At 43.5% G+C, this 72,089-nt stretch overlaps 1 protein-coding gene and 1 long non-coding RNA gene across 4 annotated transcripts; one reads left to right on the top strand and one right to left on the bottom strand.

Moving 5' to 3' along the window:
• Positions 1–15,222: 15,222 nt before the first annotated feature.
• Positions 15,223–59,907, bottom strand: LOC120095871 (zinc finger protein 431-like). Its single transcript, XM_087579483.1, has 6 exons — positions 59,735–59,907; positions 59,471–59,633; positions 41,812–41,938; positions 41,549–41,609; positions 17,036–39,101; positions 15,223–16,768 (listed from the first exon to the last, which is right to left on the bottom strand). Exons 1-5 carry the CDS (start codon positions 59,905–59,907, stop codon positions 37,889–37,891), a joined length of 1,737 nt encoding a protein of 578 aa, XP_087435609.1. The 3' UTR covers positions 15,223–16,768; positions 17,036–37,888.
• A 6,937-nt stretch (positions 59,908–66,844) lies between these two features.
• LOC148002110 (uncharacterized) lies at positions 66,845–70,965 on the top strand. 3 transcript variants are annotated; one of them, XR_015634544.1, is made up of 4 exons: positions 66,846–67,027; positions 67,953–68,094; positions 69,121–69,266; positions 70,754–70,965. It is a non-coding gene; the product is annotated as an uncharacterized LOC148002110 (long non-coding RNA). The 3 variants fall into 3 exon arrangements; XR_015634543.1 differs by having other exon boundaries at positions 66,847–67,027; positions 70,703–70,965; XR_015634545.1 differs by lacking the exon at positions 67,953–68,094 and having other exon boundaries at positions 66,845–67,027; positions 70,703–70,965.
• The last annotated feature ends 1,124 nt before the right edge of the window (positions 70,966–72,089 follow it).

The raw sequence follows: 72,089 nt of genomic DNA, 5'->3' as shown, positions 1-72,089 counted from the left end.
GCTGAAGACAGGAGCTGAAGCTGAGGCCGTGATGGAGTCCTGCTTATTGGCTTGCTCCTCACAGCTCTTTCAGCTCGCTTTCTTATACAGTCTAGAGTCACCTGCCAAGGGATGTCACCATCTACAATGGGGCTGGTGCTCCCCATAGCAACCATCAATCAAAAGAAAAATAATATTCCACAGAGTCTCCTACAGGGTAATCTTAAAGAGAAATGTTCTCAATTGAGGTCCCTTCTTCCCAGATGACCCTAATTTGTGTCAAGTTGACAAAAACAAAACAAACAAAACAAAACAAAACAAAACAAAACAAAACCTAACCAACATTCCTATGTTCATTGGAAGAAACTTACTTTCATTGGAAGTAGCATGGATTCTGGGATTTTAAAACCACAACTGTGTGATATACTCAAATTAGTAAATACTTACGAACTACCAGCAAAGAGGCAAACCAAGCTTTTACACGTTAGGAGACAAAGTCCTCATTTCTCATTTTTAAATGTATATGTGTTCCTCAACTCTGTTTATTCTGAAAACAAAACAAAAACCCATAAACAACAACTTGGGAACAAAGAATGTGTCCTGACCAGAGTCTATGGTCTCTAAGTCCTTGTCTCAATTAAAAGGAATAAGGGTTCTTTGCAAAAACACCACAAGAATGCAATAAGCCAGTCTGAAATTCGGGAAATTCCGTAGGACCCATGACTGGATCCTCTCCTCAAGTAAAGAGCATGGTAAAAGGCCGGGAACTGATATCTATGTATGGACCTTGCATGGGTCTCAAACAACCCACTTCTAAGGGGTGCATGTTAGACAAGCAGAGGAAGTGGAGTGTAGTGAGCCATATTGGATTTGGGCCTGGCTGATTTGTAACTGCATGGCCACAGTTAAGAAGTCATGGGATTGTTGGACAGAGGCCTCTCCCATGTATTTACAGCACAGGAAGAAAAGACCAAGTAATAAACACCCGGTGTCTCCACTGCATGACCTCTGCTGAGCCCGGCTGATGCATGTGGAACAGACACACCTGGACCACACCTGGGTGGTGGTCAATTTACTTCTGCCTTTTGCTTCCTCAGCCTTTATCCTAGAGATTTAGGCTCTGGATTTCTCCCTAATTAATTCAGGTCTCCTAGTTGGTCTTTTGTTACCGAAGTCGTGAGCCAGGTAGTTTCCCCACTGTGCTTCCCAGTTATTTTCTACCTGGAGACTTGGGTATATAAGTGGTGAATAAAGCTACAGGAGACTGTCTCTTCCTTCTGCTCTTCCACTCTTCCCCTCTCTCTCTCTCTCTCTCTCTCTCTCTCTCTCTCTCTCTCTCTCTCACTCTTCCTCTCTCACTCTTCCTTCTGCTCTTCCTCTCTCTCTCTCTCTCTCTCTCTCTCTCTCTCTCTCTCTCTCTCTCTCTCTCCTCTCTTCCTCTCCTGGTTTGACACGATAACCTGTGTGTGTGTGTGTGTGTGTGTGTGTGTGTGTGTGTGTGTGTGTGTGTGTGTGTGTTTCTTTCATCCCATAGGCTTTCGCCCGATTCTCGGTACCATGTCGGTGCTGGCGCCGACAGTGGAGATTCAGGAGGGAAGGTTCAGTAGAAGCCTGACATTCTGGACTTCATCCCCATGACCCCATGACCCCATGACCTCATGACCCCATGATCCCATGACCCCATGATCCCATGACCCAATAAACTAAAGTTTAAAAGAGAGTGGGATGCTGGTTATGTTATGATACAAAAAGAAAATCATTCTTGTTACAGATGTAGCAGTATTGTCATGTTGAAAAAAAAACTTTATGTGCTATAAGTGAGTTTCAAATCACTCACAGATGACCTTTGTATATTTGGGACCCACTTAGTACCTAGAGAAAAAGTGGACAGGGGCAGAACAAATTTAGCAGAACACTTGTAGAAATGAGTTAGGTCATGCCAGTTCATTATGGTATCTCCTTATGTCTCCTTACTAATCTTACAACCTTAAACTGTCAAAAAATTATGAGGTCTACTAAAAAAAAAAAAAAAAGAAGACTTATTTATAAATACTAAAGAAGATCCAAGCAGAATGAAGAGCTTTTAGCATAAGGACGATTTAAAAATAATAAAGCAAATTAATTAAAGATGTACGGTACATCAAAAGAGATTCAGTTCAAATCCCATGATAGTCTAGGGTTCAGGAGCTAGCAAAGAGTGCTTAAAACCTCCCCAGGCCATAGGTGCGTTCTTCAGTGAGCAGCAGCTCCTGCTGAGGTCAGAGGTCAGTGTTCCCAGGCTGCTGCTTGAAGGTGCAGGCACCAGCTGCATGGGCAGCCCCTTCATTCACAAAGCCGATTTGGACAAGGACGGAACAGTGGAAACATTCTCCACACATTTAAGCAGATGCTGCTGCTCGTGGTAGACACGGGGACTGGGGTAGCTGCTGGTGGACTGTCACTAAGGATCCTAGGTAGCTCCTGCCAGAACCTCATGTGGCTTTGGATTTGTTCCTTTGCTGCATTCCTGGAGCGTCTCTTCCTTTAGCCTGTCTCCACTACAGCTCCTAAGTCATTTGCCCCACCCAAGCACAGGATTCCCCTCTATTTAGAGAACTCCTGGTGTTTCCTGGTGGCTGGTGATTCATTTTTCTCCCCTGAATCTTCTCTGTGGCTTGATCTTTGTTTCCCATACCCCACCCCCAACCCCCAGAGGACAAAAGGTTTTTTGGTTGGAGCCTGAGCTAGACCATTGTGCGCTCGTGCCCAAACACACACACACACACACACACACACACACACACACACACACACACACACACCACAACACACAGGCCAAGACCCCAGGCTCCTCCAACTTGCTTAGGTTTCCCTAAGTATTCTGAGATTAAGGGCTATGGGTAGGATACTTTGTTTTCTGGCTGAAGTGATGTTTTGTGGGATTCTTCTGTTGTCTGAGATTTCTGGTAATAGTCATGAAATCTGATCTTTGCCCCGATACAAACCCTTGTGTTTATAAGATAGAACCTAAGTCACCTGCTCGATTTCAGAACTGGAACCATGCCTTCTCATGTCTATGAACCCAGTAAGATGAATATTGCTTGTACATTATGTTTGAAAAGCTGCTATCACACAGGTCAGTTCCAAAGAAGATGGGTCAGAATTCAAGGTCTAAGTCAGGAATTCTATCTTCTCAGTCCTGCTAGAAAACCACAGCTAGGTCAGAGGACCTTTGGTTATATCTTATTTCACCAAACAGAATCCCATCATTTTGGGAATCTGAAGGGTGAGAAGGTGAGTTTAGCCACCCAGAGTTATGCTCACCAAGCATAAGGCCTTCCTTCGGAGTCACAGAATCACAAGGGAATCACACGGAATCACAGAATCACCCAGCACTGTCGGGAACGATGCCCTTGAAGCCCTCCATTGTTGATGTTATTATTATGGTTAGAATTAAGTATAACTGGGTTCATGGAAAATCCCCAGCCAGCTATAGAAGACTAATACAAATCTGGTGGTCAAAATGAATAATAATATGATACGTCAAGACACCCAATGTGATGACCTGTAACCTTTCTGAAAAACCAACATCCTGCTGACTAATATATATGACAAACGTGTGACCTTTCTGACATCCTGTCAACATCAGTCAATCCCCTGACGAATATTACTTATTATTGAAATCCGTGTGAAGGCACACAAATATTGTGTCCTTGGCCTGTGTTGATGTTTCTTACTTCCCCCTCCTCCCTCTGTTATCCCTGTTATGGTATAAATTCAGCCTTGGGAAAATATAAAATTGTCACTTTGATCAGACTCTTGGGCATCATTCTTCGTGTCCCTTGTCCCCCATTCTCTTCTAGGTACCCCCAACACCCTTCGTTTACATAGCACCAGGTGATAAAACTGAAGTCCAAGGAGTCAGTTGTCACAGCAAACTTAGTGAACCCATTCCCCGAACAGCTTACTAACTCTGTCAGCCTATGGGGCAGGGTGGCTTTCCTACTGTTGCACATAACACTCTTCTCACCTCATCCCTGAAAGCTGCCTTGCCCTGGCTTCTGCTGTAGCATGGCTCTGACCCAGGTGCAGGTCTCCAAGGTCTTCAGGGACTCACTCCACAGTCCGAAGTCACTCTGCACAGTCCAAAGTTAAAGGGGCCCACCTGAGTCTTTTCGCACATGACTTTCATTGTCTGGAAGACATACAGACAAGGTCCTCCTGCCTTGTTGATACCCCTTCTTCTGCAGCTGTCATCCATCCTCCCTAAGTGAAATCGGCCCTCGTGTGTGGACTTCCATTTGCCCGACGTGGTACTGTAGCTAATTATGAACATTTTGCTTCTCCCCCACTTGACTGTAAATTCCTTTAAGCTGGAGACTGGATTTGTAGCCAGGAACTTATTTATAGATCTAGCAGTTACTCATTGAGACAATGTTAAAAGCAAACAAATAGTTCTGTTGGGCTGAACTTTACTATTTTTGGAAACCCAACAGCATTTACACAGACAATTCTAAAGAGGTGAAATTTGGCATTTTCTGTTTCTCCTCTGATAATTTTAGGTACACTCAAGGGTATTTTTATCTCTACACTATACCATAGATGAAAACAGGGAAGGTCCTCTCTTCCTGCTTCCTTACATTATACTCCATGTAAAGCTCAAATAAACGAGTTTCCGAAGTAGCTTGTGTGGAGGAAATACTTTACTCGGTTGCTGAAGAGCAGAGACTGATGAAACCAGGGAGGGAAGCTATGACATAACTGTAGTGGGATATGTTCAACAGTTATCGACTCAAGCCAGTCCCTTCCCTGTTAAGTGTCAAGCATCTTCCAAGTAACAGTTGAAAAGCACCCCTGGCTGCTATTAAAGAAAATTCTCAAAGACAGCTTCAGGAGCAGACAACCTGGGCCTGCTCTGGACGGTACCGCGTTCTGTCAATGTGCCCCTGGAACCCAGTATTTACACCTGTTCATTTATCTTCCTCAGCAGTGAAACAGACTGGCTATTGAGGTGAGTTTCTCCACAGGTGGGGACGCCACCCATGCAGTTACAGGGTGTGGATCAAATTAGGAAACATGTGGTAAGTGTTAAAGCCGGTCTCAGTCTCTGGACTGGTAGCATGGGGGCGTGGCGGTTGAGAAGGCTCATTCTCAGGACCCACCCCAAAGCAGCTAACTCAGAACCTGGCTCCTGGTCCTCTTCATACACAAAGTGGAGCTGGTCCTGGGTTAGCTGAGTGGGGGAATCTCTCCCCACCCTACCATCTCAGTGTCCCAAATAAGACAGCCCTGCTGGCCAAAGACAATGCGGGCCTCTGAGCCTTCTCTGCAGTCTTCGCAGAAGCCCGAGGCTCCTAGGACACAATACTTGGGAAAATCTGTTGGAAATCACAAGGGTTCTATGGGTGCCGTGGAAGAGATGTGCCAAACGGAAAACACAGGATGAAAGGCAGAGACTCTGCTGACAGATCTTATAAACTACTCGTACACCCTAGAGAGTCTTGAGCTGCATACATGTCTTTCTCTGTTATTTTGTTCTGTCTGTCTACTCCTACCTGAAACCAAGATGCAACCATCTGAAGGTAGCAATGTGAGCCAGATCTGCAGAAGGCGGCTCTGTGGTGGCCTGCATGGCCCCTGACTGGCAGAAGGCCTCTGGCGCCCTCTAGGGGAGAAACTGGAATAATTAGGGTACCAGCAATTTTCAGACCTTTCCTTTAATGTGTTTGTTGTTTTTGTTGTTGTTGTTGTTGTTAGCGTGTGTGTGTGTGTGTGTGTGTGTGTGTGAGAGAGAGAGAGAGAGAGAGCGAGAGAGAGAGAGAGAGAGAGAGAGAGAGAGAAATATCAAAGACCAAGACCCCAAGACTGAAAATAGTTTACTATTGGGAGCTCAGGGAAAGGCTCAAGGGCCTCTGGAATCTAACTACATTTTGAAGACATACTTCTAGACAACCTTCCTCCTCAGTGGCCACACAGTAATAATCTCTAAAACTTCTGAGAGATGTACAGTCAATATAGATCGTTAAGAGTTGGAACCAGCAAACTCCATGGGAGAGAGAGCTCATCACCCAGATATGTGGGCACTCCTAAGGCTGCAGGGCAGCAGAGACCGCCAGTACTGCCCACTCTTGCCCACATCTCTGGGCCAAGAGGCAACTGTATAGAGCCTCTGGGTACAGGAAGATAGGGGCACTTAAGCTGCAGTTCCCCTGTGGTCCAGACACCACCCAGATCTGACGGACCCAGTCAAAAACTTGCTTTTCTACAAGACGGCAAAGGTAATGCAAACGAACACTCGTCTTCTGTGGTATAACCGATGCCTATTAAAGCAACCTGTGTGTAAAAAGCAGCCATGATCCTGAAAACGATTCCATCGGGATCTTTCCTGGCACAGAGAGATCCAGGGTTTTCAGAAACGGCAGCCCAGCACCTTAAGTAAGGTACTTCATAAAAGCCTGGTTTAGATACTGTGTCCATGAAACTGTAACTCATTTACAATTCCCTTTTCAAGCACACAGGCTGCCAGCTTTTCACCATCTGACAGGTTTTCAGTGGCCAGCTTCATTCTGCCTGCTCCTTTTGCAACTCAATGAAACAAAGAAACAAACACATCCCTAGAAAAGAGAGAGGGGAGAGAGAGAGAGAGAGAGAGAGAGAGAGAGAGAGAGAGAGAGAGAGAGAGAGAGAATATGAATGAAAGAAAAGACAACCCAAAGGAAGGGAAAGGAAGGGAACGAATGTACAACGTTCAGAATAAAATTTTGTTTTCCTGTGAAGAAAAGCATTGCACTCTGCCAATCCTAAAGTGTCTCTTGAAGGGATGGCGCCATTCTGTGTGCTCAGCTGTGGTAAGGGAACCATAGTCCTGTCTCCAGTATTGGGTGCCTTTGCTTGGTCAACAGTAGCCACACATCAGGATGGGTAGAGTCTGTCTCAGGAGGTCCTAGGCTGCCTCGGTTTGGAGAGTATTGTCACATTGGAAGTTGAGTCATCTTCTTTAGAAAATGTCCTACAGGAAACTAGAGGGGAATGCTCTGTCCAAGCTTTGTGAAGCCTGAGAAGACACTGATGACGTCGTTCCAGCATGGCAGCAGTGCAAGCTTAGAAAACGTGGGGGACTCGAGGTTCCTGTCTGTCCCAGTGTTTGGTGCGGGAAATAAATATTCAGGAGTGTCTGGACCTCGTCCTCAGAGCTGTGTCCAAAGATCTCCCTGGGCCACAGGCTTCTGTGGAAAGAAAGCACAGCCAAGATTAGAGGCAGGCATTTGGGGGGTTTCGGTCTTTGTTAGCATACAAATGTGTGCAGTGCTCACAGTGGCCAGAAGGGGGCACTGGATTGCCAGGAAACTGAATCAGAGATCCCTGTAAGCTGCCCTGTGGGTGTTGGGACCTGAACGGGGATCCTATTGAAGACAGGGGTCGGTACCCACCAATCGTTCAGAATTCAGTTTGTCCTTTCTACAGGCGCCCTTGGGAGGAAGAGTGGAGTCACCTGCACTCCTTGATCTGTCACAGTGCTGCTTTGCAAAGGTCATGTTCACTCAGCATGGACTGCATGGCTGCCTCTGTGGATGTGAAGGGTGGTTCTGACCACGCCTCCTCGATGTGCAGTGGGTCCGTGGAGATGCCTGCAGTGGCCTCTGTCAGGTTCCTCTGATGGTCACTCAGTTCTCTGGACGTGTTCCGAAGGTGTTTAAAAGAAACGTAATGTATTCAGGGGGAGACGTCTCATCCCCAGAGTCTATTTATTCAGTCAGTGAGGTTCTATACGTTAAGGGAGCTGGGCATGGTGGTTCATGTCCGGAATCAAAGCATTTGGTAAAATGAGGCAGGAGGATCAATAGGAATTTGAGACCAGCCTAGGCTACCCAGTAGGTAAGTAGGGCTACCCAGTGAGACCTTGGCAGGAACAAACAAAACAACATCAGAAGCCCCCTGGCCTGTGTGGCAAACACAAACCACTGTGTTATGTAAACAAAGAATCATTGTGGGTAGCTCGGATGCTGTCATAGACAGAGACGTCCCTTACAGTCTTGCCTGCTTGGGCTGTTCATGCAGCTCAGTGTCAGTGCTCGTCTCCCATGGACAAGGTCCTGGGGTCAATCTCAGTTCTTCTACAAGTGCCTCTGCTCAACTGGAAAGGACACAAATGGTAGGGTGCATTGTGAGAGGACTTGGTGGGGCACCTTCTGCTCCTAAGGCCGAGTGTAGTCAGACACCTGGACAGTTCTGTCTTCTCTATAGTCAGGGTCCTGCTATATATGTGGCCCTGGACTTCTCAGAACTCACTATGCAGACCATGTGCCCTCGGACTCACAGAGATCTGCCTGCCTCTGCCTTGTCGGTTGTGTGCTGGGTTGGAAAGTGTGTTGGGCCCTGCCCTCCTGGTCTTTCCTTTATGAACTCAGCTCTGAGGAAATTTCATGAATTGTCAACAGGTGTGGTGGCAAAGACCACATGGTGGCTTGTGGATGTCTGGGAGTCCTAGGCTAGCCTGGTCTACCAGTGAAGTTCCAGGCTAATCAGGGAATACATTGTCAAAGAAATCAAATAAATAAACAAATAAACCCCTCCAAACTAAAAGTGGAGTAACAGTGTGAATATGTCAACATGACCCTTATTCATGTCCCTTTAATATTTTTGAGCAGGAGTTCACTGTGGCTGTGTACAAAGTCTGTCCCACGGAAGAGCTGCAAGGACACAATCCACAATCTTTTTATTGCTTACACGTATTCTTTGTCTTCCTGTGGATGAATGTGTGTGTGTGTGTGTGTGTGTGTGTGTGTGTGTGTGTGTGTGTGTGACAGTAGATATGTGGATGTTAGAGGACAGCTTTTGGGGCTCGCTCCTCTCTTTCCTCTGTGTGGGACCAGGGGATTGAACTCTGGTTGTCAGACTTGGAAGCAGCGGTTACTGCTGAGCAACACTGTGTCCACAAACACTCAGTCATGTGATTACTTTTTAATTGTTCACTTATGTTGTTTTGTTTTTTTTGAGATAGTTTCTCTGAGTAGCCATGGCTGTCCTGGAACTCACTCCTGCTAGCTTTAAACTCACAGAGATCTGCCTGGCTCTTGCTTATGATCTCTGGGATTAAAGGCACTTGGGACAACTGCTTTGCTTGTGTTGAATTTTTTTTTTTCACTTTTTTCCATCTTTATTAAATTGGGTATTTCTTTTTTTTTTCTTTTTTCTTTTTTTTTTATTAACTTGAGTATTTCTTATATACATTTCGAGTGTTATTCCCTTTCCCGGTTTCCGGGCAAACATCCCCCTCCCCCCTCCCCTTCCTTATGGGTGTTCCCCTCCCAACCCTCCCCCCATTGCCGCCCTCCCCCCATAGACTAGTGCTTGTGTTGAATTTTTAAAGACAGTGTCTCTCTGCCTGGGTGCTTAAAGGTGTGTGAAACCACACCCTCAAAGACACCCCCAGTTCATTTTTAATGGATTAAGAGGGTGGATGTGTCTCTTTGAAGAGGGACAGCCTTTGGATAATGAATTTAGAGTAAGCAATTATGGTAGGGTGGGACCTCTCTAATCCTGGTGCCTTTATAAGACAGACCCACAGGCAGAACCCTTGCACATCCTGTCTTGGATATCCAGCCTTCAAAACCAGCAGGGGGAAGTAGACCTCCTTTTTCTCTGTGAAGTAAAATCACTTTGTGGCAGACCTCTCCATTCTCGTTACGAGGCAAAGGTCAGGAGAGAATGGAGCAGCAGGCAACGGGGAAGATCAGACTGCTATACAGCCCAGGGTCTGGGTGAGGGCCCAGAGACCCGGAAGGCTGCTGGGAATGCGGACTTTGAAGGTCATGCAGATGAGGGTTCTAATGGAATGGAGAACCATGCTGGGGACTGGAATAGAGACCATCCCTGTTTCCTTGTGGCTGAGAGTTTGGCTTCCTTGTGTCCTTGTCCAGAGTCTTATTGGAAGACCGAACTTCCAAGGGCTCGACCAGTGCTCCTAGCAGAGGAGATCGAGAACCACCAAAGCGTCCAGGTTGCAGCGTGTCTGCTCTCAATGGCTAATAGTCGAATGAGAGAGCAAAGGGATCCTTTGAAGGTGAAGCTGGCTAAAAAGAAAGTCGAGCAGAAAAGCCAGAGGAGCAGCCACCAGGATCTAAAGAAAAAAGGCCTTCCAGAAGAAGCCCTGTCTGAGGAGACCAAAGCTGAGAAACATAGGTTGCCTGGGGGGCATCCTGGCAATGAGGAGGATTCCTCGAGTGGATCCCAGAGGAGAATCCCACAGCTCTCTGGGAAGTCGAGTTTGCTGGCAGAAGGATTCTCAGAGTCAGCGGAGATCCGGAGGGGCCAGGATGCAGCCTCTACAAGTGGTGGACCTTGTGAGCATCCGTGCTGTACAGGGAATTGTAAAGACCTAAAGAAAATAGCTATGGAGGTCTGGCGACTCCCACCACTGTCGAGGAGGAAACCCAGTGTGAGCAGGAAGATAGCCTCCAAGTTGGAGTCTCTGTGGATAGAATGTGAGGAGGTGATGTCTCCTGGTCTTGTGGTAATGGAGCCACAGCGGGAACACGAGAAGACCCCAGTCCATGAAGACTGAAGCAGGGGCGGAGCCCAGCATAGCCCACGGAGAGACGGTGAGTTCAAGGGCTGGGATTCGGTGTTTGCTGCACTGACTTGGGTGAGCTTCCCACTTTGGTTCTGTAACCACCACTCGCCCTCATGTTTGCCCGCCTGTGCCTCAGTCTTAGAGTGTAACTTGGTTTGAAACGCCAGGGTCACCTCTCCAAGAGGTTGACAACGATCCGAGAGGAGTCTTGTGATCTATGCTGGGATAAGTTAAGTCCTGGGATTATTCAATGGGGTTTTTGTTTGTGAGAAGGATGTGAGTTCTCAGGAGCCAGTAAGAGCTGCGAATTGAATGCTGGGAGTTGTTCCTGAGTTTAATGGAGGTGGTTCTTTCTGGAAGTCTTCGCTATTGGAGGTAACAAGTTCAAAACTTAATCCTGCTGTTGTTTCTAGAAAGGGAACTTTGTAGTGATTTTGATTTTTAAAGATGGTTAGAGGCCTAAGGACTGAATGCTAGTCTTACTAGGGGAGGGGGGAGAGACCCTGGACAAAGCCCTGTGAGGCTTCCCACCAAGGTGTGGCTGTGCCTAAACCAGTGACATTTGGATCCTGGGTTCTCACACCGGGAGTTAAATACGCTTAGTCTCTTTAAAGGACCTGGCTTCAACTATGTAGTTATATAAGTTTTAGTGACCTAGTGTGTATAAGCATTCAAATGTAATTGTTAACGTAAGTCCTGTTTTTTGTTGTGTTGAGTCAGGGCCTCAACAAAGCCCTGATTATCCTGGAACTCAGTGTGTGGACTAGGCTGCCCTTGCCCTAACATTGAGGTCCTCTTCTCAGTTTTTCTGGGTGCTGAGATTAACTGTGTGCACGAATACCCGCATGTTATGGGCCCTGTTTGAACAGTAAAGGATTTCCCCACTATTTTTTCTATGCCACAGAAAAGTCTCAAGATGTAACTTTGTCTTTTTTATTGACACAGGGTTTCTCTGTGTAGCCCTGGCTTTCCTGGGATGCTGTGTGGACCAAGCTGACCTTGAACTCAGAGATCTTCCTGCTGCCTCCAGACTACTGAGTTAAAAGACTTGTACCCTTACTGCCCAGCTTTCTTTTTACTTTGGGTTGCCATTCATTCATAGCAAGGACTGAGCCTGGGTGTGATAATGTAAGCCTTTAATCCCTGCATTCGAGGTAGAGGCAGGAGGATCTCTGAGTTGGAAACCAGCCCCGTCTACATAGGCAGTGGCAGAACAGCCACTGCTATGCAGAGATCCTTTGTCAAGATAATAACCCAGCCAAAGCAGCCTGGGCTGGCCATGAACCCACTGAATAGTTAAGGTTGTGGGGGAACTTCTGACTCTCCCTCCAACTTTTTTTTGTAAAGATTTAGTTATTTATTATATATAAGTATACTGTGATGTCTTCAGATATACCAGAAGAGGGCATCAGGTGTTATATCAGACGGTTAGGAGCCACCCTGGGGTTGCTGGGATTTTTACTCAGGACCTATGGAAGAGCAGCAAGTGCTCTTAACCACTGAGCCTTCTCTCCAGCCACCTTCCCTCCAACTTCTTAGAAATGGAATTTCAGGCATAGAACAGTCTTAAGCAGTGCTGTGGATCAGGTCTAGAAGGCTAGGCATCCTGCCAATGGGGCCACACCCGCTCCTCCCCAGAAGATACAAGGTTAGGAAGGAGGGGATGTGGATTTGCCTCAGTGGTAGAGCCCTGGCCTAGCAAGCAGGAAGCCCTGGGTTTCCTCATCACCTCAGGGTGTGGGGTGGGTAGGGAATTCGAAGGGTGAAAAGAAGGAAAAAAAAACCTGTAAACAATTTGGAATCAAGGCTCAAGAAAGGCTCTGCCCAGTACCCAGAGTCTCCTCAGTCTGAGTGACCCTTGACCTTCATGTCATTTCCAGGGAGCAGGGACCCACTTCTGTAATGTGGGTACATGAGGCTTCATCTGAACGCCACGTTCCTAACTGGATCTGTGCGGCTCTGTTCACTTAGCTGTGATCCCTTCCAGCTGTACAGTGCTGTTTTCCCATTAAGGGTCACCTGCAGCTGAATTTAAATTTCAGGTTGGCTCAGACCATCCTCTCTAGCTGTGTGTCCTTCCCAAGGCGCCATCTATTCCACAGAGAAAGCCCCTCTCTGTAGGGAAGCTGTGTCCATCAAAGGCTAAGGACTCTTGGGAGAAGCCTGCATGTGAGACTTGGTTGGATGTGTGATTTTTTTTTTTATTTCTTGTCGTGCATGGTATAATTGCAGTTTTCTGAGGGTCATCACTGCCTGAAGTGGCCTAAAGATGTCTTTTGTAATTTATTTCCTTGTTTAGCATCAAGAGGACCTGATGCCCCCAGAAGCCTGGATTGCTGGATACGCATGTTTCTGTGATCTACACATACAAAATACTGGTGTATGTTGTGCCCTTGGTTTTATTCTCTGTGTATTGGAATTTATAATAAAATACTTTTCACTGTGTACATGTGTGTGTATCTGTGTGGCCTGTGCACATGAGTGCAGACCCGGATGGAGTCTAGAGGAGCAGTGAAGGCCGCTTCCCCAGCACAGCTGCAGCCATTTTGTTCCCTGCCTTCCAATCATTTTATATCGTTGCTCACCCTGAAAAAACTGGCTTGATTCAACCCAGGGTCAAGCTGCCCACATCCGCTGTTATGTTCCGGGTGCTGTGAGGTTTCTTAATCTTAGGAACTTCCATAACCATAAGCTCCACTTAGGACCCTTCAAATCAAAGGTCAGTTCGGCTGTCATGTCTAAAGTGTCAAATTAATTTGAGTCCACAACAATTACCTTAGCCCAACAGCCATTTAGAGACAAGGCCTTGTCTTGCTCCAGCTGCCTCCATCTGACTACATGGGTGAGGGTGTCCTGGCATCCCCAGCTCTCTAGGCTTCAGTGAGGGCTGCGGGGACTCCAGTCTGCGCTAGCACATCTGGCTCAGAGCAGCCATATTAAGTAGGAAATGTTGTGACCTTTTCCTCAGTGAGAGGGTGGAGCAGAGGGGTCATGGGACAGAGGGAAGAGGAAGTTAGGGTGAAAGGTCACGTTTCCTCAGACCAAGTACTGTTTCCCTTTTCCCTCACACTAGGATGGCAATGCATGAAGTAGGAAGTGTAGGACCAAGGTAGAGACACCCATGAGAGTCACTAGGGAGAGATCAGATGGAGAGCGGCAGTGGGATGGTGCCCTGGTGCCCAGAGACAGACCTGCATGGTGATGGGTCACAGAGAGCGGCAGTGGGATGGAGCTCGGAACCAGGGCTGGAGTCAGGACAGGGAATGGAGTTGTATTTTCTCTACAGTTTAGTCTTTTAGAAAAGAGAAAATTCTGATGGCTTTAAGGGGAATTTTGGATGGCAAGGAAACACCACGCTCAGTGAATTCCCTCATCTGTGTGGTCTGTGTGTTGCAATTACAGGAGGGCCCTACCATGGCCAGGACTGTTTTTTTTTTTTTTTTTTTTTGGTACTCAAGAAGAGAGGATTGAACGTTACAGTCTTGGGCTGGAGACATGGCTCATCAGTGAAGACTGTTCCACCAGAGGTCCTGAGTTCAATTCCAGCACTGACATGGTCACTCTCAATCATCCGTAATGGGATCTGATGCTCTCTTCTGGTGTGTCTGTAGACAGAGCCAGTGTACCCCATTCATAATAAATAAAAATATCTTTAAAAAATAAAGTTACAGGCCTGGATTTGGAGAGATCTCTCGGTGGTCAGAGCTCATAGTGATCTTGTAGAGGCCCTGAGTTAAAGTCATGGCACCTGGGTCAAGCAGCCCCTTCAAGGCTGAAGTCCATCTCCTGGAGGACCACACTCCTGGACCCCACAGGTACACGCACTCTAGTGCACTTGCCATGCACAGACATGGACACAGAAGGGACAGTAACAAAGGGGCGTGGGCCTGAGTACGGCTCAGCAGTTAGGGGCACTCCTGCTCTTCCAGAGGACCTGGGCTTGAATCCTGGCATCCACGTGTTCCAAACACTGTGTTAGCCAGGGTTCCTACTCCTGCCACACATCATGACCAAGAGCAAGTTGGGGAGGAAAGGGTTTATTCAGCTCACACGTCCACATTGCTGTTCATCACCAAAGAAGTCAGAACAGGAACTCAAGCAGGTCGGGAAGCAGGCGCTGGTGCAGAGGCCATGGAGGGATGTTACTCACTGGCTTGCCTCCCCCCTGGCTTGTTCAGCTTGCTCTCTTATAGAACCCAGAACTTCCAGCCCAGGGTCAGCACCGCCCACAATGGGCGGGGCCTCCCACTTGATCACTAATTGATAAAATGCCTTACAGCTGGGTCTCATGGAGGCATTTCCTCCACTGAGGCCCCTTTCTGTGTGGGAACTGCAGCTTGTGTCAAGTTAACACACAAAACTAGTCAGCACAACCTGTAACTCCCATGTTTTCTTCAGGCATCCACAGACAGCAGCATGAAACGGCACACATGCACACATGCAGGTGTACACATGGAACATGGCCAATCTGTGTCTCTGTAAAGAAAAGCACATTCTTATTGGGGTGCCTCACGCCGCGGACACTGTACTCTCTGGATTCAGGGGCAAACACTGCACAGCTCCGGTGTGCCTCATTCACAGACTACAAGTACGTAGGCTGCCCAAGGTTGTCACGGTGGCGGCCACCTGTAAAAATACAAACATCAAAGGCAAATATTTTAATTTTAATATAAGGAAAATCTGTGATCAACATGTAATCTAAAAGCATTTCTGAACAGAATTATCAACAAAGATCATCACATCCCAAAAACCTTAAATGTATTTACACAGTGAATAAGTTACATAGACCAAGTCTGAATATGTTTTGTGTGAGCAACAGATCACATGCCCACATCTAACATTCGACAGTGCTGGGTTTCAGGAAGGACCTTTTAAGAAAGACACTTCAGTGGGCTGGGGAGATGGCTCAGTGGTTAAGAGCACTGACTGCTCTTCTGGAGTTCCTGAGTTCATAATCCCAGCCCCCACATGGTGGCTCACAACCATGTGTATTGGGATCTGATGCCCTCTTCTGCTGTGTCTGAAGACAGCACCAGTTTACTTATGTCTAAAAAATGAATAATCTTTTTTTAAAAAATGCAAAAGACCCATTAGGAATAAAACAGGTCATCATCCTTAAAGCGGCAACTCATGGTTTCCCTGTGTATCTCTACTTGTGGCTCTCCACAGGGCCACTAAAGACTCACGCACACAGATGACACGACTTGGGGTTTTTGTGAATAACTTGCTTTTCTACAAGATGGCAAGGGTAATGCAAACGAACACTCGTCTTCTGTGGTATAACCGATGCCTATTAAAGCAACCTGTGTGTAAAAAGCAGCCATGATCCTGAAAACGATTCCATCGGGATCTTTCCTGGCACAGAGAGATCCAGGGTTTTCAGAAACGGCAGCCCAGCACCTTAAGTAAGGTACTTCATAAAAGCCTGGTTTAGATACCGTGTCCATGAAACTGTAACTCATTTACAATTCCCTTTTCAAGCACACAGGCTGCCAGCTTTTGACCATCTTACATGTTTCCGTGGCCAGCTTCTTTCTATCTGTTTCCTTTTGCAATTCAATGACACAAAGTAAAAAACACATAGCAAGAAGAGAGAGACAGGGAGAGAGAGAGAGAGAGAGAGAGAGAGAGAGAGAGAGAGAGAGAGAGAGAGAGATAGAGAGATAGAGAGAGAGAGAATATGAATGAAAGAAAAGACAACCCAAAGGAAGGGAAAGGAAGGGAACGAATGTACGACGTTCAGAATAAAAATTGGTTTTCGTCTGAATAAAAGCATTGTACTTTTGCCAATCTAAAGTGTCTCTAGAAGGATGAAGTCCTTCAGTGTGGTCAGTTTGGGTACCACAACAGAAGTCCTGTCTCCAGTATTGGGTGCCTTTGTTTGGTGAACAGTAGCCACACATCAGGATGGGTAGAGTCTGTCTCAGGAGGTCCTAGGCTTTCTCGGTTTGGAGAATATTGTACACATTGGAAGTTGAGTCATCTTCTTTAGAAAAACTTCTACAGGGAACAAGAGGGGAATACTCTGTCCAAACTTTGCGGATCCCCGCGGATCACGTCTCGGATCTCCATGTTCAGCTCCATCAGCTTGGTGCAGATTTCAGTCAGGCTATGGTTAGACCCTACTAGGGCGTAAATACCGGTCTGTCCCAGGGTTTGGTGAGGAAATAAATATTCAGGAGTGTCTGGACCTCGTCCTCAGAGCTGCGTCCAAAGATGTCCTTGGGCCACAGGCTTCTGTGGAAAGAAAGCACAGCCAAGATTAGAGGCAGGCAGTAGGGAGGTTTGGGTCTTGGTTAGCATACAAATGTGTGCAGTGCTCACAGCGGCCAGAAGGGGGCACTGGATTCCCTTGAACCGGAATCACAGATTCAGGTAAGTACCCATGTGGGTGCTGGGACCTGAACTGGGATCCTATGGCATAGCAGGGGTCCCTAACCACCAAAAGTGCAGGAAATAGTTTGTGTGTCCTATAATCGCCCCTGGGAGGAACAGTGGAGTCACCTGCACTCCTTGATCTGTCACAGTGCTGCTCTGCCAAGGTCATTGTTCTTCAGGCACTCAGCATAGACTGGATGGCAGCCTCTGTGGATGTGAGGGTTGGTTTTGACCACAGTCTGTGGATGTACAGTGGGTCCTTGCTGATGGCTGCTGTGACCTCCTTCAGGTGCCTCTTCAGATCACTCTGTTCTCTGGACTCTTCCAGCAGCTTTTTAAAACAAAAGTAATGTCTCTCCAGACAGACGTTTAATCATGTAGGTCTGTTTAAGCAAACATTCAGGATCTCTCAAAATATGGGATCTGGGGTACGGTGGTTCATGCCACTTGAAATAGTGGGCCAGGAGGATCCAGAGGAATTATAGGCCAGCCTAGGCTACCCAGGGTGGCCAGCCTGGGCTGTCCAGTCAGACCTTGGCTGGAACAGACAGAACAACATCAGAAGCCCCCTGGCCTGTGTGGCAAACACAAACCACTGTGTTATGTAAACAGTGAATCACTGTGTGTAGCTCGGATGCTCTCATAGATGGGGACGTCCCTTACAGTCTTGCCTGCTTGGGCTGAGCATGCAGCTCAGTGTCAGTGCTCGTCTCCCATGGACAAGGTCCTGGGGTCAATCTCAGTCCTTCTACAAGTGCCTCTGCTCAACTGGAAAGGACACAAATGGTGGGGTGCACAGTGACAGGACTTGGTGGGGCACCTTCTGCTCCTAAGGCCGAGTGTAGTCAGACACATGGACAGCTCTGTCTTCTCTATAGTCAGGGTCCTGCTATACATGTGGCCCTGACTTCTCAGAACTCACTATGCAGACCATGTGTCCTCGGACTCACAGAGATCTGCCTGCCTCTGCCTTGTCGGTTGTGTGCTGGGATGGAAAGTGTGTTGGGCCCTGCCCTCCTGGTCTTTCCTTTATGAACTCAGCTCTGAGGAAATGTAATGAATTGTCAGCAGGTGTGGTGGCAAAGACCACATGGTGGCTTGTGGATGTCTGGGAGTCCTAGGCTAGCCTGGTCTACCAGTGAAGTTCCAGGCTAATCAGGGAATACATTGTCAAAGAAATCAAACAAATAAATTAAAAAACAAATAGAACCTCCCCTAACTAAATATAGAGTAACAGTGTGAATATGTCCACATGACACTTATTCATGTCCATTTAATATATTTGAGCAGGAGTTCACTGTGGCTAACTATGGACAATGTCTGCCCCACTGAAGATCTGCAGGACACAATCCTGAATCTTTTTATTGCTTACATGTATTATTTGTCTTCCTCTGTATTAATGGGTGTGTGTGTCACAGTAGATATGTGGAAGATAGAGGACAGCTATTGGGGGCTGGCTCCTCTCTTTCCTCTTTGTGGGACCAGGGGATTGAACTCTGGTTGTCAGACTTGACAGCAGCCCGTTACTGCTGAGCAACACTGTGGCCACAAACCCTCAGTCATGTGATTACTTTTTAATTGTTCACTTTATGTTGTTTTGTTTTTTGAGACAGTTTCTCTGAGTAGCCCTGGCTGTCCTGCAACTCACTCATGCTGGCCTTAAACTCACAGCGATCTGCCTGCCTCTGCTTACAGATCTCTGGGATTAAAGGCCCTTAGGACAACTTCCTAGAATCCCTTTGAATTTTTAAAGACAGGTTGTGTCGGCCTGGGGCTTAAAGGTGTGTGAAACCACACCCTCACACACCCCAGTTTATTTAAATAGATTGAGTGGGTGGATTCATCAGTCTTTCTAGGGACATACTTTGGATAATGAGACAAGATTAAACAATTTGGGTAGGGCGTGGCCTCTGAATTCATGGTGGCTTTATAAGACAGACACAGAGAGAGAGCCACTGGCAGCTCCTTCCTTATCCTCTCTTGGACATCCAGCCTTCAAGAAGGTCAGAGTTAAGTAGACCTCTTCCTGCTCTCTAGAGTAAAATGTTGCTGGGGCAAACCTTTCGGGTCTCGTTAGGAGGGAATGACACAGAGACAATGGAGCAGCAGGCTACGGGAAGATCAGACTGCAGCACAGCCCAGGGTCTCAGGGAGGGCCCAGAGAACCGGAAGGCTGCTGGGAATGTGGACTCTGAAGGTCATGCAGATGAGGTTATAAGTTATGGATCACATCTCTTAGAGTTTCATTCTGATTCTACTTAATTTTTGCTAGTGCTTTCAAAGAGGCATGGTCCATAAAGACCAAATCGGGTCTCGATGTTCCTGTTAGTAAAAAAAGAAACAAAAGAGTCAGTATGTAACTCCAGATCGTACCCATTCCAATCAGCTAGGCAGAAAGTTGAGCAGGAAGTGGCCAAGTGTCTCCAGGAGACCAAGTTCCGAGGAACACATATCTCTGGCCTGCTGACCATGATTGTTTCATGTCAGGCAGGCTCCACTGGAGCTGGCGCAGCCAACTAAAGCTTATGTACTAAAATATTTGTAGTTAATGCTGTTTTATATGGGAATATTTCTACAATGAGATAAGCCCTATAAAACATGGAACACAAGTCTTGGCACACAGAGTTTAGTAAAGGGTAATAATTTTTAATGTTAATTAAATGTATTATGTAAGTGCCTGCCTTAGGAATCAGAGTAAAGAGTATAATTACTACTCTTGGTGGCCCAAGGTCCTCATAATAAATATTAATTACTTAATGAGGCTCTGAGCACAAGGACATCTTGGAAGTGGCCAGGAATTCTGGGGTTGTTGGCTCCTGCACAGCTCCAGTGCGAGGTCTGGCTAATGGTGGGACTGGCAGTCAGCTAATTACCACTCACTCTATCAAGCTGTCGGTTCTCATGGCTGTCAATGTGCCTGCACTGGCTATTTCTCACCTCACAATTTCCTACCTCCGAGCATCTCTGAACCGAGACACTGAGCCAATTCAATATTGGAAAAACATACAAACAAGGACTGGACTGTTTAACCTACCTCAACCCATTTCCCAATTGTTCAGAAAACCTGAGGTTTCCAGAGTGAAGTCTGTGAGGCTTTCTAGGTGCGATGCTGCATAGCTATAAGAACAGCAATCAAGAGACCGAGGCAGGAGGATTGCAACCTTGAGGCCAGCCTGAGCTACATAGTGATACTCTGTCTCAAAAAATAAAATAAAGGAGCAGGTAAGAGGCCACCTGCCTCAGAATTTTCCCACGCCCTCAGATTGGATCCCAGGAAAACCTAAGAAGGTCCGCAAAATCAAATGGGTGGTGTCTTAGTTGGGGTTTCTCCTCTCGTGAAGAGACACCATGGACATAGCAACTCTTATAAAGGAAGATACTTACTTAGGGCTGGCTTACAGTGTCGTCCATTATCACCACGGGAAGCACAGTGGCACGCAGGCAGAGTTGGTGCTGGAGAGGTAGCCGGGATTTCTACATCTGGATTGACAGGGATCAAGAAGAGAAACGGAACAACTAGGCCTGGCTTGAGCATCTGAATTCTCAAAGCCCACCGCACAGCGACAAACTTCCTCCAAAAAGGCCACACCTCCTAACGGTGCCACTGCTTATGGGCCTACGGGAGTCATTTTCACTCGGGTCGTCACAGGTAGGAAGAACATATGTGTGTGATTGTCAGCCGCTGTCCAGGTAGTGTGGTGGAGGGAGGAGTGGCGTGGACAATGTGCAGACTGAGTGTTTCGGGGCAGGTATGACTTCAAGACTAGAAATACTCTCTAAAGTAAATAGTTTGCTCAAATGCCCACACGCCACTTCCTTTGTCCCTGTCCTTTAGAATGCAGAACTGACATTTAATCAGGATTCTAGGGGAATTAAAGCCCCCACACTGCCGAGCTGAACTTCTGGTAGATGCTTGCCTGGCCAATCCTTTCCTCTTATTCTTTTAGCCACATTCTTTAATCGCATCTTCTGAGAAAAGACGGATGCGTTTGGTTCTGACATCACACAGGCGCAGGCAGGGAGGAGGAAGGGCCCTGGTGGCTGCCAGTTGAGACCAGGATGTTATTTTAAAGAAAACTCTTCCTCATGACTGATGGAGATTTTCACACGTAGGACAGACCAGCAGGGGGTGCATCAGTGACCTGTCATGGCGTCGCTCTGCACATAGGTACACGGGAGTTCACAGACTGTGGATATGGAGAAGGGACTGTCGGGGTAGTAGGTGTGAGAATCAGTCTCTTGTTTCCACCGGGATCTCTACTTCTCTTTTTCTTCCACAGAAGTGAATGACTCATCCCCACTTGTCTCATTGCCTCTTTGTTGAAGTTTATCCTTTTCCTGTTCAACTTGCATTCCTAGAGAAGTCTATTTTCTAGTCTCACCTTGTGTCCAGCGCACCTTACGTAGGACACAGTGCTGAGGGCACCCCGTGGTGGCTTCTACTGAATGGACTTCAGTAGAATATAATGAGATGATGAAAGGTGCTGTACTGTGTACAGTAAATTTTCTTTACACAAATGTTCATGTGATGCTTATTTTATTAGAAAAATGTCATAATAGTTTTATAGATAAATTTAATAATTGCATTATATATTGTATGTTAATAAAATTTAAAAATAAAGATTTAGAATAAAATTAAATTTTAAACAAGTTTTCACGGTCTTTAATTTTAAAAGAAAAATCATTTCTGGGTGAGTGAGTCTTTGAAGCACACTTCAGTAGCCTATTCCCAATGTGATTCCCAAAGGACTCTAGCTGGAGGACAGGATGTGCAAACTTGCTCAACTACATGTATTTTACACGACTGTCCTCCCACACCAAAGGGAATCTTCTTATCTGTAGTTTAGGTGCTAAGCATCTGGGTAACAAACCATCTTCTTCAAATAGCCATAGAGCCTTTTGCTATCTCAAATAAATCTCACCCACCTTCTTAGGGAAGAGGCAAGAATTCTCCCTTTTTTTGGCAAGGGTTTTGCATTTTTATTTTTATTTTTATTTTTTATTTTTTTTATTAACTTGAGTATTTCTTATATACATTTCAAGTGTTATTCCCTTTCCCGGTTTCCGGGCAAACATCCCCCTCCCCCCTCCCCTTCCTTATGGGTGTTCCCCTCCCAACCCTCCCCCCATTGCCGCCCTCCCCCCATAGTCTAGTTCACTGGGGGTTCAGTCTTAGCAGGACCCAGGGCTTCCCCTTCCACTGGTGCTCTTACTAGGATATTCATTGCTACCTATGGGGTCAGAGTCCAGGGTCAGTCCATGTATAGTCTTTAGGTAGTGGCTTAGTCCCTGGAAGCTCTGGTTGCTTGACATTGTTGTACTTTTGGGGTCTCGAGCCCCTTCAAGCTCTTCCAGTTCTTTCTCTGATTACTTCAACGGGGGACCTATTCTCAGTTCAGTGGTTTGCTGCTGGCATTCGCCTCTGTATTTGCTGTATTCTGGCTGTGTCTCTCAGGAGCGATCTACATCCGGCTCCTGTCGGTCTGCACTTCTTTGCTTCATCCATCTTGTCTAATTGGGTGGCTGTATATGTATGGGCCACATGTGGGGCAGGCTCCGAATGGGTGTTCCTTCAGTCTCTGTTTTAATCTTTGCCTCTCCCTTCCCTGCCAAGGGTATTCTTTTTCCTCATTTAAAGAAGGGGTGAAGCATTTACATTTTGATCATCCGTCTTGAGTTTCGTTTGTTCTAGGGATCTAGGGTAATTCAAGCATTTGGGCTAAAAGCCACTTATCAATGAGTGCATACCATGTATGTCTTTCTGTGATTGGGTTAGCTCACTCAGGATGATATTTTCCAGTTCCAACCATTTGCCTACGAATTTCATAAACTCATTGTTTTTGATAGCTGAGTAATATACCATTGTGTAGATGTACCACATTTTCTGTATCCATTCCTCTGTTGAAGGGCATCTGGGTTCTTTCCAGTTTCTGGCTACTATAAATAAGGCTGCGATGAACATAGTGGAGCACGTGTCTCTTTTATATGTTGAGGCATCTTTTGGGTATATGCCCAAGAGAGGTATAGCTGGATCCTCAGGCAGTTCAATGTCCAATTTTCTGAGGATCCTCCAGACTGATTTCCAGAATGGTTGTACCAGTTTGCAATCCCACCAACAATGGAGGAGTGTTCCTCTTTCTCTGCATCCTCGCCAGCATCTGTTGTCCCCTGAGTTTTTTGATCTTAGCCATTCTCACTGGTGTGAGGTGAAATCTCAGGGTTGTTTTGATTTGCATTTCCCTTATGACTAAAGATGTTGAACATTTCTTTAGGTGTTTCTCAGCCATTCGGCATTCCTCAGCTGTGAATTCTTTGTTTAGCTCTGAACCCCATTTTTTAATAGGGTTATTTGTTTCCCTGCGGTCTAACTTCTTGAGTTCTTTGTATATTTTGGATATAAGGCCTCTATCTGTTGTAGGATTGGTAAAGATCTTTTCCCAATCTGTTGGTTGCCGTTTTGTCCTAACCACAGTGTCCTCTGCCTTACAGAAGCTTTGCAGTTTTATGAGATCCCATTTGTCGATTCTTGATCTTAGAGCATAAGCCATTGGTGTTTTGTTCAGGAAATTTTTTCCAGTGCCCATGTGTTCCAGATGCTTCCCTAGTTTTTCTTCTCTTAGTTTGAGTGTGTCTGGTTTGATGTGGAGGTCCTTGATCCACTTGGACTTAAGTTTTGTACAGGGTGATAAGGATGGATCGATCTGCATTCTTCTACATGTTGCCCTCCAGTTGAACCAGCACCATTTGCTGAAAATGCTATCTTTTTTCCATTTAATGGTTTTGGCTCCTTTGTCAAAAATCAAGTGACCATAGGTGTGTGGGTTCATTTCTGGGTCTTCAATTCTATTCCATTGGTCTATCTGTCTGTCTCTGTACCAATACCATGCAGTTTTTATCACTATTGCTCTGTAATACTGCTTGAGTTCAGGGATAGTGATTCCCCCTGAAGTCCTTTTATTGTTGAGGATAGCTTTAGCTATCCTGGGTTTTTTGTTATTCCAGATGAATTTGCAAATTGTTCTGTCTAACTCTTTGAAGAATTGGATTGGTATTTTGATGGGGATTGCATTGAATCTGTAGATTGCTTTTGGTAAAATGGCCATTTTTACTATATTAATCCTGCCAATCCATGAGCATGGGAGATCTTTCCATCTTCTGAGGTCTTCTTCAATTTCTTTCCTCAGTGTCTTGAAGTTCTTATCGTACAGATCTTTTACTTGCTTGGTTAAAGTCACACCGAGGTACTTTATATTATTTGGGTCTATTATGAAGGGTGTCGTTTCCCTAATTTCTTTCTCGGCTTGTTTCTCTTTTGTATAGAGGAAGGCAACTGATTTATTTGAGTTAATTTTATACCCAGCCACTTTGCTGAAGTTGTTTATCAGCTTTAGTAGTTCTCTGGTGGAACTTTTGGGATCACTTAAATATACTATCATGTCATCTGCAAATAGTGATATTTTGACTTCTTCTTTTCCGATCTGTATCCCCTTGATCTCCTTTTGTTGTCTGATTGCTCTGGCTAGAACTTCAAGAAGTATATTGAATAAGTAGGGAGAGAGTGGGCAGCCTTGTCTAGTCCCTGATTTTAGTGGGATTGCTTCAAGTTTCTCTCCATTTAGTTTAATGTTAGCAACTGGTTTGCTGTATATGGCTTTTACTATGTTTAGGTATGGGCCTTGAATTCCTATTCTTTCCAGGACTTTTATCATGAAGGGGTGTTGAATTTTGTCAAATGCTTTCTCAGCATCTAATGAAATGATCATGTGGTTCTGTTCTTTCAGTTTGTTTATATAATGGATCACGTTGATGGTTTTCCTTATATTAAACCATCCCTGCATGCCTGGGATGAAGCCTACTTGATCATGGTGGATGATTGTTTTGATGTGCTCTTGGATTCGGTTTGCCAGAATTTTATTGAGTATTTTTGCGTCGATATTCATAAGGGAAATTGGTCTGAAGTTCTCTTTCTTTGTTGTGTCTTTGTGTGGTTTAGGTATAAGAGTAATTGTGGCTTCGTAGAAGGAATTCGGTAGTGCTCCATCTGTTTCAATTTTGTGGAATAGTTTGGATAATATTGGTATGAGGTCTTCTATGAAGGTTTGATAGAATTCTGCACTAAACCCGTCTGGACCTGGGCTCTTTTTGGTTGGGAGACCTTTAATGACCGCTTCTATTTCCTTAGGAGTTATGGGGTTGTTTAACTGGTTTATCTGTTCCTGATTTAACTTCGATACCTGGTATCTGTCTAGGAAATTGTCCATTTCCTGAAGATTTTCAAGTTTTGTTGAATATAGGTTTTTATAGTAAGATCTGATGATTTTTTGAATTTCCTCTGAATCTGTTGTTATGTCTCCCTTTTCATTTCTGATTTTGTTAATTTGGACGCACTCTCTGTGTCCTCTCATTAGTCTGGCTAAGGGTTTATCTATCTTGTTGATTTTCTCAAAGAACCAACTTTTGGTTCTGTTGATTCTTTCTATGGTCCTTTTTGTTTCTACTTGGTTGATTTCAGCTCTGAGTTTGATTATTTCCTGCCTTCTACGCCTCCTGGGTGTATTTGCTTCTTTTTGTTCTAGAGCTTTTAGGTGTGCTGTCAAGCTGCTGACATATGCTCTTTCCTGTTTCTTTAAACATTTATTTATTTATTATGTATACATCATACAGCTTTCCGCCTGCATGTATGCAACTACAGGCCAGAAGAGGGCATCAGATCTCATTACAGATGGTTGTGAGCCACGATGTGGTTGCTGGGATTTGAACTCAGGACCTCTGGAAGAGCAGTCAGTGCTCTTAACCACTGAGCCATCTCTCCAGCCCTCTTTCCTGTTTCTTTCTGCAGGCACTCAGCGCTATGAGTTTTCCTCTTAGCACAGCTTTCATTGTGTCCCATAAGTTTGGGTATGTTGTATCTTCATTTTCATTAAATTCTAAAAAGTTTTTAATTTCTTTCTTTATTTCTTCCTTGACCAGGTTATCATTGAGTAGAGCATTGTTCAATTTCCACGTATATGTGGGCATTCTTCCCTTATTGTTATTGAAGACCAGTTTTAGGCCGTGGTGGTCCGATAGCACACATGGGATTATTTCTATCTTTCTGTACCTGTTGAGGCCCGTTTTTTGACCAATTATATGGTCAATTTTGGAGAAAGTACCATGAGGAGCTGAGAAGAAGGTATATCCTTTTGCTTTAGGATAGAATGTTCTATAAATATCCGTTAAGTCCATTTGGCTCATGACTTCTCTTAGTCTGTCGACATCACTGTTTAATTTCTGTTTCCATGATCTGTCCATTGATGAGAGTGGGGTGTTGAAATCTCCCACTATTATTGTGTGAGGTGCAATGTGTGTTTTCAGCTTTAGTAAGGTTTCTTTTACGTATGTAGGTGCCCTTGTATTTGGGGCATAGATATTTAGGATTGAGAGTTCATCTTGGTGGATTTTTCCTTTGATGAATATGAAGTGTCCTTCCTTATCTTTTTTGATGACTTTTAGTTGGAAATTGATTTTATTTGATATTAGAATGGCTACTCCAGCTTGCTTCTTCTGACCATTTGCTTGGAAAGTTGTTTTCCAGCCTTTCACTCTGAGGTAGTGTCTGTCTTTGTCTCTGAGGTGTGTTTCCTGTAGGCAGCAGAATGCAGGGTCCTCGTTGCGTATCCAGTTTGTTAATCTATGTCTTTTTATTGTGGAGTTGAGGCCATTGATATTGAGAGATATTAAGGAATAGTGATTATTGCTTCCCGTTATATTCATATTTGGATGTGAGGTTATGTTTGTGTGCTTTCATTCTCTTTGTTTTGTTGCCAAGACGATTAGTTTCTTGCTTCTTCTAGGGTATAGCTTGCCTCCTTATGTTGGGCTTTACCATTTATTATCCTTTGTAGTGCTGGATTTGTAGAAAGATATTGTGTAAATTTGGTTTTGTCATGGAATATCTTGGTTTCTCCATCAATGTTGAGAGTTTTGCTGGATACAGTAACCTGGGCTGGCATTTGTGTTCTCTTAGGGTCTGTATGACATCAGTCCAGGATCTTCTGGCCTTCATAGTTTCTGGCGAGAAGTCTGGTGTGATTCTGATAGGTCTGCCTTTATATGTTACTTGACCTTTTTCCCTTACTGCTTTTAATATTCTTTCTTTATTTTGTGCGTTTGGTGTTTTGACAATTATGTGACGGGAGGTGTTTCTTTTCTGGTCCAATCTATTTGGAGTTCTGTAGGCTTCTTGTATGTCTATGGGTATCTCTTTTTTTAGGTTAGGGAAGTTTTCTTCTATGATTTTGTTGAAGATATTTACTGGTCCTTTGAGCTGGGAGTCTTCACTCTCTTCTATACCTATTATCCTTAGGTTTGATCTTCTCATTGAGTCCTGGATTTCCTGTATGTTTTGGACCAGTAGCTTTTTCCGCTTTTCATTATCTTTTACAGTTGAGTCAATGATTTCTATGGAATCTTCTGCTCCTGAGATTCTCTCTTCCATCTCTTGTATTCTGTTGGTGAAGCTTGTATCTACAGCTCCTTGTCTCTTCTTCTGGTTTTCTATATCCAGGGTTGTTTCCATGTGTTCTTTCTTGATTGCTTCTATTTCCATTTTTAATTCCTTCAACTGTTTGATTGTGTTTTCCTGGAATTCTTTCAGGGATTTTTGTGTCTCCTCTCTATGGGCTTCTACTTGTTTATTTATGTTTTCCTGGAATTCTTTCAGGGATTTTTGCGATTCTTTCAGGCATTTTTGCGATTCCTCTCTGTAGGCTTCTACTTGTTCTCTAAGGGATTTCTTCACGTCTTTCTTGAAGTCCTCCAGCATCATGATCAAATATGATTTTGAAACTAGATCTTGCTTTTCTGGTGTGTTTGGATATTCCATGTTTGTTTTGATGGGAGAATTGGGCTCCGATGGTGCCATGTAGTCTTGGTTTCTGTTGCTTGGGTTCCTGCGCTTGCCTCTCGCCATCAGATTATCTCTACTGTTACTTTGTTCTGCTATTTCTGACAGTGGCTAGACTGTCCTATAAGCCTGTGTGTCAGGAGTGCTGTAGACCTGTTTTCCTCTCTTTCAGTCAGTTATGGGGACAGAGTTTTCTGCTTTCCGGCGTGTAGTTTTTCCTCTCTACAGGTCTTCAGCTGTTCCTGTGGGCCTGTGTCTTGAGTTCACCAGGCAGCTTTTTTGCAGCAGAAAAGTTGGTCTTACCTGTGGTCCCGAGGCTCAAGTTCGCTCGTGGGGTGCTGCTCACGGGCTCTCTGCAGGGGCAGCAACCAGGAAGACCTGTGCCGCCCCTTCCGGGAGCTTCAGTGCACCAGGGTTCCAGATGGTCTTTGGCTTTTTCCTCTGGCGTCCGAGATGTGTGTGCAGAGAGCAGTCTGTTCTGGTTTCCCAGGCTTGTCTGCCTCTCTGAAGGTTCAGCTCTCCCTCCCACGGGATTTGGGTGCAGGGAACTGTTTATCCGGTCTGTTTCCTTCAGGTTCTGGTGGTGTCTCAGGCAGGGGTCCTGCCACTCCTGGGCCCTCCCCCACGGGAGCCCAGAGGCCTTATACAGTTTCCTCTTGGGCCAGGGATGTGGGCAGGGGTGAGCAGTGTTGGTGGTCTCTTCCGCTCTGCAGCCTCAGGAGTGCCCACCTGACCAGGCGGTTGGGTCTCTCTCTCACAGGGTCTGGGGGCAGAGAGCTGCTGCGGGCCGGGATCCGCGGGTGTGGGACTTCCGGTAAACACAGAACGTGCCCGGTCCTAGAGGAATTCTGCTTCCGTGTGTCCCAAGCTCACCAGGCAGCTTTCTTGCAGCAGAAAAGTTGGTCTTACCTGTGTTCCCGGGGCTCAAGTTCGCTCGTGGGGTGCTGCCCACGGGCTCTCTGCAGCAGCAGCAACCAGGAAGCCATTTTTATTTTTTTTAGATTTATCTATGTATTATGTTCAGTGTTCTGACTAGCATTGTTAAATGGAGCTGACAAAACAGGACACATTGGGAGTACACCTACTACTCTTGAACTTGAACTTGTACCCAGAAGGCTGGGATACGAGAATCAAGAATTCAAATACAGCCTTGACTAATTATTGGCATCCAAGTCAGGCTTGATGACAAACATCACCTCCAAGGAATTTGTGAAAATATAAAAAACACAGTGATGAACAACCAACCACCACCCTTTCACAGACAACACAGTGTCTAATACTAAACAACGAACCACTCAGCTAATAGGGATCCCATTTCATACATGGCCCCAGACAAATACTATCACCAAGTGACAGTGCAGTAGAAGACGAACAGAAGCCACAGACGAACTACAATAGCCTAACATACTTCTGTAAGTGGATTTGGCACACATACACCAAAGTTCAATAGCCACTCCAAGAGTTGCAAAGTACAAGCCACACCCACAGTTGGTGGTCTCCACCATTACACATGAGTGAACGTGGAAAACAATTTGCTTTTGTTACGGCTATGATGAAAAAGAAATGAAGCAAGATTTTTTTTCCCCCTTGAAACTGAAGACGATGATGTCTAAAGTCTTTACAAGATTGCTCACATAGATACGGCATTTCTCCTGTACGAATTCTTCATTTCCTACCATCAAAGTGAAATACAGTCTTTAAAACATTTACAGGATAAAGATATGGCCAAGCAGTTAAGACAAGTTGATTCCTGGGATCAAGGTCAGGTTATTGACAAATCCCTGTATTCCTGCTACAGGATCCAAGGAATACAGACACACACACACACACACACACACACACACACACACACACACACAGAGAGAGAGAGAGAGAGAGAGAGAGAGAGAGAGAGAGAGACTGCACAATTAAAAAGAAAATTTCAAACAAATAATTTTTACTCATGAATGTTTTTCTTATGTAAGCATCTGAAAGACCCTTGCTCTAGTCTCAGGATGGCACGCCCCAGGAAACATGAGAGACCGGTCTTGATGTAAAAGCAAGAGGCCGTTTAATACTAATGAAGCTCCGGGCCAACACGTGTCTCACGCAGGAGACAGAGGAGTCGACCCTGAAACTCAAAAGTCAGAGGTTTATATAGAGAAAGCTAGGGGGTTTTGGCGCGGTTACACACAATTGGCTCATTCAAACATAGCAGTGAGAACAAAGCAGAAAGAGCACCTGCTAGAAGTCAGGGGCTTATTAGGGTCTGGAGGACACCTAGTTGAGATATGGCCCTGAGTGAGCTGGGGGGAGATGTCTTCTTGCCAGATGTCCCATGAATCAGTCCCATTAATTCGGGCTGGTTCCTGCATTCCTTTTCCTTATCTTTATGGCTTGCTAGTTCTGCCTGGACAGTGTTTCCTGTGTTCCTTTATCTTTATGGCCTGCTAGTCCTGCAGGGCTCAGCCCTGAGTCTGTGGGCTTTTGGGGTTTACTCTTTTAATTTTGTATTTTTAAACCTTAAATTCGTATAATTTTCCTTTCATTCCCTTCTTCTTCTACTAAATAATTCTAATCTTAGAATTTAAACCCCAGTGTCCCTCAGGTCTGTCTCAAATTGAACTATAGGTTGGTTTTGTCTCTGTACGATCATGAGTTTTACCGCGTCTATCCGGTTTTGGATAAATGCTATGCCTTTGTTAATTATACAGGGACCAAAAATTAGAGCTAGGCAGACAAAAAGCACAGGTACAGCCAGGGCTGAGAACAATGTGGTCATCCATGGTGACTGGGAATACCAAGACTCGAACCACCCTTTTTGTGCCTCTCTCTCTCTCCTTCTTTTTTCAAGTCTTTCTCTGACCTTTTGTAAGCTGTCTTCTACTAACCCCGTTTTGTCTGTATAAAAACAGCATTCTTCTTTAAGGGCAGCACATAATCCTCCTTGTTGTAAGAAAAGGAGGTCTAGTCCCCTCTGTTTTGTAGGACTACCTCAGAGAGAGAAGTAACTGAATCCTTAAGATTTTTTAGGCCCAATTGTAGCTCTTGGATGTCTCTATCAACTGCAGCACTAAGCTGATTATATTGTTGGTTAGAAGTGATCAAGGAGGCAACCCCTGTCCCGGCTCCTGCAGCTCCTAATCCAATAATGACTGCCAAAGTAATTGCGGTTATGGGCTCTCTCTTAGTTCTGGACAGAGTTCCGGGCCCTTTTCCCCATAATCCTAAAAACTCTTCAACCTCATAAAAAATTAGGTGTGGAAGAAGGGCAACTTGTACACAATAATCATGTTTTAAAAGAAAAACGTGGGTAACTATAAAGGTGGTCAGTCCTGACGAGCAAGCAAGGTAGGTGTTGTTAGAAGTTGAAATATATTGAGAGGAGCTATTCACCACCAGAGTCTGATTGCAGACTTTTGTCAGAGCTTTAGGAGGCAGCATGTTGGGCCCAAGGAGACACAAACCTAGGCCTGAGACTTTGCTGAGAGTCAGACCGTGTTTTTCTGGTGGGCTCCACTGTAAGGTAGAGGTATCATTAGTAAACAATAATCTTTTAAAGTTGGCAATCCCCTCATAAAAGGGTGGGGTGGAGGAATAGCAGACCCAGCATTCTTCTAACAGCGTAAAGTTGGCCCCATGAATGGTTTGTACTGAGGTATTAACTAAGGTCAAAATAAGATTAGCAGTAGAAGGGGGGCCTGCGGGGAGTGTAGGTTGAAAGACTGAAAGACAGGGTGGGGAGGAGGGGGAGCCCGAGGGGTGACAAGGCCAGCAAATATCTTTCTAGGACTTTGGGCTGGGTTATTCCGGTGTAACTCTGAATTAGGACCTACAGCAACGTTGTTCTGTTGATTTGGAATAGATTTAAGTAATCTTATTTTAAAAGTTAGTCCAGGGTCCCAGTTGGATTTATAGAGCCGCATCCCCCATCGGAATCCCCTCTCCCACTGTTCTGGGGTTACTTTCTTTCTTGCCTCAGTAAAAGCAACAGTAAGGGGGTTACACCATCCTTTGAGATCGGAAGTGGCATGGCACTTAGCATTTAGGGGCTGTCTACCTGCTTTTGTAACTCTTGCGTTGGGGTATTTTCTCTTAACTGTAATATAATCCCAGCTGGACCTGGGAGCCCAGTAAGTGTCCCCGGTGGTCACACATTCCCAATTGTGACAATAGAAGTCAGTTTCATAGCCGCAACTTCTAGCCTTAGAGCGATCCCTATGTGGACCTGGACATACATAGACTCCCCCGGTCTGGAGTGCTAGTATTGCACGTCTCACAGCGTTACTGCAACCTGGGTCTGTAGCTGGGTCGCTCAACTCCGGGGCCCGGTCCAAGGAGGCAAAGAGATCAGCAGTACCCCAATATTCATGTGCTCCCAAGGCCAGTCGACAGAGATCTACTTCTAAACTAGGCCAGGGTGTAGTAGCAGAAACTATGGAGAAGGAGTTTGCAATGTCTCCTGCCTGATTAGTAATAACCCAGGTAAAATTAAAGACTTGATACGGGAAAGCACTCACGACTGTAAAACATGAAAACATCCATAGAAAAAGCATCCTTCCTTTTGTCTGAAAATCAAGCACAGTTGAAAGGCTTTCTTTCTCCTGTCCGGTTGGTGGAAGGCCGCCCCTTCGACATAGGCGTAACTTAAGAGGATTAGTCGTCTTTTCTAGCATCCACCTATCTGGATCAGCTTCAGGTGGTGCTCTCTTAACGTGAGACGCGTGGATCCAGGTGGGAATTCCTTCAACTTTGATCGCGGTGGGCGTAGTCAGCAATACCAGATATGGTCCTTTCCACCTCGGCTCTAATTTTCCTGTTTGATGTCTCCTCACCAGGACAACGTCTCCCACTTCAAACCTGTCTATCACCAGCAATATAGGTTCTTCTTAATTGTGACCATATCTCTTTTCTTATTGTTTCTAAGGCCTTGAGCCAAATCAGGAGATTGGAAGAGGGAGAGAAAGATACGTCTGGGCTAAATTTATCAGTTACAGACTTATAAATGGGTGGCGGGGCTCCAAACATCAATTCAAAAGGGGTCAAACCAAAAGGGCCAGGGGAATTTCGGACCCTAAATAAAGCATAAGGGAGAAGGGCTGTCCAATCATTTCCGCCGGTCTCTAAGACTAATTTTGTCAAGGTCTCTTTTAATGTTCTATTCATTCTACTTGTCCGGAACTCTGGGGTCTATATGCACAGTGTAATTTCCAATTGATCCCCAGCTGTCTGGCCATTCCCTGACTTACCTGGGAGACAAAAGCAGGCCCGTTGTCTGACCCGATTACCTTGGGTACCCCAAATCGGGGTAGGATTTCTTCCAGTATCTTCTTGGTCACCACATTTGCAGTCTCATTTTTTGTAGGGAATGCTTCAACCCAGCCTGTAAAAGTGTCTATAAAAACTAGTAGATATTTATTTCCATACCAGGCAGGCTTTACCTCCGTAAAATCAGTTTCCCAATAGGTTCCAGGCCTATCTCCTCTCAAACGCCTTCCTTCTAGGAGCTTGTTGGACCCAGCATTAGGAAACGCACGCACAAGCATGGCAGTTTTTGACTAGATTTTCAGCAGCTTTCTTTAATCCAGGAATATAGTAAGGGGACCTCTTAACTAATTCTATTAACTTTTTAACCCCCAGATGGGTAAGGCGATGTATATCAGCCAAATATTCTCGCCCTTCTTCTTTGAGAATCCTTTTGTCAGTCTCTTTGGTCTCTAGTTGAGATTGAGTTTTTATTGTCAAAGTCATAGGTCCCTGAGCTGCCTTCTTTGCTTCCTGGTCTGCCATTTGATTTCCTTTTTGTATGGGTTCGGTCCCTTTTTGGTGTCCTGGGCAATGTATTATTGCTACTTTATGGGGCAAGTGAACAGCCTCTAGCAGGCTAAGGATCTCTTCTTTATTTTTAATATCTTTTCCAGCAGATGTTAAGAGTCCACACTGCCGGTATATTGCCCCATGGATATGCGCTGTAGCAAAGGCATATCGGCTGTCTGTGTAAATATTAATAGTCTTTCCTTCTGCCAGCTTTAGGGCCTGGATCAGTGCGATGAGCTCTGCTCTTTGGGCCGGTGTACCCTCAGGCAGACTGCTGGCCCATGTGACGGCCTTTCCATCCACCACCGCTGCCCCGGCCCTCCTCTTACCTTCTACCACGAAGCTGCTTCTGTCAGTGTACCAAGTCATTGCCCCTGGTCATGGTTGGTCTGTGAGGTCTGACCGGACTCCGGTTTCTTCTGCTAGCACCTCCTCACATTTGTGTATAGGGACTTCATCAGCCTCAGGTAACAGGGTAGCAGGATTGAGGATAGCCCGGGGGGGGGGGCGGGGAGTTTACACGTTCAGTCAGCAATAGACTCTGATAGTGAGTCATCCGGGCGTTGGTCATCCAGCGGCCTGGTGGCTGTCAGATAATGCTCTCAAGCAAGTGTGGGGCCACTATCGTAACACTCTGTCCCATGGTCAGCTTGTCAGCGTCTTTGGCCAGTATAGCCATTGCTGCTGTGGCTCGTAAACAGGAAGGCCACCCACTAGCCACAGGGTCCAGTTTCTTTGATAGGTAGGCCACTGGTCATTTCCAAGGCCCCAAAGCCTGGGTTAGGACACCCCTGGCCACGCCATTTCTCTCATCAATATATAGGATAAAAGGTTTACTTAGATCTGGTAGGGCTAGTGCTGGGGCCTGTAGTAGTGCCTTCTTGAGAGTCTCAAAAGCCAATTGATGGTCTCTAGTCCAGGTGAACTCTCCTTTTTCTTTAGTCAAAGGGTATAGCGGGGCTGCCATAGTTGGGAACCCTGGGATCCACAGTCTACAGAACCCCGCAGTGCCCAGAAATTCTCTCACCTGGCGAGATGTGGTCGGGGTTGGAATCTGCATCACCGTCTGCTTTCTGGCCTCCATGAGTCATCTCTGTCCATCTCTTAGGGCGTATCCTAAGTAAGTTACCTCCCTTTGGCATAATTGTGCCTTTTTAGCAGAGATCCGGTATCCCAGTTCACTTAGCTCGACCAGGAGGTTTTGAGTCCCAATTTCAGTCTTCACTGGTTTTCCTGGCCACCAAAAGGTCATCGACATACTGCAAGAGAGTTACCTGTGTATTTTTGGCCCGAAAAGAGGCTAAGTCGCGGTGCAGAGCCTCATCGAATAATGTAGGTGAGTTTTTGAATCCTTGGGGCAGCCTCATCCACGTCAGCAGTCCGACTTGTCCACTCTCGGGGTCATGCCATTCAAAGGCGAACAAAGGTTGGCTGTTGGGATGTAATCTCAGACAAAAGAAAGCATCCTTAAGGTCTAAGACAGTATACCAGATTCGCTCAGGTGGTAGTGTGCTGAGTAAGTTGTAGGGGTTTGGCACTGTGGGGTGTATGTCTTGGACTCGTTTATTAACTTCTCTGTGATCTTGTACTGGGCGATAGTCATTGGTCCCTGGATTTTTTACGGGGTGGAGGGGGGTGTTCCATGGAGACTTGCATGGAACCAAAATTCCTTGTTGAATGAGTCTGGTAATGAGGGCATATGCCCTCCCCTAGCTTCCCTACTCATGGGGTATTGTAGGACCCCAATGGGGGTGGCTCCGGACTTAAGCTCAATTACCACTGGGGGAACTTGTTTTGCCATTCCCATACCCCCCGCCTCGGCCCATGCACGAGGGAATCGGTCAAGCCAGTCTTGGATTCTCTCAGGAAGCCTTGGTTTATTTTGGTAGAGCGGTATTCTTCTCCTAATTGTAGAGACAACGTCAAGGCCCGGGGCTCTCCTCCTGCCCAGGTTACTTCTGGTTGGTGAGAGGCAAAAGATATATTTGCTTTTAATTTAGTTAGCAAGTCTCTTCCTAGCAGGGGCATAGGGCACTCCGGTATGACTAGGAACCAATGAGTCACTCTGTTCCGTCCTAGATCCACTGTTCGAGACGTGGTCCATGGGTACGATTTTTGTCCGGTGGCCCCAATTACTACAGTCTTTTCACCCCTTTTTAATTTTCCCAAAGGCGTCCGCAGAACAGAAAACTCAGCACCCGCGTCGACTAGGAAATGTATGGGAATCCCCTCCACGTCTAAAGTTACCCTAGGCTCGGGGAGAGGGGCCGAGCCTCGTCTCCCCTAGTCTTCCTCATCTCCCAGGGACAATATTTTTGCCTCCTGTTTCCTCTTGGGGCATTCACGAGCCCAGTGACCAGTATCTCTGCAGATTCTACACTGGTTTTTTTCCAGGTATGGTGGATCTCCTCCAGGCTTCCTTGGTTCCTGCCTCTTTCTGTCTCCCAGGTTCCCTAGCTGTCTAGTCCTGTCTCTCCTTTCTCTCTGGACAGTGTTTCCTGTGTTCCTTTATCTTTATGGCCTGCTAGTCCTGGCGGCAGGGCTCAGCCCTGAGTCTGTGGGATTTTCGGGTTTACTCTTTTAATTTTGTATTTTTAAACCTTAAATTCGTATAATTTTCCTTTCACATCCATCCCTTTAACTCAGGAGGTAAGGCATCTAAGAGGTTATGTACAGTGTTTCTTCATCCTGAATAGAAACAGGAAGCACATAGGTGTGAAATCAGAGAAATCAAGGTAGCTCAGTTGGTATTATTTTGTGGGGGGTGAAGATTTAAGAAATGCTGCCCTGCTGAAGGAGATATATCACTTGCGGTTGACTTGAGAGTTTAGATCTGCACACCATTCCTAGGTCTAACTCATTCTGCTGCATACTGAGGATGTGAGGTGTAAGCCCCCTCTTTTAGCGTCATGCGCAACACTTGTTGCACTGCCACTTTCATGGTGATCCCGTAATCCTCTGGAACCATAAGTCAAATTAAACTCTTTTATAAGTTGCCCTAGGCACGATGTTTTATTATAGCAACAAAAAAGGCAGTAGTTCACACCCATAAACTTTTACATCTGGATGAGTAATTGAAGAGAATTGTGAAGTCTAAAAGGGCTATCACTTAAATTCATACAATTGCGCATATGAATTTACAAGTACAAATAAAACCAAGAGGAACACCATAATGCTTGATTGTTTACACTGGTCAGATGTTCTCTTCAGAATAATCTTGTGCAACTGAAGTATGTTGGCTACAGTTCTTATAGGATCCTTATAGATCCCCTATAGTATGAATTCTTTCAGGTCCCTAAATACTACTGTGATGTGTAAAGTCTTTAACAGATTAATTGCACACTAAGGCTTTTAATATTGCATAAAGAGATCATAACACGTAAAGCTTTACCACAATGACTGCATTCACAGGTTTCTTTGCACTATGGCTTTTTCTCCTGAGCACAGTTACTCGCACAGGTTTTACCACATTGCTTACCTCCTAGTGTCGTCTCAGGCAGGTGTTCTTCTACCTAGTCGCATATAACTGTGTTATGAAAAGGCTTAATCACATTGATTACATTTGTAGGGTTTCTTGCCAGGACATGTTCTTTTAGATATTTGTAAATAACTGTTCTGAGAAAAGGCCTCCTAATATTGACCCCATTTATAGGGGTACTCACTTTTATGAATTCGAAGATGACTGTAATATGCAAATACCATGAACAAGTAAAAGAAACTGTCCTAAGTACAGCCATTTTGCTATAAGACTTCATTTAATCATAGAGCGAAACTAAATTCAAGTTCCCAGAACATAAGGGAGCTGGAAACTCCCTAATAATTTATAAGCTTCCATAATTCATTTTTGTTTCCCAAAACATGATTGTTCCTAACCACGTTTCCCATTCCACAAAACATATTGACTGTTCCAAACGACAGCTTCTGTTATTCATCTTTTTTTCCCCCAAAAACACAATACCTGTTGTTAACCACAAAGAGAAAATGGATATGATCTTTAGACTGTAAAACCTACATCCTGCCTGCATCAGTGGACACAGATCAACTACATAGTGAATACCCGTAGCCCTGGTTTTTGTGTCGTGTTGGATCTCTAAGTGGGCTCCATAACATAAAGTCTTCAGCACATTGCCTACACTCATAGAATTTCTCTCTGGTATACTTTTGTGATGATGAAGACTATAAAACCGTTTAACGCCTTCACCATATTAAATACATTCTTGAGCTTTCTCTCCAGGATGAATTCATTTATGCCTCTGAAGTTTGCTGAGACTTACAAAGGCTTTCCCACATTGCTCATGTTAATAAGGTTTCTGTCCAGTGTGTGTCCTTTCATGCCTTTGGAGATGACTGTGGTAGCCAAAGGCTTTGCCACACTGGTTACATTCGTAAGGCTTCACGCCAGTATGGGTTCTTTCATGCACCCGGAGACTGCTGTCATACGGAAAGGCCTTACCACATTGATTACATTCATAGGGTTTCTCTCCAGTATGTGTTCTTTTATGTATTCGAAGACTATTGGGCTGTGAAAAGATTTTACCACATTGATTACATTTGAAGGGTTTCTCTCCAGTATGTGTTCTTTCATGTATTCGAAGACTACTGTGATATGCAAAGGCTTTATCACACTGATTGCATCCATAGGGTTTCTCTCCAGAATGTATTCTTTTGTGTTTTTGGAAACTACTGGGACATGCGAAGGTTTTACCACACTGATCACATTCATGGGGTTTCTCTCCAGTGTGTACTCTTTTATGTATTCGAAGTTGACTGTGTAGTTTAAAGGTTTTACCGCACTGGTTACATTCAAAGGGTTTCTCTCCAGTATGTGTTCTTTCATGCACTCGGAGAGTATCCTGGATTGAAAAGGCTTTACCACATTGATTACATTCATAGGGTTTCTCTCCAGTGTGTGTCCTTTCATGTCTTTTAAGATGACTCTGACTCGCAAAGTCTTTACTACACTGATTACATTTGTAGGGCTTCTCTCTAGTATGTGTTCTTTCATGCACTCGGAGACTGCTGAGACACGCAAAGGATTTACCACACTGATTACATTTGTAAGGTTTCTCTCCAGTGTGTGTTCTTTTATGGATTCGCACATAATAGCGTTGTGTAAAGGCCTTATCACATTTATTACATTTGTAAGTTTTCTTTCCAGTGTGAGTTCTTTCATGATTTTGAAGAATATTATGACATGCAAAGGCTTTACCACATTGATTACATTCATAGAGTTTCTCTTCCGAGTGGGTTCTTTTATGTCTTTGTAGAGTGTTCTGATCTGAAAAAGCTTTGCCACATTGAATACATTTGTAGAGTTTCTCTCCAGTGTGTGTCCTTTCATGTATTCGAAGACTGCTGTGATACGCAAAGGCTTTATCACACTGATTGCATCCATAGGGTTTCTCTCCAGTGTGTGTCCTTTCATGTGCTCGAAGACTACTGCGATGTGCAAAGGCTTCACCACACTTCATATCTTCATAGGGTTTCTCTTCAGTATGACTTCTTTCAGGTCTGTAAAGATAATTGGTATATGTAAAATCTTTACCACATTCATTACACCAATTAAACTTTTGATCTGAATGAATTAATTTTAGAATCTGATCTAATTGTAAGGAGAATCAGATCTTAGCATTTTATCACTTTGTTTAAGGTGTCCTTTCATTATGGGTAGTTTTCCATCTTTGAAGATACCCATGATAGTAATGAAAGGGAAATTATACGGATTTAAGGTTTAAAAATACAAAATTAAAAGAGTAAGCTCCAAAATCCACAGACTCAGGGCTAAGCCCTGCAGCCAGGAATAGCAGGCCATAAAGATAAGAGAAAAGGAATGCAGGAACCAGCTCAGGCTATCAAGGACTGACCCATAAACCATCGGGCAGGAAGACATCCCCCCAGCTTACTCAGGGTCATACTTTAGCTAGATGTCCTCCAGACCCTGATAAGCCCCTGACTTCTAGCATGTACTCTTCTTCTTTGTTTTAACCTCACTGCTATGTTTAAATGAGCCAATTGTGTGTAACCGTGCCAAAATCCCCTAGCTTTCCCTATATAAACCCCTGACTTTTGAGTTTCGGGGTCAACTCCTCTGTCTCCTGCGTGAGACACGTGTTGGCCCGGAGCTTCGTTATTATTAAACGGCCTCTTGCTTTTACATCAAGACCGGTCTCTTGTGTTTCCTGGGGCGCACCATCCTGAGACTTGAGCGAGGTTCTTTCATTAAGAGCTTTTACTGCATGATTTACATTTATACACTCCTTTTCCTCCTTTCCCTTTTTCTTTGATGGTTTTCACATATTAGAAGAGAACTGTAAGAACGCAGAACCTTACCACGCTGATTGCATTCATAAATTTTCCTGTAGTGTGAGTCATAACTACATTTGTAACGTGAACCAGGACAAACAGAAGAATTTCCACATTCCCAGGACTCATAGGGATCTTCTGCAGTGTGCGTTTGGGGTTGTATTCCCAATGAACTTGGAAAACTAATAAATTATAGACTTAGATCACATTCAGAAAATTTACTCGGTGGGGACTACAGAAAAGACTAAGTCAGGCAAACTTCATGACAGGCCCCAAACCAACAGGTTGCCAGACAAGGCCTAAGTTTCTGTTCCTTAAACTGGAAAGTGTGGGCAAGTCAGTTACTAGAAAATCCAGACTGTCCATGGGCAGACAATCACGAGCTGCCTCATCACCTGGCTGCCTGTGGAAACTCCCTGGGGCCTTAGCCATTCCCAGAGACATGTAAACCCCTGAAAATGCAGACAACCAGGATAAACTACAGGATAAAGGACACCGAGGCTTCCCTGCAATTCCTCAAATTGGCTTTACATTAAGCCTGTGACGCTCACATGTCTGTCTTCCATCCTGACGAATGGTAGACGATGAATGCTGGATTTTTGCAGAATCAACACTGGCCTTTGCAGACTATTTGAGTAGGGGATATTGTTCTTCGGTCAATCACAGACCCTTACATGACTACATATCTTCTAAAAATTACTTTTGGAGAAAGAAGTGCATTGCTTCTTTCAATATCTCCATGTCTACATGGCCTGTATTCATTGTGACACATGATACATCTATTGAAAGAATAACAAATGAAAGGTTCCCACATTGCATTCACACAGTGTTGAGGACTTTTTGTTTCTCATAGACATGTAGTATAGGGATTAGGTTTTGTCCACAACAACGTTCCTGACTCTCATAAACTGCCCCTCTCACAAACTTAGCAACATTACTACAGGGATAGGAGTAAGACTAGCTTTAATTAAAATGGATGATTTGTTTATTAGAAGGTTTTGGTGATATACTTATGTGTATAACTTTTACAATATCTGAGTATTACAAGACCAAACAAATTGGCTGTTTTGTAGCATAGATCTAATACAGCTATGATTCCAATAGTGACGTCTGCTAAGGCATTGTTTCCTTGAATTCTTTCTTAGAGGAATGATGTGCAAACACAAATCAGATACTTGACATTGGGATACATGATGTCATGGTTCAAATATGCTTGGCCTAGGGAGTGGCATTATTTGGAGGTGTGGTCTTGTTTGAGTAGGTGTATCACTGTGGCGTGGGCTTTAAGACCCATATCCAAGTCGCCTGGAAGTCAGTCTTCTACTAGCAGCCTTCAGATAAAGATGTAGAACTCGGCTCCTCCTGCACCATGCCTGCCTGGATGCTGCCATGCTCCTGCCTTGATGATACTGGACTGAACCTCTGAACCCGTAGGCCAGCCCCAATTAAATGTTGTTTTTATAAGATTTGCCTTGGTCATGGTATCTGTTCATAGCAGTAAAACCCTGACTAATACACATGGTTTTGTGAGAATTTAATAATCACAAATATACTTCAAACAGTGCTTTTTAAAATGTTGCTTTTTAAAACTCTTCTATGACACAGTAAAAATTTCTTCAAAGGCACAATTGTATTAGCTTGTACATAAAAATTACCTTCCATGTCTTCTAGAACTTTGAAAATGTTCTTCAATATTATGGTCTTCCAAACTGTAACCTAAAATACAGTATCAGAAAAACGTATGCTCTATAATTGGAAATTAGGTAAAATTGAAGTTATTATCTTCATTAAACCTTAGAGCCAAGCCTGATTAATTTACGGTATTCTTTCTCATTCGCAATTGAAATGACAATAAAGGATCAATAACAAAAAGAGTTGCCCCTTATTTTTAAAAGTAAAGGAACATTTACTGTCATACCTATAGCAGTGAGGTTCCAGTAGGTCTCCAGCATCACATCTTTGTAAAGACCTTTCTGGGAACGATCCAACAAAGCCCACTCTTCGGAAGTGAAGTCCACATGCACATCGTTAAAGGTCATTGCATCCTAAAATATCTCAAACATGTGTACAACATAAAGACTGTTACTGGCAGCACTCTCAATGTATACTACATTGACAATACATTCTTATAATTCTGGTACTTCCAACGTCTATTCCATAATACGGATGTTATAATGGAATTACCAAGCAATTTTTGAAGAGAACTGAAGAGGATAGTGACCCTTGTCATTTCTCTGCCCTTTGAATAAGATATACTCTTGCAAGAGAAACAACTACTAACGGGGGGGGGGGGGGGAGGAGCAAACAGATCAACAGTAGGGAGTACATATCAGAGACACGATTTGAATGATTACTGACAACAGAAAGGATGGGTAAGATGGGTGTACTTGCTCACGCCTTTAATCCCAGCAATCAGGAGCCAGAGACAAACCTATCTCACTGAGGTGGATGCCAGGCTAGTCCATGTAATGGGAGACAGGGCATGCAGAGGTATATATTAAGACCTTGATTCCCCTGCAAGAATCAATTAAACAAACAAAATAGAAAGAACTCAGAGGTCTTTACTGAAGTTCCTGCAAAGATATAAAATTGAATACAGTTCTGTATTCATCTTCCTGAAACTTTAAGTGCCCCTGTTTAAACTGTAATATTAGTAAGAGCTTACTAATAGGAAATACATGCTTACAGTTACGAATACATGGATAAAACATTAGAAATATAAATGTTAATCATAAATAAGCAACATAGGGAGGAGGGATGGCTTACCAGTAAAATAAGTTGCTCTTGCTAGTCTTGCAAATAATTGGAATCAACTGTATTTACAAGGTGACTAATAACTATCTACTATTCCAACTTCAGGAATTCTGAGGTCATGTTCTGACTACTATGAGGAACAGGCACACATCACGTGCATATTCATACACACAGGCAAGATACTAATATTCACCAGATGTCCCTCAACAGAGGAATGGACAGAGAAAATGTAGTATATATGTAGTATATTTACATACTAGAGTACTAGTTATTAAAAACAATGATTTCATGAAATTCGCAGGCAAATGGATGAAACCTGAAAATATTCTGAGTGAGGTCACCCAATCACAAAAGAACACACATGGTATTTACTCACCGATAAGTGGATATTAGCCAAAAAGAATCTCGGAATACCCACGATACAACTCACAGATCATATGAAACTTACAGGATGATGTCATTATGCAGCAAGGCAGGTCCAGGATAAGGATAGGCAGGTTAAAGTCTAGGAAGGAGGGAGGAGGAGGAGCAGGTGCAGGAGAGGAATCAAGATGGAGATGATGGAAGAAGATGATTCAGATCCAGGTGGTCTCTCTTGTTTGGTCAATTTTCTCCTGTCTAGGTGGGCAGTTTCTATCTTTATTAATTGGCAGTGAATTTACTCCGTGGATGTATCGTAGATTGAGAATTCAACACATAAATCTGGTTGTTAGGTTACAGTTTGTTGAGTCTTGGTGTTACCAGGTAGCTGGGACCAGAGTTCCTGGCTGGTCAGGGCTGGTCAGGGTGACTAGCAATGGGAATGGAGAGACCGCTGGGGCTAGAAGACAGCTAGGCTAACGTGGCGTGGCATCATACTGGAACCAGCTGCAGCTGAGATAAATTGATGTTAGTTCTGTATGGCCCTACAGTGCCCGAACTAACGCCAGGGGTCCAGTGTGGAGTGGTGATGCGTGGGAACCGGACGTGCTCCTTTTTAATTTTTACCGCAACAGAAACTCAAGAAGAAAGATCATTCTAAACTGTGGAGGCTACAACCCTACCCAGTAGGGGGAAGAGAATAATCTCAGGAAGTAGAGAAAGGTACCTGAGGAGGAGTGAGGAGGGGGAGGGAAAAGGGGGCCAATTCAGATATGGGAGGAGATGGGGGAGACATAGAGAGGCTCAGGAATTTGAAAGTAGGTGTGTTGTAGTGGGGGAGGAGGAACTGGGGGTAGCCACTAGCAAGTCCCAGATGCCAGGGACCCAAGAGGTTCCCAGGACCCAACAGGGAGGACATTAGCCAAAATACCCAACAAAGGGGAGCGAGAACCTGTAGAAATCACATCCAGTGGATAGGCACGGCCCCCAGTTGAGGGATGGAGCCACCCACTCACCTCAAAAATATGAATCCAGAATTCCTTCTGTTCAAAGGAAATGCAGAGACACTAAAGGAAAGGCCATCCAGAGACTGCCCCACCTAGGAATCCATCCCATCTGCTGATACCAAACCCAGTCACTACTGCTGATGCCAAGAAGTGCTTACTGACAGGAGCCTGGTATAACTGTCCCCAGAAAGGCTCTGACAGAGCTGGACCAATACAGATGCAGATATACACAGTCAACGATTGCACTGAGTGCAGGGACCCCAACGGGTAAGTTAGGGCAAGGGCTATAGGAGCTAAAAGGGTTTGCAACCTCATAGAGCAATATCAACCAACCAGACCCCCCTCACCATGTACCCAGGGACTAAACCACCAACCAAAGAGGGAGTACCCATGGCTCCAGCTGAATATGTAGCAGAAGAATGCCTTATCTGGCATCAGTGGGAGGGGAACCCCTTGGTCCTGTGGAGGCTTGATGATCCAGGATAGGGGAACGCTAGGTCGCTGAGGCAGGAGTGGGTGTGCAGGTGAGGAAGCACCCTCAAAGAGGCAGGGAGGGGAGGGAGGAGGAGATAGGGGGGTTGTGGACGGGAAAATGGGCAGGGGGATAACATTTGAAATGTAAATAAAATAACTAATAAAAAAATTCAAAACAAACATGAAAGGTAGGAATAATGTCACACATCTCCAATCCTATGACTTAGAAGGCTCAGGTACTGTTAACATCATGAATGCATGCTGTCCTGAAAAACAGAACATACTCTCCGTCAAACTTAAAAATTGAAGATGTGGAGGAAGGTCGTCACAATAGCATATGCTTGACTTGTACAAGAACCAACACTCTAGGCCCACCAGCCAATAATATATATATATATAAAAAGTCAGGCGTGTTGGCCTCCAGAACTCTAGAGCCAGGAGTCGGGTGGATCTCTAAGTTCAAAGTCTGCATGGGCTTCTTTCTACTTTGAGAACAGGGAAGGTTACACAGAGAAACTTTATCTTCAAAAACAAAAACAACAAAATTGACAATATGAAAACATCTGGCTAGCAAATAACTTATTGTTGAATAGTAAGTGCTTCTGATAGAACTTAGCTGATTTGAAGTAATAGTCTATAATAGTGAGGGCATACCAGCCTGAGAGGAATGTGGCTGATCAGGTTCATCCACCACAGAGTAGACATAAAAAACAGGAAATGGGTTGACTTTATAGACACTCGAATCTCACCCCCAATAAGGAATCTAGAATGGCTCCTACTACAAAAGCTTCCTTAATCTCCCCCCGAAAATTACAAAAGAGAGAGACAAGTGCTCAAAGACATCATACTATCTGAGAGCTTTTTGATTCAATTTATTGCAGTTGAAGTCTGGTCACTATTGGCTCGTGGTCATCCTGTGATGAACATAAATTTATTCTAACTTCAATGATCCTCATTCTCTGCAACAACTCCTACACTGTTCAAATGTCCAAAGTTCCTTCTGACACTCAAAGCAATCTCTTAATCACCACACCTTATAGAATCAAAGGCACAGAATACCCCTTCTCATTACAATGAAAAAGGAATGTGGATACCGAGAAGGAAGATTGAACCATGGCAACAAACCCAGCAGGGCAACACCAGATCCTGTAGCTCTGTCTCAGACACTTGGGGCTTCAGTTTCAAGTTGATCAGCTGTCCCTATCCCTGCGACTTCTCATACATCTCAGTTTGCTCATTTCCATCTCCTATATGCTGCTCTCCATGCAGATGCCTTGAAGCCTGGGTATCTCAACAGCCTGTGGTCTCAAAAGGTAACCAAGGATTCATCCTGACAGCTTCATCCAAGGAATGTTTAGAATCTCTTCACTGGAGCTCCGACGCTGTGAGACAGGGATGAAGTGAGTGTGCTGAACCCAAACCACAGAGGAAGAATTCCTCACCTTTGAGCTTCCAGAGCCAGCACAAGATGGGTGTTCCTGTCAACGTGACGTCTACATTGAGACAGACCCCGAGCCGCACTGGACGCACAGTTGCAGCAGATTTTATATGAAGTTCTCTCCTGGGACTAGGAATAACTCTGCCTACTTCTTCCACTTATTAAATGCTTAGCAGCATTACCATAAGGGCACACACTTGGGCCATCTCTTTAATGGTGATAATCTCCTTGAACACCCTGCTTCTGTTTCAGCACTTGACTGCCACCTGAAACTACCTAATGCTGCTTTTAATTACAAAACAGAAACTACATTATTTCTGTCCCACATGGTGTTTTCACCACAGTCCTGAGTCATTAGCAATAACCATCTCACAGATTCAATATTTTGTCTATGAAATCAGTCCGTTATTTTCTTCACGTCTGCCTTACTCATTTTCTCAGGGTATGGGCAGATTAAGAAAGATCTGGGGCCAAAGTATCACACAAATGACCTCATGGTAAATTTCTCATGGAGTCTATTTTTTCACTGAAATCCCATGGCCTTGACTTTTGCCTACATTACTCTTAAATCTCTGATCTTCCAGGTCCTACATGAACAGCTGATTAAGCTCTGTGTACAGCCTTTCATGTCATTGGTCACCTTAATTTCTAACATCTTTGACACTCTTCCAAAAGAGAACACTTCAAGTTTCTCTCCGGCAGCAAAATCCCTTTTTACATATTATTTTGTCATTGTGGTTCTAACTTGTTACTGTGCTGCTGTGACGGAATCCTCTAAGCAAAAACATCACAGCTGATAAACATTTTTTTTGTTTTTTTGTTTTTTTTTTGGATGGTTCTGTCAGATCACAGTCCATCACTTTTGAGCCTAGAATTGAAACTCATGCTAGAAAAATGGGCAAAAACTGCTTCCTGGCTTGCTCTCTGGTGTGCTCACTGTCTCACGCTCAGGCAACTTTCCCATCCAACCCAGGCACACCTGCTTACAGACATTGCCACCTTCAGTAGAAGATTCTTTCCGCATCAATCATCAACCAACATAATCTCTCAGACGCAGCAACAAGACATTCTGATGGGGGCACACCTTCAACTGAGGGGGGCTCCCTCACATGACTGTAGGCTCTGAAATGTTGAGAAACTAAAGCTAATTAGGCCACAGAGACAAAAATATATGAGAAAGTTTTAACCATCTGACAATCCTGCCAGAAGACCAGGTAGGCAGGCTGTCCAGAGATCGACCAGACTATCTGTTACTCCAGACCAAATTTTCACAGTTGCTGCAAGTGCTGGAACAGAACACCAGAGGCAGCTTCCCCTCTCCTGTGTCTAAACCTCGAGTAGATTGCTAAGATTATCTCTCCATGGCTCCTATTCCCCAGCCCCCAACACTAGTAAGCATTCCCCTTGGCACACATCCACCAATTAGGTCAGTAAAAGAGGTAATACTCAGCAAACCGCCTTTCAGAAAATTCAGAGAGCAAACAGAAAGAAACCCAGGGGGGGAATACTCCCACCCAAACAAGACAAACACAGAAATTAGCACCAAGACCTATAATCACCCCAATCTCAGATGTCTAGACACCAGAATAGGAATATAATCAATAAAAGCCAGGGAAATATTTCACCAACAGAGCCATGTTATCATACCACGGCAAGTCCTGAATGTGCCCACATGGCTGAAAGCACAAGAAAAAAACCTTAAAACCAACTATATAAAAATGATAGGATCCCTAAAGAGGAAATACATAAATTCATTAAAGAAATAAAGGAAAACACAAACAATGACACTTGAAGGAAACACATAAAATAGTTCAAGACCAAAAAACGGGAATAGAAGCAATAAAGAAAGCACACACCGAGGAAATCCTGGAAATGAAAATTTTAGGACTGCAGAGGCAAAATTCACCCAGAGAATAGAGATGGTAGAATCTTGGACATTAAAGATAGAATAGAAGGAATGAATACATCAAAGAAAATGTCAAGCATAAACATTCCATGGTCAGAACATCCAGGAGTTGTGGCACATTATAAGAAGACAAAAACTATGAATAATAGGAATACAGGAAGAAAAAGAACACCAGCTCAAAGAACCAGAAAATACTTTGAACATATAAAAGCATACCTACTAGGATTACACCCGTCTTCTCAATGCAGACTCTAAACACCAGAAGAGCTTGGATACATGTGCTGCAGACTAAGAAACTACAGAAGCCAGCCCTGATTATTATACCCAGAAATTTTTCAGTCACCAAAGATGGTGAAAATAAGACACTGTGAATAAAGTCAAATTTGACAATATCTACCTGCAAATATACCCCCTATACAAGGTGCTAGAAGAAAAATATGCAACCCAAGGAAGTTAGCTCTACAAATGAAAACACACGACATAAATAATCTCACATCATCAGCAAAACGGAAAGGAATCGCATACATTCCATGACCACCACCACCACCAGTGAAATACTTGGAATAATAGATCACTGCTCACTGATATCCCTTAATTTCAATGACTTTAATCCACCAATAAAAAGTCACAGCTAATAGAATGGAGCTAAAACAGGATCCACCCTCCTGTTATATAATAGAAACATCAAGGATAGACAATGCCTCAAGGTAAAGGGTAGGAAAAAAGATATTCTAAGGAAATGGAAGTAAGAATGAAGCTGGTATAGCCATTTTAATACACAAAATAGACTTCAAACAAAAACAAAAAAGGACAGCATATACTCTTCAAACTAAAAAAGTTCTAAGAACCGAACATTTCAATTCTTTTATCTACGCCACAAACATAACAGCACCCCCCACCCCATTGTAAAAGAAACACTTCTGCAGCTTAAATAGCATGCACTAGCAATGGGAGAGTCAATATCCCATTCTCAACAACAGACAGGTCTTCCAGTAAAAAACTAAATACAGAGACCAGGCATGGTGGCACAGGCCTTCAATCCCTACACCAGGGAGGAAGAGGCAGGTGGAACTCCGACTTTGTGACCAATCAGGTCTACACAATGAGTTTCAGGAAAGACTAGGCTACACAAAACAGCCCTGATTCAAAAAACTGAAAGCAAACACCACACCACCACCACCACCACCACCACCAACAAAAAGCTAAAGAAATACTTCAGCTAAATGATGTTAAAAACCAAATGAACCCAACTGATATTTACAGAACATTCCACCCAAAAACAAAAGAATATATCCTCTTCTCATCCTGTGGAATTTTCTCCAAAATCAATGACATGCTTGAACACACTGCAAGTCTCAACAGATACTAGAAAATGGAAATAATCAACTGCATCCTAACAGACTACCATGGATTAAAGCTGCATATCATCTACAGAAACAGAAAGCCTACTAACCAATAGAAACTGAACAACTGGCAAGAAGGTATTCTACATACTACAGAAAGAAAAACCTGGACAGAAACCCAGCTAACCCCATTCCCTAAAATCTGTCCTTCCTGTAAGATGTGCAGTGGCATGGAGGCACCAAACCTGTTTGAGTGGCCAACCAATGTTTGGTTTAACTTGTGGCCCACACATGAGAGGAAATCCACGCCTTACACTACCTGGATGGCCAGCAATCTCAGAGACTTAAATAGCGAGCATAGCGAGTGCATGGGTGTCTTAGTTAGGGATTTACTGCTGTGAACAGACACCATGACCAATGCAAGGCTTATAAAGAACAACATCTAATTGAGGCTGGCTTACAGGTTCAGAGGTTCAGTCCATTATCATCAAGATGGGAACATGGCAGCATCCAGGCAGGCATGGTACAAGAAGGGCTGAGAGTTCTACTTCTTCATCTGAAGGCTGCTAGCAGAATATAGGCTTCCAGGCAGCTAGGATGAGGGTCTTAAAGCCCGCACTCATAGTGACACGCCCACTCCAACAGGGCCACACTTTCTAATAGTGCCACTCCTTGAGCCGAGCATATGTAAACCATGACATTCCACCCATGGCCCCCAAAGGCTCCTTCAAACATGAGTCTATGCGTGCCACACCTAAACATATCATAATGAAAAATACATTTAGTCCAACTTCAAAAGTCCCTGTAGTCTATAGCAGTCTCAACAATGTTAAAAGTCCAAAGATCAAGGTTTCTTCTGAGATTCATCCAATCATTTAACTGTAATCCCCAAAGCAAGACAGGAAACCAGCTGGGCAAACTCTAAATCTGAATCTCTATGTCTGATATCAAAGTGGTCTTCAGATCTCCAACTCCTTCTTCTCATCTTTGATGACTGCAATAAACTTTTTTTGCCCAGGCTGGTTCAACTTCCTCTTAGCAGCTTTTCTCATCAGATAGACCTGGGTTCTGGCATCTTGAACATCTTGGGGTCTCCAAGGCAACCTCAGGGTTACAATTTCTCGTTTCAATGTCTGGGGCCCCCACATGATCTTCTGGGCTCCTCTAAAGCAAGAGTCACTTCTCCAACTCTGCCCTCCGTAGCATTCTAAGCTCAGGTTGATCCACCCCACTGCCACTGCTGTTCTTGGTGATCATCCCATAGTACTGGCATCTCCAATATGCTGGGGGTCTTCTGCTGCAACTAGGCTTCACCAATAGCCTCTCATAGGCTCTCTTCACGGTGTCAAGTCTCAAATCCTTTGCATGACCCCTTCAGTCCTGGGCCATCAGCTGCAACTGAGATTGCACTTTCACCAATGGCCTTCCATGGCTTCTCACAGTGCCAAGCCCCAGCTGTTCTTTATGACCTCTTCATGCCTTCAAAACCAGTACTCCCCAGGTGACTCACATTACCAAGTACAGCTGAAGCACAAGGTAAATCCTTGCTATTTTTGGAACACAGCTTCTTTGTGCTCTCACAAAATAATCCCCAGAAGATTTCAGTTCGGTGATTCTGGTCTCTTCTTTTTTTTTTTTTTTTTTTTTTTTCCGGAGCTGGGGACCGAACCCAGGGTCTTGTGCTTCCTAGACAAGCGTTCTACCACTGAGCTAAATCCCCAACCCCTCTGGTCTCTTCTTAATCATCACTAACTTGTTAGCTCTAGCTAACTAGCATCAACTGTCCCAGTATTCCCTTCTTGACTCTATAGCCAGAGCTACATGGCAGAAGCTGCCAAGTTCTGCTGCTTGCTGGGGCTAGAACATGCCCCCTTGTTCTATTACATCATCACCAGCTTTCTGTGTTCCAACTCCTTCACTGCCTAAGTTTGGCTGTCCTGGAACTTGCTCCATAGACTGACTTTGAACTCAGAGATCTGCGTGCCTGGGATTAAAGGTGTGATGATCTACCAAACCTGGATTTAAGTTTTCCTTCACCTAGAACTTGCTCTAGACTGGCCTTGAACTCAGAGATCTGTTTGTCTCTGCCTCCTGGGATTGATTAATGGCTTATAGTACCATGCCTGGACCTAAATTTAGCTGGGTGGGATCTTGCCCCAAAAATCACTATTCCATTAATTGTTTCCATCAATTTAATGTCCTTGAACACAAGGATGCAGCTCCATTTTACATCCTGGTATCCTTTTTATGCTTGAGCCATACATTTTATATTTCCCCTTTCTCAGCTTGCTATGATTTTTTAAAATGCTCTTCATGAGACTGAACCAGAGAACAAAGTCTATGATGGGTGTCTCTGAGACTTCCTTTGTCAGTGCAATTAATCTAAATTTCTTCACCTTAGCCTCAGGCTGACTCTTCAGACAAGGGCAAGAAGTAGTCACAGTCTTCACCAAAACACCATAAAACCAGTCTCTAGACCACACATTGAAATTCTCCACTGAAACTTCTTGGGTCAGGCCTGCACGATTCAAACCATTCTCAGTCTTCCATATTCCTACTAGGACAGCCCATTAAGCCCCATTTCAAGCATTCCACTGCTTTCCAAATACAAAGTCCAAACATCCACATTCTTCCAAACAAAAGCATAGTCAGGCCTATCACAGCAACACCCAGTCCTTGGTACCAACTTCTACCTTAGTTAGGGTTTTCTGTTTGAACAGACACCATCACTAATGCAAGTCTCATGAAGAACATTTAATCGAGGCTGGCTTACAGGTTCAGAGATTCATTCCATCATCATTAAGGTGGGAGCATGGCAGCATCCAGGCAGGGATGGTACAGGAGGAGCTGAGAGTTCTACTGGTTGGCCTTCTACATTAGGTCCAATGCTTTGTCTTTTATTTTGTATATTGTTTGCTCTTGTTCACCTGTCCTCTCTCAGAGGCCTGAACAAGAGGGGAAGTGGATCTGGGGGAGATGGGAGGCAGGCTGGATTTAGGAGGAGTGGAGGGAAGGAAAATTGGTCAAAATAGACTGTAATGAGAGAAGAATCTATTTGAATAAAAAACGTTAATTCAATTTTCCCTGAATAAAAGTGCAAAGATTGGAAGCAATAATGAACGAAGAGAAGCAAAGTCATGAAGACAGGAAAAGGATGATTCTGATAGATACAGGTCTCTTTCTGTTTATGTAGAGGATGACCATCGCACAGGAGTTCATGACAAGTTCATTCCTGGGCCCTGTCTAGATTTCTGAGGTCAGAAGCTTCGCTTTCAGCAATGTGAAACATATACCATGTAGGAAACAGACCCAGGTCACTCTCTTGTGTTAGCTTTTATAGTAGTAGTTTGGATGGCGGAATTACAGAGGTTCCTACTGCTTCAATTCTAAAACAGTATTCTTGTTCCTCTTTAAGGAAAACTTGAAAGACTATTCAAATAATAGAAATACATATATATGTATATATATATTCTTATAGAGTATTGCTAGAGAAAGTATATAATACATTAACATATAAGTATGTTAAAACATATAAATATACACATTAACCACCACATATATATAATGCATTAGACATATAAACTGATATATAAAAATTTTAAATCTTTAAACAAGTTCTCCAAAGCAAAAGGGTGGGTAATTTAGAAGAAAAGAGAGAGATCTGTCACTTGCCTAAGGCTATTGAATCTTTGTTAAAGTAAAATTTTTTTGTCATTATTTAAATTCAAGCATAATAAGTCAGTCTATTTCTTAACCTCATTTTTCCTTTTTCAAGCAGTCTGACTCTTTGGCAGAAAGCTCTCATACCATCTAAATAAAGTGGCTTCTCCATGTTTACAGGATACAATAACAGCACATTTTTTTCTCATCTCTCTTGCTATAAAAGCTTGAAATTTAGTTTTCCTTTTCCATAATCAACTAAAACAATAGTCAGAAAAAAGCCTTTGAAGGTGATTGCTTTGGCTCGATTCTCTATTCTTTCCGCCCTTCATTTTATATGGCTATCTTAAGTATAGGCCGAAGAAGTTCTCACATCCATCTGACAAATGAGTTTATTAAAGATAAAATTGAGATGGGAGAAAGAGGATTTATCGATCCTGCAAGAGCTATAACTCCACGTGCTGCTTTGAAACCCACTCAGCACTGACTGTGAAGTTCTGTACAGTCCTTTGGCCTTCGCTCTTTGTCTTCATTCACTTAGCACAGTGCCCTCCTCAGGCGCCAGCTTGTCCTGAGAAAATGAGCATTTACGTTATTTTATACCTCAAGCCACCATGAACATAACTCAAGGAGAATAAGAATTCTGATACTTCTTAAAATTAATTTCAAATGCACGGAAAACACACTGACAATATTAGTGGGATCCAGGGCAACATTGTTATTTTTATGAGAACTCTGTATAGTGTAGGTACACAAAAACATAGAGTGAGAATGTGTTCGTGGTAATGGGGTACTGTGAGTGTAGGTAATATGTCCACCTGCATCATAATACATACAGTGAATGCTTGTAATTTTACATCAACTGTAACAGTGCAACATGGTTTTAACTAACGTTAGTTAATATCTGTGGACAATCCCCACCTACTGCTCTCAGAGTTTATTTAGCGTACTAACACACAGTCCCAAGTCACACTCACATTCAGTGTTTGACGAATGGTTCTGGATCATGTTTTAGTTTCCTTTTATTCTTCCTATTTAAATCATACTTGGTGCAAGAACTTTTACGTGACCAGGATAATGTATTCACTGAAGTCCTCTTTCTATGCCTTTGTACATCATTTCACATCAGTTTCAGTTTCACAACCTTATTGTATTTAACTAAATGAATAATTATTTAGAATAACATCTTTTATTCTTTTACACTATATAAACAACACCATTAAAATGATGTATTAAAAAAAATGTTGGCTATGTTCAATTTACACCAGAAATCCAATACAATCCAAAGGAAATTCCTAGCAATTTACAGCGGGAAAAAAAAGCCCCTCAGAATTCTCATTAGGATTATAAAGAAATATTACACATAATGGGGTAATGTGAATTCTGTACTTACCACAAAGCTACAACAATGAACAATGAATACAATATTTGTGAAAGAATAAGTGGACCGGACGAAAAGGCCAAAACCATAATTCTAAAATATATTCAGCCTTTCCATAAAAGACCTAAGGAAAGGTCCACCAGGAAAAATGTGAACTTGACAAATGTTTCCTGATTGTACATTACACAAGGTAAATAAGCACAGACGTTACAACTACAAAAACAAACAAACAAAAAAACAAAAAAACCCAAAGAAACAAAACCAAAAAAACTCAAAATTACCCAAAAACTGTTATATTTCTGACCCTCCAGCTTCTGTTAATTTCTTTTTTACAAACAGAGAGGCCCCATGCTCTAGAGGTCTCTCTTTAGAATGGAGGTGACCAGACAGGTGAACTGTGTCTCAGCAGGCCCTCGTGTCCCTTGGGGTTTCAAGCACACATAGCCTCACTAAAGACAACACACAAAGCAGTGTTGGAGAATAACTTAATGTCTGCTTCCTACCACATGGACCACGACACAGGATGAGGAGTTTGCCTTACCCACATCACACAACACCGTGCACACGGACAAAGCCCTGCATCTCAGAAGCTCCCTCTGTAGCCCGGAATTTAATTTCCCTGCGTCACACCACTGTGGCTGGTGGGGGTGGGAACACAAAAAGACTCTAATCACGTATTGCTGAAGGTAGAACCCATCAGCTCTTTCCTACCAGTATCTAAACGATTTATAAAATATCCCACAAAATTGAATGCGGAACGCAATGTTCAGAACTTCTAGAAACCAGACTTCAGTTTCCCAATCTGTCTTCCTACTACACACCGAAAGCAACGCCAGTGTGCGCACACTAGATAGAGATACTATAAGCACCACATTTACCACTGCCCGTGTTACAGAGTATGCCCTGCCTGAGGGAATCCTACACAGAGAGGGTCTGAGTCTAAGGGCCTCTCTCTGCCCAGTCACCACCTGAATCCACATAACCACGTCTGACCCACATTCTGTCTCAGTCCCAGTGGATCAGATATGGATAGATCAGCAGACCTGCTCCTTCTGGCCTGGGGAGCTATGAGGAGGACGACACTCACCATGGCATGATCTGTGGTCCTCCTCATAGCTCCCTGTAGTTGCAAAAGAGAAGAATACTGGAAAGAACCTGCACGGTACCTCCCACGGCTGGTCCTGATTGCTGGGTCTACCCAGAGTCCCTCATTATCTTGGACATCAGAGCTGGGCCTCAGGACAATAGCATCTCCTCTACTTGGTGACGGAAAGACCCAGACAACTGAGGCCTTCACAGCTCTGCCCTGCTATCCTAGGGGCAGAGAGAAACCTAGTCTGGGAAGTTGGCACTTCAGTGCAATTTCTAGAGCACTTTCTGTTTTTCTTCCAAGACATGGGGTCCATTACACACTAACATCTCCCTCATAGCTGGGAAATCCTGCAACCAAACTTCAGTCAAAATCAAACATTAACAACAATTAAAGCAAAAGTGGCCATGAAGTTTAAAGCAAGGAGCAGTAACATGGGAAGCGAGTGACAAACAGAAATAAAAAGAAAAGGTCATGGCTGCTGCTAGAGACAGTAGAACATGGAGTTTATTACAGATAAAAGGAGAGCAATGCCAGAGGCAAGGACATCAGGAGGAGTCCAGAGTAGGCAGGACCCTGAGCCATTTGAGAAAAGGGGAGAGAGCAGAGGGAGAACCAGACCAACAAACCAGGAGGTTAAATGACAGATAAAAAAGACCAAGTAACCAAAACAAGGGAGAAGGACCTGCAGCCAAGTCTGCTTTGATTTGTTACATAGGCACCTCAACCATCTGTCTCAGGGTTTGAGACTTAACAGTAGGGGGGAATGGAGAAGTCCAGGGTAGAAGGTTGAAATTATTTAATTATAATCTCAAAAACTATTCTGAAAAGTGGAAACAGGCTTTATGCTCCAATATTCTTCAGGGACTAGACATACTTATTAGAGTACACCAAGTATTATTTACAGCTGTTCTTTCAGGGTGTGTGTTTTCAGAGAGGAAAAGCACCATTCCTGTTAGGCACAGTGACACCTGCTTTTCCAGATTGTCTATGTTGGTTGATTGGGCTTCTGGAAATAAGTTTAGCTTCTCATTCAGATTCTTGGACTGCCTTGGTCTGTGAACACTCCAAAATGGCCAGTTTGGAATTTTACTGATTACCCAACATTGCTAATGCCAACTACTGCTAAAACAGTAGTTTTAACATTTCTCATTTTCTTTCTCTCCATCCCTTTCTGTGCTGTGACTACAACAGCTATGAAGTTCATCAGTGAACCCAACTCATACACAGGTCACTCTTTGTCTTTTAATTCTCCTGAAAAAGTCAGAGAGAGTTTAGAGGCCACACATTCACTGGTCTATTTTCCTTCTCACTCATTTACAGTCAGGGTCTAGCCTGAGAGGAGTTTTGGGACACTCTTCCAGGCACTGGGCATCAGAGGCAGGATTAGGGGTTCAAAGCAAATCTTAACTATATAGCATGACCAAAGAATGAGCAAGAGGAGATGTTACTCTAAACAGAAATATGAAAGCACTTGAGAAAAAGGAATACAATTCTTAATGACTGGAAAATAGAAACAAATAAGAAATTAGAGCAAAGATGCAGAAATAAAATGAATTTTAAATAGTAATACTGTCCCTATCAGTAGTCCTTCCAGTACACATCCCCACATACAATTTCAGATTAGAAAAACACTACATACCACACACAGCTCTGCCTGCCTCCCTTGAGTCCTGCTTGAAACTGAGAAACATAGGTGAGACCCCTGTGACCCAGTCCTCCTGCATGCGGGGACCACAGCAAGCCCAGCAGCAACGGTTCTGCCCTGACTTATCAGAGACCCCTCTTCCTTCCAATCCATACCTGCACCTGCAATTGAGGTTCTGCACCACACACTCCAACCCACAGCTCTGCTGGCCTTTGGGGAGGCTTGCAGCTATCCAGGACAACGAGTCCCAGAGGCTTACTTACCCAGGGACTACCAGGCACCAACACCAGAGTCAGCCAGATGGCAAAAAGCAAATGCAAGAACATAGCCAACAGAAGTAGTGCAAAATGACAACATCAGATACCAGTTCTACCACTATGCAAGCCCTGGATCCTAACACACCTGAGGAGCAACGCTGGGACCATAAATCTCACCTCATGAAGATGATAAAGGCCTTTAAAAAGGATATAAATGAATCACTTAAAGAAATACAGGAAAATATAATCAAATAGGTAGAAGCTCTTAAAGGGGAAAGAAGTAAATAAATCCCTTTCAAAATATAGGAAAGTACAATTAAACAGGTGAAGGATAAGGATAAAATGGCTCAAGACCTAAAATGGAAATGGAAGCACGAAAGGAAACATAAATGGAGGCAACCCTGCAGATAGATAACCTAGGAAAGAGAACAGGAATTACAGATGCAAACATCACCCACAGAATACAAGAGATAGAAGAGAGAATCTCAGGCATACAACATACCATAGAAGACACTGATGCATCAGTCAAAGAAAACGCTAAATGTAAAAAATTTCTAACTCAAAATAACCAGGATACTTGGGACACTATGAAAAAAACCAAACCTAAGAGTAATAGGGATAGAAGAGGATGAAGATTCCCAGCTCAAAGTGCCAGAAAACATCTTCAACAAAGTCCTAGAAAACTTCTCTAGCCAAAAGAAAGAGATGGCTATAAACATACAAGTGTCCAGACAGGCATGGTGCGGGAGGAGCTGAGAGTTCTACTTCTTCATCTGATAGCTGCTAGCAGAACACTGACTTCCAGATAGCTAGGAGGGGGGTCTTAAACCCCACACCCAATGACACACCTACTTCAACAGGACCACATCTTCTGATAGTGCCACTCCCTGGGCAGATCATATACAAACCGTTACAGAGAAGGAGCTCTATTTTATTCTCAATAAATCAGGGCCTTAGGGGAAGCTCCCTCCCCAAGCTGTTGCTAGCTCTGACAAGCATGTTCCTGGGCCTGAGAAAAAGCTGTCATTCTCCATACACTAGGGCCTCCTGGAAAGACTTGCTTGACTAGGCCAGCCCTTAACACAACCGTGTTGTGTTTTCAAAGAGTTATCACCCAATGTAGTCTTGCCCATGTGGCAGAATGGAGAAAATGTACCTATAGGTCACATTAGGTCTTAATGTTAGTTATGACCACGTAATGCCCTCTGGGCAGCTTGTTAGAGGCCTGTTCTTGGATGTGACAACGAACCTCACGAGTGATTGTAAATCAGGGGGTCTCCTTTGTTATCGTTTGGAGCCAAATTTCTGGACAATCATGGTCAACAAACATGTGTATCCTAGCCTGTTAATCTCTACTAGGCCTGATTAGCGTGCTTCTTGTCTGTAGGGTGTCTTAGCTTAAATGTTATTTGATGTCACTTACTATTTGTATGCATTGGTAAATCTTTTACATCATCTAGTCTCCTCTCCTACGTCGCAGCTAAGTACTGGAGTGCTGCTACCCAACACTTGAGATACCTTGTACAACTTCCACAACGTTAACTCCAAATGGATCTGACACCTAAATGTTAAATGCTAAGGGCAGAACTTGTAGAAGACACAAGAGAAAGGAGGGCTCTCTAAGCTTGGCTTCCTGCCAAGGATATTTCTACACACAAGACTCCAGTCTCAGAAGTGAAGTAAATCCAAGGCCACTGCCAGGTCCAAGGACACCGAAAGACTTCAGAGGGGGGTGCAAATAGGCTGCTGCTTCTCACCCAGTCCCAGGAAGGACCCGCCACTCCGGCTCCCAGCGCTCTTCCGCGTGCTCCTCCCCGTTGTGGGCAATGACCTTTCGCTCACGACCTCAGGACTTTGGAGCTTGCCTGATCTCCCCTCACAGCACCCAGAAGCAGCGCACAGAGCACAGAGTAGCAAATCATTCAAACCTGCTCAGCTACAGAACGAATCCTGCAGCAGGGCACTCGGGGGAAAACAAAACCCTCCTCCTCTTCTGACTGGCAGGTCCGCTTGCAGGCTCTGACTACCCAACAAGTCTTGAACAGCTTGAGCACCTCTCTTTGGGTTAGAGTGTGCTGAGGGAACAGGGCGTAGTGTTCCAGGTCTAGGCTTTCAGACCAGGGTCAGACCATTTCCAGACAAGCAAAGGTCTGCATTTCGGTAGCACTTGTGCCTATCTTCCCGCACAGCCTCTAGGGAGGACCCACCACTCTCGCTCCCGCTGCTCTGCCCCTTCGTGGGCAGTGACCCTGCTCTCACCATGCCGTGACTGCAGACCTCGCCTGAGCTCCCTCGCCGCACCACACTGCAGCGCACAGAGCAAGTCACACATTCAAGCCTGCTCAGCTGCAGAGCTGGACTCTCGGTACCGTACCCGGAAGAGCCCTCCTTCTCTTCTGACTGACAGGTCGGTCTGGAGACTCTGATTGGCCAGTGAGTCTTGAGCCGCTAGAGCGCCTCTCTAGGGTTAGAGTGTGCTGAACACAGTGGTTCCTGGGCCGGGCTTCCAGTCCAAGGCCGGACCTTTTCCGGATGCGTAGAGATTCGCATTTCAGTAGCACTTTTTCTTGTTCTCCAATAGCTACCACAGCCAGTTCCTGGGAGGTCCCCACCACTCCAGCTCCTTGCTGCGCAGCTGCCTGCTCCTCCCCTTTGCGGGCCTCGCCTGTGACGTCAGAGCTTGCCTGGTCTCCCATCACAGCACTTCCTTCCCTTTTCCTCCTGGAATCAAGGTGGTTAGCTTGCTGGGGAATTATCAATATGTCCCACAAGTGGAAGGGAGCTCAGAATATTAAGCGTTAAAGAGAGATTTTAGGGAACAAGATTTTTGTCTTGTGGCTTCCTGCTAGGTTCAACTACTTTCACCTGGGAGGTATAAGACAAGACTTGAAGGAAAGCAGGAAACAGATGACAAACATTGTGGAGCACTATTGTTACCCAGCACATCTTCCTCAGTGGGAAGGTGGAAAACAACAGAAACCACAGCTGTCTTAGTCTAGGATCTCCAGATGGACAGAAGTGATAGATTGAGTCTCTGTACATAGAAAGTGTCTGTGTACCCATGGAAAGTTGAAGAATACTCTAGTGGTTCAGCCCATGTGGCTGAATGTCTCAGTGATCTTCAGCATATAACATAATCCTCAAGCAGCAGGCTCCAATGCCTTAAAAAAAAAAAATGAACGTGTTATCCAAAGGTCGGGAAAGCAAAAAGAAAAAGAACTACCATGTCAATGTTCTTCAAATATGCAGGCTGCCACCAGAAACTGGGGTCTAGGTTAAAACCGGATCTTGTTACCTCAAAATTACCTCAGATTAAAGAAGGGTTTCCCCCCAAGCCTCCACAGTACCCAACTCTTTGGGTTTTAGTTAACCCCAGATGTAGTCAATTTGACTAAGAACAGTAGCCATCACAACAGCCAAGGCAGAAGAACTGAGAAAATTTTCACTCTACCCCCACACCCTGTGGCAGACCAGGAAAACATGAGAGTCATTTCAAAGCAATGATTTTATCCAACAAAGGAAACATTGACATTTTACTTATGGAGTCCGGATATGATATAAGTTTGTGTAATCCTAAGCGTGTTAAGTTAAATCCTTTACTGAATGTGCTCAGGGTGTAATAGCAGACATAATTTAAGAACGTTCTTTGCTCGAGCTCATGCAGAAACACCTGTAAATTATAAAAATGATGGACAGGAATGACTCCGGAATGTTCATCTTGAACCATAAGGTCTTAGCTGAAAACAAGTAAATGACACTGTGAACGTAGATTGCTCAAGAGTCAATTATGTTAATTATGATGTGTGATCTGACAGATGGAGATATCAATGTCTCAATTCTCACATACACTAAGAACACAGAGCTACACATCAGGAAAGTCACCTGTCAGCACTGTGAATGAGTGCCTTTCTTAGAGGGACAGCTTTGCTGAGCTAGTCTAGCCTCAGGATGAGGCTGTTTTGCCCCTGAGCAGGCTGGCTCAGAGGAATGCCACAGCTGCTTCCATACAGACCAGAGGAGCTCATGTGAACTGGTCCTCACTGCTGTCCATCTCAGGGCTGTGACATCACGGTATAGAGTTCTATATTCCTAAGGTTCACTTTTATTTTATATGCATGTGCATTGTCTGTATGTGTCTGTGTTCAGTGCCAAAAGAGGTCAGAAGAAAGCAGGAGAATCCTGGGGCTAGAGTTATAGTAAATGGATAGCTACCATGTGGTTTCTGGGGATGGAACCTAGGTCTTCTGTAACAACAACTATTGCTCTTAACTGCCAATGTATCTTTCTGGCCACTTTTTAATTTAAAATTTATTTTTATGCATTTAAATTAGGATATATTACATTACTTTCCCCCTTGAAGTCCTCTCTTCATCCCTTCCCAAATTCTTCCCAGCCAATTTCTTCCTTGTTAAGTATGTGTGGATAAGTATACTCAGATATATTAATAAAATTCGCTGAGTCCATTTCTGTTGGTTGTGTGTATGGTTTCAGAATTGACCATGTTGCATTAGATACCCGAAGGGGGAGCTCATTTGCCCGAGACTAGTTCACCCACTTGCAGGAGAGTTCTACTTTTTAAAGAGCAACAAGATGTTGAGGTTTGGAGCTAAATCTCAGGACAATCCTGGTGAACAAACATGTGTGTCCTAGCTCCCTATTCTCTAACAGCCCTTGCACTCACAAATCATTAGGGAAGCCTGGAATGTTAAAAGCACAGGTGCTGCACCAGCTCCAGTGGAGCCTGCCTGACATGAAACAATCCCGGTCAGCAGGCCAGAGATATGTGTTCCTCGGAACTTGGTCTCCTGGAGATACTTGGCCACTTCCTGCTCGACTTTCTGCCTAGCTGATTCCAATGGGTACGATCTGGAGTTACATACTGACTCTTTTGTTTCTTTTTTTTACTAACAGGAACATCGAGACCCGATTTGGTCTTTATGGACCATGCCTCTTTGAAAGCACTAGCAAAAATTAAGTAGAATCAGAATGAAATTCTAAGAGATGTGATCCATAACTTACAACAGGTGAATTAACTGTGGAAAACCCAGATCTCCTAGATAGTGAAAGAATTAAGGCGCTAGCTATGAGAGGGGAAAGTCCTGTCAATTATGAAAAATCCAAACATTTAGGAATTCCTATCAAGTAGTTATATGGAAGAAAACATTATTTAATTAGAGGAAGGTGGTGGGCCACTCCTTTAGGTAAAAACAGCATGAGTAGATACAGGACTACTGCGGAGCCATTGCCCTACACAGGGACATATGATGAAGAAGGTGATAGATGGGTTAATATTGATGGGAAGAGAGTACTATATTATTCTTTAAATTTTATAGAATGCTTAGCCAGCACGTCCCCGTGCTTGCCTATTATCAAGAGGAACTATCCTATCTTTAAAAAGAAAATTACATGAATATTGGCTAAGAGAGAGAAAAAGACTAAAGATTCCTTACAGCTGGCTGTCCTGTTGTTATCCAAGAGATGATATTTAGAGATTGAGGTAAATGAGGTCTATGACCACCGTCTGGCACCAGTCTGATTCTCAGGAAAATTTACTTCCTGTTTTGCTTTCTGTTCTGAACTTCATGTAAATTGTTAAACTTTTTCTTGGTTATTGTTTGTGTGTACCCTGTCTAGGGGCCAAAAAATTGGCTCCTGTTCAAGCATTGTATGTAACCACAAAGCAGATTTCAGTGAAATCGCAGCAGATTCAAACCACCCTGAGTGTGTTGTGTCTGTCTGTCATTGCGTCGAACCTGTGCCTTCCTGAGTACCAGAGCCCTGCTTCTCCCGAGGTGTCCTCTGTCTGAGTGGTCTGTGGCGCACAGGGGCCTTGTTTCCCCTTTTAAGTAGGACTGAAGCACCCACACTTTTGTCTTCCTTCTTTTAAGCTTCATATAGTTTGTGAGTTGTATCATAGGTATTTTGAGCTTTTTGTCTAACTTTCACTTATCAGTGAGTACATACCATGTGTATTCTTTTCATCTGTGTTACCTCACTCAGGATGATAGTTTGTAGTTTCATTCATTTGCCTATGAATTTCATGAAGTCATTGTTTTTGATAGCTGAGTAGTACTCCATTGTGTAGATGTACCACATTTTCTGTAACCACTCCTCTGTTGAAGGGCATCTGGGTTCTTTCCAGCTTCTGGCTATTACAAATAAGTCTGCTATGAACATAGTGGAGCATGTGTCTTTGTGATATGTTGGAGCAACTTTTGGGTATATGCCTGGGAGTGGTATAGCTGGGTCTTCAGGTAGAGTTATTTCTAATTTTCTGAGGAGCTGCCAGATTGTTTTCCAAAGTGGTTTTACCAGCTTGCAATCGCATCAACAATGGAGGAGTGTTCCTCTTTCTCCACATCCTCTTCAGCATCTGCTGGCACTTGAATTTTGGATCTTAGCCATACTGATTGGTGTGAGGTGGAATCTCAGTGTCGTTTTGAATTGCATTTCTCTCATCACTAAGGACTCTGAACATTTCTTTAATTGCTTCTCTGCCATTCTAGAGTCTTCTGTTGTGAATTTTCTGTTTAGCTCTTTACTTCATTTTTTAATTGGGTTATTTGGTGTTTTGTAGTTTAACTTCTTGAGTTCTTAATATATTTAAGATATTATCCCTCTGTCAGATGTAGGGTTAGTGAAAAAATTTTCCCAATCTGTAGGTTGTTGATTTGTCCTATTGGTGGTGTCTTGCCTTACAGAAGTTTGTGGGTGCCCAAACAGACACGGTAAGGAGCCAGGCGTAGGCCTGAGAGGTTTAAGAAAAAACACATAGATTCAGGTCCTTTGTGTCACCAGAATGCCAAATCTTTTGCTTTATTCACTGAATATATAACCCAAGTTCACCAGGTAGAAAATTCCAGGAAGCACAATGGAAAAATGGGATTACACTCTCAGGAACAAAGAAAGAGGTACAAAAGACAGGAACTGATTATAGCCTAAGTGGTACACCTAGCTGTCTCTTCAGGGCCAGGGCATTCCTTTGCTAGGAACAAAAGGCTTCTATGTGCTTCAGCAGGGCTTCAGCAGGGGTCAAACACTGTAGGGGACCCAGGAGGGTCCGACAGAATTTTTTTAGTTTCATGAGGTCCCATTTATTAATCATTGATCTTAGAGCCTGAGCCATTAGTGTTCTGTTCAGAAAATTTCCCCTCCACAGGCCAGTCCCAGGAGCTAACAGAAATATAGTAGAGGTCTGCCTGGTCAGGTCTTAGTGGGAGTTTGCTTAATCCTTGAGACTTGAGGCCCTAGGGAAAGGGGAGACCTGGTGGGAAGGGGGAGCACTCTCTTGGAGGCAAAGGGAAGGACACATGGGATGGGGGGGCGCTCAATGACTGGAATGTAAATAAATAAAATAAAAAAAATTTAAGAAAAACCCAAAAATATTAGGTTTATAAAAGAGAAAATGTAAAATAATGCTTGCTTAATGTATTAAAGCTGCATCTTTGTGCATCTGTATGCAAGAATATATCTTGCTCGAAGCCAAACTTTGTGACATAAAAGTAACTTACTTGGTGTTGAGTTTAGAATATACTTAACTGTTGACATTGTTAAAACTTGGTTTTGCTTTTTCAAAATTATAGTTGTGCTACCTGTCTTCACATTTTAAAATGTCCTGTATTGTGATATTATAAGAGCACACAATTTAGAGATCTTAAGCTTTTTAAAAAATGTTTTAGAGTTTTACAAAAAATTAAAAACTGAGTGTTTAAAAAAAACAGCTTTAAAATGTTTAAAGTTATAAGGCTATGGAACATTTTAAAGTTTATCAGATATTTTTTATAATGTCTTTTTGATATATTATCTTGATGAATAGGTAAATAAAATACTAAAAATTAAGGCCACAACTAAATACTACAGACTGAAGAATTCCTATCTTATGATGTGAATGACCTTAGATACTGTAAGAATAAAATTTTTAATTAACTCCACTGCAAGTGAAAGACCTCTGGTCTGGGGAGTCCCTCACTCAAGTCTCGGGATGATGCGACCCCCCAAGAACTCACACAAGACCATCCTTGCTGTAATCACATGAGGTTTATTGATAGGAACCAGTGCACTGGGGTCAAGATTCGTATCCCACACAGGAGCACAGGAGTTCGACCCCCAGTAGCTGGGAGAAGGGGTATTTAAAGGAAGAAGCCACAACCCAAGGGGGTAGGGATGGCGTCATTGGAAAATGTGGAGAATACCAGTGAAAAGTCACAAGGAGAAGCTTTCTGTCTCTCAAGATTGCTTTTAAGATTGTAATCTAACTTTATGGTCAGCTAGTTCCTGGGAGAAGCTTTCTGTTACCTTTACTAAGTAGGGAACCACATATCTAAGGGCCTTATCTTTAAGCCCTTTTATCTAGTTTCTGGGAGAGCAGGCTCAGGAAATGTGACCTTTTACCTACTTACAGGTAGAGAGCAGGGTATGGAATTTGAGGTACTTAGGGCTTCTTAGGGGTGAGATAGCATTTCTAAACTTCTGACTTTTTGACTGTATTTTTTATTCTTTCACAAGCACTCAGGGACCTACTCGTGCCGAGCCTGGGGACACAGCCCCCAGTTCCAAGAAATAGGCTAGCCACAAGTCCATCTAGCACCAATTAAGGCCGGCTCACGAAAGACAAGAGCAGAGAAATGGTCTGGTCAGATAAGGTGACTAAATTTATGTTATAGATAAAGTGTGTCAATTTGAACAACCCAATGAAATTGTTACACACCTACTGCTTCCCACCTGAGTGAATTTCTGAATAAAATGAACCCCGAAATTGAGTTCAGGGTTGACTCCTCTGTCTTCTGCGTGAGATACGTGTTGTCTCCAGAGTTCTGGCTTCTCAAATAAACCTCTTATTATTACATCAAGACTGAGTCCCGTGTGTTCTCGGGGGTGGTGAGTGTCCTCAGGACTAGAGCGAGAGTCTCCTCAATCTGAGGGTCTTTCAATACTACCCCAGTCTGATATGAGGATTCCTGGGACAAGGGTCCTCGAAGGCTAGGTGATAGCAGCCGTGGCAAACAGAAACAAAGAACGGAGGCCATTTGAATCTGAGTGTATTTTGCAGCTCTCAAGCAAAGATTTTTATACATAATGAAACAGGTATTGAAATTCTTGAAGATGTCTTTAGTGAAGCAATCACGGATAGGACAGATAACATCATTGTCATTTAGCACAGTAAAGCACACAGTTAACTAAGACTCATGGCATATCTCCAAGAACAGGTTAATACATTTTTATGGTCAGCTATTGTTTAACATCTAGTGCCTAATTTTTGTAAATCTTCTAGGTGTAAATTTAAACTATTTTAATTCTTTTTTATTTAAGGCCCACTTTTGATGACATGCATGCATAGCCATATGAAAGTTTATTGTTGGGGAAGTTTTTATCATAATAGTGTTCTGTAATTTTGTAAATGATTTATGAAATAAAGAGCTGGTTTTCCCGGAGATAAGGTCAGGGCTAGTGACCCCATCTCAAGGGATGGATTTTTATCCATTTTTCTCGCTTAAAATCTCAGCCTAGGCCATCAGGAACATCTCGTAAATATGGAAAGGGAACAGAAAAAGATAAAACCGATAAATTGCCATGAGAACTATGGCTCAATATTTTGTTCCGGACAAGAGTTCCACAACCGGTTCCAGGAGGTTTCCTTCCTTCTAAGTTTTCTCTTTAGTTTGTGGAACTTGTCACGAAGATCCTCCTGGGGTTGGCGTGGCACTTAGGCCTCCCGACAAAGAGCTTGGAAGAGTTACTCGATGATGGCACCCGTGCCACCACAGTTACCCAGAGACCAGTGAAGGCCTGAGGAGTTGAAAGAAAACACAAAAGCGGGTCAGTGGTGCTGAGGGAATGCCCTTTACTCAAGGTTTCAGGCAGATATATATACAGTCTTAGCCCTTGGTGGAAAACCCCAGAAGCACAGTGGAAAAACACCAGGTGCTTAAGTTTATGGTCTCAGGATAAAAACTCAGGACTTTGTAGCTGCTACATTGTATGCTACAGCCTTGGCAGGGGGGATAGGAGGGGTAGGGGGTGGGGGGAAAGAGAGTTGGGGGGTGAGGGGTGGGGGTGGGGAGTGAGGTTGGGAGGACACATGACACATAACACGGACGACACAACTCCAGGTTAACTCAAGGGTCATTTTTTACAAGGGAATCTGGGGATGCCTGCAAATCAGATCTTTGTTTTATGATTGGGATCACTACTACAACATAAAAAGGCAGGGGTGATTATCACAGGCTTAAAAAATTATCTGTCCTTACCTAAGGTCTATTCAAGCTAACAAAGACTGATTTAAATATGTATGCCTAGCCTCCTTGTTTTTATTTTGCATTGTTAAGCTGTAGCTGTTTTTTGGTAAAGTGAATCATACAAGAAAATTGTTATGTTCTATGATAGGATACCACATAAAAATCAAAAACATTCCCAGTCTCTGATGTTTTACCTTGCTACTGAAAGAGCATCAATTCGGAAATTGACAGTTTTGTTGTAAAGTGTTAAAGATAATTAAGAAATGCAAGTTAATAGTCACCTTATAAATGATCAAAGTCTTTAATATGTTCAGAACTATATTTATAGTCATGTTAAATAGTCATGTAATTAATTGCATGCTTTGCATAGCCTCCTGCTTGATGAGCAGATTATTAAAATCAGACAAGAATTGTTTGACCCAGATATTCTTTGTAGATACATACCCTCAAACCTGTCATAGATCTGCTGAATATGGCATTTAAGATATTTAAACTCTGAATGACAGAGACTCTCAGATCCTCATAATGACCCCAAGGTCTCCAAGAAGAAAGTGGACGCAGCAACAAAGGACTCCACCTAATTGTGCTAATACTGGGCAAGATCTCCCCAGTGCCTCTCCGACTGCTAGGGCATAGCCTACACTCTGGGTAAGCAGCATGCTGGAGAATTGGTTGCCCCACTTTGCCTACACAAAGTAAGGCCAGCCCTTCCCACGCTCCTCCTGCACAGGAATGTATACCTTTGCCCACGTCGCCAAGGAGACCAACAGGACCTTGGGATGGCTGTCTAGGTTATAGACTACAGATTAGTTCCTGTCATTTTAACTGCTACATAGTCTGTTACAATTTATCCTTCTCAGGTCTGTGATCACACTGATGGCTAAACTAACTCTAGCTTTTGTCAGTTAGGCAACATCAGACAATCATTAATTCATTAGTTCATTAAAGCTCACAGGTTTATCTTGTTTTCAGGCTTCATATCAAAGGACAAACAGGTTTCAGATGTAACTTTTCACTAAACAAACAAGCTTTACAATGACTGTCCTAAATAGTAATTCCTTAGGTCTCTGATAAATGATTAAAAGTTGATACACAGTCTAAGGATAAAAACAAATATAACTTCTAAGGACCTTAAAAACTGCATGAATATATAGAGACAAGGTCTGTTTTACATTTCTTCCCCTTTCTGTTCTGCTCTTGTGATATTTCAGAAGTTCACTGTTTGATGGAGCACTGACTGCTTGTTACTCAGTAGTAAGCTCAGGATTTTGTGTTTTCTTTGGTTGTCTTCTAAATATAGCTTAAAGATGCTTTTCATTAGGCTAAAACATCTTTCCAACCTATGCAGCTTGATCTCTGAACACACACACACACACACACACACACACACACACACACTTCACAATACACACACACACACTTATGTATTCATACATTCATATTCAACATGTATATGCATACAAATAAACACACACACACACACACACACACACACACACACACACACACACACACGTATTTAATGCCTTTTGAACCTAAAACTATAGTTTTTGCTGGAACTGTTTACTCCCATTGTCTTACAGATCCTGTTCAGTGTTTTTCTAAATATGGATCTCAATACACTGGTAATGCTAACATATCTCCTTTTTAACTAAAATCTTGTGCAAACTTCAGGGAATAAAAGAAGTCCTAAGACTTGGATCCACCTGCCAGAAGTTAAAAGGACTCCACAAAAGTGTAGCCTATGTTTCTGTACCTGCCTATTCCTGAGAATGGGATTTCTCCTGGTTGTGGATTCCTCTCAAGCTGGGTTGATTCAGGTAACCTCGATCGCTCCGCCCTGCAACGTCCTTGTGGTCCTTCTGAATAAACCTCCAATGCATGTGTATTCAGAAAAAAAAAGAATCGTGAAACACCCATGCGTACACATTGTTCATTCACAAAGCTCTTGCCTGGATAATTTTAAACGTTTTATGCCAAATTTGTAATGTGGTTGTTGTTCTTGTTGTTGTTGTTGTAGTTTTTGTTTCGTTTTTTACCTTCCAAATGAAGTGAAATGTGTGTGTGTTATTTGAAAGGTTTTGGTTCTCCATGAAATACTTTATTATTTTCATTTCATCTATATTCTCCATCTACCCCTGTCCCCCATGTTAAAACTAAATAGCTTTAATGCTGAGTTTGGGTGACATTAATGTGTACATTGGAAGCACATTAGGATTTTGCTCCATTGAAGAAGATAACCTATTACAAGCAATTTCTGCTTTTAAATGGCTTAAAACAACTCTGCAAGATCACAGCTAATTCAGATTCGGAGAGTTATTGGTGAACTCAGTGTCACTGAAACTTAAGGGATAAGACTGAATTAAAGTCTAATCAACACATAGCACAATATGTTTCTGCACCTTTTTTAACACTTAACTTAGATTAAAAGTCAAATCTAGGGGCTGGGGATTTAGCTCAGTGGTAGAGCGCTTGCCTAGGAAGCGCAAGGCCCTGGGTTCGGTCCCCAGCTCCGAAAAAAAAAAAAAAAAAAAAAGAACCAAAAAAGTCAAATCTAGAAGACTCAGCAAGCTTCCCTGCATATTAATGAATTCTAGTTGACAATAAAGATAAAAATGTATGTAAATTTAAGAATCTACAGGTACTTAACTAGAGGCATCTCTCTTGTAACATGCTTTCGGCTTTTCTCTGTTTTCATTGTGCCTTATGTCTTACATGAGAAACACAGAATTACTATTCTAAATAAAGGGAACAATAACTCAAGAACTCAGGTTTCTCTGAAAAGCACAGACTCACAAATTCTTTCCTTAGCATTGCTAAGTTTAGCAAGTTACTCAGAAGTAGCCCTACTTTTACTCTTGGCCATTTGTCTGCATTTAACCACTTCTGATTTCAACATGGACATTCTAAAGAGTTCTCAGCTTTGCCAAATGTTTTTGCTTAATTTTAAAACAAGAAAAAATTAACCAGGTATGTTGGTTCAGTTCCAGTACTTATGAAGCAGAGGCAGGAGAAACTGTAATATCAAGGCCGCCAGGGTTGCCGAAGGAGTTCTAGAACAGCCAGGGCAAAACAGAGGAACCTTATCTCACGAGAGGAGGGAGGGAGGGAGAGAGGGAGAGAGAATTTACCATAGCTCTTCTTACCTATGAAAAGGATCCTAAATGCTCTGTGATAATGACAGAAATTCTTTACATAGTATGTATAATTTCTGGCACTGTAGCCCCGATTTTAACTTCATCCCTTCTCTCAACAGTTTTAGCCATCTGTTCCGGTTCCTTTAACCCAACTCCTGTTCATCTTCCAGAAAGCAGACTTCATTGCTTGGCGTGAGGATGCCACTTCTTCCTACAGGGTGCACCTTTCTTGTTCTTCAAGCCCAGACAGCAGCTGTCCCATCTCTCGACCTCTGTAGTCTCCTAGAGCAGAAATGAAGTCCTGTGCCTTCCTCTGTTCTGTTATGGAATTTTACTAACAAATATTGTTTAAGATTTGCTGTATTAAATGCGATTTATCAAATTTCATTTCAATGATGTTAAATTACTATACCTTTTCCTCTTTGTGCTATATATTCCTTATGGACAGAGAAACTGCTACATTCATTCTATATTTAGGACATACCTTATGCCATATAAAGTGACATATTTTCAGTCATGGATGTAGCTTAGTAGGAAAACACTTCCCTAGCATGCCTAAAGCCCTGGATATGATTCCTTTGACAAAAGATTAAAAAGACATACACAATCAAATTTTGGTCACTTGAAAACAAAAACAACAAAACCCTAAACTTGAAAAATCATGCAGTTCAGCCATACATAGCTACTTATTAAATTTTGTGCATTTATCCTTTTGGGGAATATGAAGAAAGAGTACAATGCACTCTTCAATATCTAGAAGTTCAATGAGTCAACAGAATGACCAGAAGGTGACATTTGCCTCCATGTGCAGTTTTGGTCACATAAGAATGAAAAGAATATTATCTCAAATCTGCTTGTCAAATTCATTGAATGACTAGAAACCTGAATTTTGTACATGGAATACTCCTTTGAAAATACCTACTTCCAAAATAAATTTATAAGTAAAAGTAGACTATGTTTGTATATTTAATAAAAAACTTAAGGTTAGTGCTAAGGTTAAAAATAATGAATGGAATACTTACATATAGTCACTCATGATACCCACGTCACACCTATTTTTCTGTAAACAACATTTGTTCTTTTTTTTTTTATTAACTTGAGTATTTCTTATATACATTTCGAGTGTTATTCCCTTTCCCGGTTTCCGGGCAAAAATCCCCCTCCCCCCTCCCCTTCCTTATGGGTGTTCCCCTCCCAACCCTCCCCCCATTGCCGCCCTCCCCCCATAGACTAGTTCACTGGGGGTTCAGTCTTAGCAGGACCCAGGGCTTCCCCTTCCACTGGTGCTCTTACTAGGATATTCATTGCTACCTATGGGGTCAGAGTCCAGGGTCAGTCCATGTATAGTCTTTAGGTATTGGCTTAGTCCCTGGAAGCTCTGGTTGCTTGACATTGTTGTACTTTTGGGGTCTCGAGCCCCTTCAAGCTCTTCCAGTTCTTTCTCTGATTCCTTCAACGGGGGTTCTATTCTCAGTTCAGTGGTTTGCTGCTGGCATTCGCCTCTGT

This window comes from Rattus norvegicus, chromosome 12 (assembly GCF_021556685.1).
Source record: "Rattus norvegicus strain SHRSP/BbbUtx chromosome 12, alternate assembly SHRSP_T2T, whole genome shotgun sequence".
NCBI classification, from domain to species: Eukaryota; Metazoa; Chordata; class Mammalia; order Rodentia; family Muridae; genus Rattus; species Rattus norvegicus.
Note: the sequence above shows the minus strand (reverse complement) of the source record. Positions and strands in the feature narration are given on the sequence as shown.

Coding starts and splice junctions, on each gene's coding strand:
- LOC120095871 (XM_087579483.1), bottom strand. CDS start 59,907: ATGGGAGACCAGGCAAGCTCTGACGTCACAGGCGAGGCCCGCAAAGGG. Junction 41,939..59,470: donor AGGTCTGCAGTCACGGCATG/GTGAGAGCAGGG, acceptor GAGATATTTTAG/GATGCAATGACCTTTAACGA. Junction 39,102..41,548: donor AGTTCTAGAAGACATGGAAG/GTAATTTTTATG, acceptor TTATCTTTACAG/ACCTGAAAGAAGTCATACTG.